The sequence below is a fragment of the Castanea sativa genome, chromosome 3 (genome assembly GCF_040712315.1).
Source record: "Castanea sativa cultivar Marrone di Chiusa Pesio chromosome 3, ASM4071231v1".
NCBI lineage: Eukaryota > Viridiplantae > Streptophyta > Magnoliopsida > Fagales > Fagaceae > Castanea > Castanea sativa.
This window is the reverse complement of record NC_134015.1, coordinates 10,900,506-10,972,594: the sequence shown is the minus strand read 5'-3', so window position 1 is coordinate 10,972,594 and position 72,089 is coordinate 10,900,506. Positions and strand designations below refer to the sequence as shown.

Below are 72,089 nucleotides of genomic sequence, written 5' to 3'. Positions count from 1 at the left end.
TTAAAATTAAAGGTTTTAAAATACATTCTATAAATATATGAGAATAATCCAATTAATTTATTAAATTATACAAAAATATTGGATTCTTTTTTCTAATTCTTATAAAATATTAAGTAATAATATATTTTACATTTGCGTCTATTTCCAAAATGTGTTGAGTCAGCATAGACTAGGCCTATTTTTGTAGACCGTGAATTTGAACGAAGTTTGAAATTTTTTTTTTTTTTTAAATTGAATCAAGGTATTGAATAGAAACAACACCGTTTAAATTTTACAAGTTTTTAAAACTTTTTATTTATATTTATAATACTCCATGCATGCATATGTAGAATCTTCATAGAAATGTGGGAGCATTTTGCATGAAATACATTTTTAACATTCCAATAACACGATTGATATTTCATAATTTTCGCATGATCATAGTGGTATTAGTAAAAATAAACCAATTAACTTGAGGCTAAGGTTGTTAAAAAAAAAAATATATATATATATATATATATATATATATCAAATTGATGGCTTTGCAAATAAGTGTTTAATGAGTATTGCCATTGACACATTGGAAGAAACTAATAATTTCTTATAAAGTCACTACAACAAAAATGGACTATAATGACAAAACTTTTCATCACAATATATACTTATTTCATTACCGAAGACATATGGTAACGAAATCATTTGTCACCTAAGCCTCATCACCGAATGTCTTGGCGACGAAAATTGTCACAAAAAAAAAAAAAAAATTATAGGTGACGAAATGTTTACGTAACCTAAGTATTTTCATCACTAAACCTTATTTTTGACTTGGCTAACTAGGTTTAATTTGGTTTGTAAATGACTGTTTTATCCTTTTACTAGATCAACCAATGGGATTTTAATAGAATTCTTTTGTGAAAAATATTCAGTAATCCACTTTGGAACAGTGACAGTGACATTATATCTCTAAATTTTTATTTTAGCCAATTTAATTCTTAAACTTTAGTACCAAATTGTTACCTCTGTTTAACCAACCATTAAATGAACTAACATCAATATAGTTAATCAGTTTATTATAGCCAATATCATAAATTATTAATCAAACCCATATAAAGTCAATGATGAATATACATTTAGATTAGCTTAGAGTAGTATAAAAATAAATAAATCATATCACTACTGATAAGTAGCAAATATTTGTACAAGCCATTAACAATTTTTTTTTTTTATTTAAGAGAATACAACCCATCGTTAGCCATTGGTCAGTAAGGAGTATTCCCAAAATACCTATATATATCTACAGCTATGGCAATAGGCATGTGATTGGGTAATATGCCAATTTGTCCACTACTAGTAGCTAGATAAAATGATTTCTTTAACTTTTGAATCCCAAACAATTCAATTCCTCGTTAACTTGGTTACATAAAACATCTACCAAATCACAATATGTATTAGGATATTTGAAAAGAGAATTCATTAAATCCCTTAATTAGCCTTGTTTAAGTTCATCTTCCTCGTCTGGTTCTTTCAACCAGTGGTAGGCAAGACCATGAATGACACAATCAACAACTCAAAAAGCGTAGTTTGGAAATGAGACCCCAAACTCTAGTAATGTTGCAGTTTGAATGGGAGAAAACAACTGATTTGATTTTCTCTCACATGAATTTAATTTTTTTCCATAATTTACAATCTCCAATATTATAATTTTGGTACAAAATTTATGATCACATTATTTTCTCATTTCATTTAATAAATGTGACCTCACCCACCATATTAGGGGTTTTCTTTTCTTTTTCTTTTTAGTAGAGGGGAGGATTTGAATATGAAAATCCCTCATAGAGATCCAACAAATGTTACCAAACTGCATTGCCCTTACCCACCAAACCATAGTTATGGTAGTGAAGATTGGCTAGCTAGGACCTAGGAGTTTCGTGTTGCACGTATTGTCTTATTTTAAAATTATGAATTAATTCCTGTTGCACAAGAAAGTTTGAGAGAGAGAGAGAGAGAGAGAGAGAGTTGAGGAATGAGGAGGGGGTATTTACAAGTATTAATAAATAACAAATCAAATTAGAATTTTGATAGAAAATAAAAAACCAAAGTATTTAGGATTTTTTTAGATAAAGAAAAATTCAAAATAGAGATTTGATAAATAAATAAATAAATAGAAACTTAAAAAATTTATTTAGGATTTATTTAGATAAGATAAAATGTAATGTAATAAGAATTTGTTTAGTATCGGGTTGTTTTGTCTAAAAAGGTGATGCTTTTAATTAATTTTTTCCATCTCAAAAAACCACAGGCATGGCAAAGAAAGACAACCACTTGATCGCGTTTTCACCAAAATCTCATTTTCCATGTTTCAGAGTCTCTTGAATTAGATGGAATTTTTGTAATCTTGGCCGTTGGGTTGTCTATTTTATTACTAAAGAAATTTATGACCTTTCATATGGACATCAATTTGTTCCAATAGGGTGGTCTAATTTTTATTAAATTTCAATTAATCGCGGTCAAACTCAGGCAACCATAGTCAAAGTGTCTTGGGACACAGGTTTTGTCATAAAACATGAAATTTTGATTTTGTTGTTTAGCACAAGTTTTAACTCTAGCAACCAAATTTAAAAATATATATTAGAATGATGACAAGAAAAAAAAAAAAGTGAGTTTTTTATGTGACAATATTAGAGAAATTCAAAAATAAAAATAAAAATTTAAACTATCAATTCTCTACCATTAGGCTATTTAGACAATGAGAAATGGAAAGAAGCGCCTAAAATAAATTATATTATATCTATTTGTTTTATAGTATTGTATAAGAATAATAAAAAACACAGCCTCAAAAAAAAAAAAAATGGTTTTGTGGTCATAGAGATTATAGTATTTAATCTGTACTACCTTGTTTACTTTCCGAATGTATTTTGTCCAATATAAATATATATATATATATATATATATATATATATATATATATATATATATATATATATATATAGCTGAAAGAAAATTCAATTAAATTCCAAAATTAAAGTATAAATTTGTGACATATGTCAAATTAATTTCTTAATTTTAATACTAGTATCTATATAATAATAATATTATATATATATATATATATATATATATATATATATATATATATATATATATATATATAAAACTGAATCTTTGACTTTTGATTGACCTCTTTACAATTTTTTGCATCAACAATTTTTATTTATATTTTTTAATTTGATTTAGGACTTTTAAGATGTATTCAAACGCAAACCCCTTCTCTCTCATACAGTTTTCTATTTTATTTTGGACTCTTCCTTCCCTCTTTCTCTAATTCTCTAGTCACTACATCACTATTAAGGTTATTTAATTATATTTTTACTGCGTTCCTTACGCAAACACCTCCTCTCTCATCTTTTTTTTTTTTTGACTCCTCCTTCTCTCATTCTCTAATTCTCCGATCACTAGATCACTATTAAGGTTTTTTAATTATAATTTTATTGTGTCTTTGTTGATAAGAATTGTCAATTTTTTCTTTTATGTAGTCATATGTTTTTATTTATTTTTGTTTTGTTTCAAATAATTTTTAGGCATTGAATCTTTTGGTTCTTTACTCTTTCTTTTGGCTTTTTAGAAGTTTTAACATCTAAATTTTGGGTTCATATTTTGCAATATATGAAATTGTCTTGAGAAATTTTAATTGTTATAATCATAGATTATTCTTTTGAGGTAACCTATCTTTCTCTTATCTTTTTTCTATTATGTAATCTTTTTTTTTTTTGCTGATTCTTCAATTTTTTAAGCCTTTAAGAAGTTTAACAACTTAATTTTTTGATTCAATTTTTACAATATTTGAAACTATCTTGGTGCTTTCAATTGCCAGCTGCCATGGATAATAACCCATCTTTACCTTATATTTTTGTTCCTATTATATAGTCATGTTTTTTTTTTTATAAATAATTTCTAGGCACTGAATCTTCTGATTCTTTACTCTTTCTTTTGACTTTTTAGACGTTTTAACATCTAAATTTTGGGTTTATGTTTTGCAATATATGAAATTGTCTTGACAAATTTCAATTGCTATAGTCATGCATTATTCTTTTGAGGTAACCTATTTTTAAATTAATGTGATTTAAGAATTATAAATTATTGTTATTTTTAAAAAATTATTTTTCATATATATGAACCTTTTTTGCATTTATACTCTATTTTTTATATTGTTCTTTACATTGTTAGGTCTTGAATCTTGATGAACAAGCTTAGGTTAGGTTATGTGTTAACCTCATAAATTTGTTCTTTAACTTTTTATTATTTAAGAACCAAAAAGGGTGTTGATATGTTTCTTGTGACATTTTTCTCAATTACATTATCTGAAGGCAAGAGCCCCTTTCTCCCGCCAAGAATAAAAGTTGGAATCATAAGTAGATGAGAGGCAAGAATGTGGTAGCCGAGGCTATGCAAATAATAGAAGCATTTCAAGTGCTTCCTAGATTAGTCGTCTTCTATCTTGATTAAAACTCTATGGCCTTTCAACTGGTACTTCCCTTCTTCTTCTTTTTACATTCAATATATTTTGAAATCTATTCTTTCTAGTGCATTTATTTGTCTTCATTCTCTAATGAAGTCAATTTATTCATCTGATACACCTTTTTGTTGTTGTTTTTCTATGTGTTAAAATATTATGACTTTTACCTATAACACTAAATAAGCTTTTCCAATTCTCAAAAAAAAAAAAAACTTTTTCTAAAACCTATTGCTTTGTATTAATGACTCTTTCTAAGTGTCAATTCTTATTCTGAGTGTAATTAATTACTATTTTCTATGTGAAAACTTCTATAGTTTTTATTTTCTTATTTTTGTGTTTTTTGGTTGCATTTTATATGGCAAGAAAAAACCCAAGATTTTGAAAACAAATTGAGCAATGGGAGGGGTTATATTATATTAAAAAATGATTGAGACCTTAATTTTCATTAAAGAAAGGATGCCATTGATATTAGACATGGCATGCCTAATATTATTGGTGTTAGTATTTTTTTTACTCTCTTAAGTTGTAACTTATTTTTTTAAGTGATCATAACTTTAGGCAAATTTAAAATTTAAAATTTTTGTTCAACTAATCCATGCATTGCACGGGTTAGTGACTAGTTAAATTCTAAATTGGATTTCAATTGTTGTCGAATTTTGCATCATGTGTCCTATTTATGTTTTTTAATTTTGTTCTAGGTGAGTTAATGTTGTGAAAAGAAGAAGAATCTAATTTGAATTCATATATGTATGTGTATAATTATGATTATTTTTAATTATACCGTGCATATGCATATGCTAATATTATACACTAGTTTATCACTCATTGCAACAATAGAGAGTTTTGTTAGTTTTATATTAAATGTGACATCATTTTCAATAAAAAATATTTTTTTCCCTCAAAGAAAAAAACTGTCTTTTTTAAATGTAATAATTCTATAGCATATTGAATATATAATTTTTAGATTTTTATTTATTTTAAGAAAACTATAGAACTCCCTTAAAAAACAAATAAAATAAATCTTATCATTTGAAAGAGAAAATTATTACAAAGCTTTTTTAAAAGTTAGCAAAATATAATAATGATCATATTCAGCTTGTATATTTTAAAATAAACCCTTGCATATGCATGGTAATAATTTGTCCAAAAAATTTAAAACATTCATCAATGTCTCACAAACCCACAATTAACACCGTTGCCACCTTGATTGGCAGTCCCGTCCTATTTTTTAAGAGTATGTTTAGTTGAGGTGAAAACAGGGAAGCTAGAAAATAGAGAGGGGAAAATATGGTGGAAAGCGACATTTTTCACTATTTGGTTGAAAGGGGGAGGGGAAGAGAAAAGTGGTGGGGCCCACAAGTTTTCTCTCATCTCCTTTCAAAATACAATCTCTCCAAATTGGAGAGAAAATTGGAGTGAAAAGTGGAAAAATATTTGGACAAAACTGCTCCCACCTCTTTTAACATTTTTGGCTCCTTTTTTTTCTTTTTTTTTTTTCCTTCTTTTGACTTTTCCTTTGTAACGCTGGCTTTTTTTTTTCTTTGGTTTTGTCAAGTGGTGGGTTCTTCTTCTTTTCCTTCTTTTTTTTCTTAATTTTTATTTTATTATTTTTTTAAGAAAACACTTTTAGATGATTTCTTATGCCATTTTTTGAAATATCTACTTTCATCCATACACAATTTAAAAAAAAAAAAGTATAATGTATTACTTTTTGTTTTATTTAAGAGAGACATGATGGTAAATTTATACAAACCTCATTTTCAACCAAACCAAAAAGTTTTACATCCCTCCACTTTTCCACCCTCTCAACCAAACACAAATGAGGAAAATTAAAAACTTTTCTATCCTCCCACTTTTCCATCCTCCCTCTATTTTCTATCCTCTCACTTTTCCATCCTCCCAACCAAACGGACCCTAAAACTCTCTTGATTTCTTCCATTTTTTATGGTGTTTTTTGCTACTCAATATTTTGCAAGATGCTAAAAAATTCCCACTTCTTTTTTCTTCCTTAATCTAATCAACATATTTAACAAGCTTGGTCATTAAAAATTAACTTTTAACCTTTTTTTTAATTGCATGGCAGTGCTGGCAACTAATTATTTAAACTTGGATAATTTAGGGCTTGTCCACAAAATGTAAAATCTATTAAATCAAACCCTAATAGTATCTTTTTAGTCCTAAGAGTACAAACTACAGAACTATAAATGTAGCAAATGAAGCTTTGTGGATTCAATTTTGACACTGCCCAACCACAAGTGCTAAATTGTAATTTATTATTATTATTACTAGTTGTAGATCCGCGCATTGTGCGTGATAATATTATTATTTTAGTTATTATTGGTTAATAGTTGGTTTTTCATTTTCTTTCAAGTAAATATATTGACTTTTAAAAAATATACAATCTAATATATTATTTCAAGAACAGTAATAATAATAATGTTAAATAAAATAATATGAGAAGAAAAAAAGTAAAAATAAAGGATATAACAATAAACACCAAATTAATTATCTCAAAATAAATAATAAATTATTTAAATCACATTATGTAATATTATAATATTACATTCTTATATACTATCTTTAATTCTTTACAATGAAATATGATAAAATTTAACAACCAAAGTGGAAAAAAAAAAAAAACCTTAAAACACAATTAAATCACATCAACCTAAAGTAGAGTTCTAAAAAACACAAAAAATTCTCAACCTAAAGCAGAGATGCAATATATATATATATATATATATATATATATATATATATATATATATATATATATCACCAAAAATTGAGAGAGAAATAAATTTTTTTGTGAAGAAAAATTATGCATATAATGGAAAAGAGAATGCCAAATTTATACTAAAAGGATAACAATAAGAAGAAACAAAATAAAGGGAAAGATGAAGAGTGATATTAAGAGAGAAGGTAGTGGGGAGATGAAAATGTAAAGGGAAAAGGTTGGAGAAAGTGTAAATGTTAAAAAAAAAAAAAGTGAGTACAATTTAATTTATTTAAATATAAATAAAATATTATATTTTTAATTATATGGAGGATGTGATTGAGTTTAAATATTGTATAAAATAAGATGAAAAGATTAAAAAAGTAAAAATAATATATATATATATATATATATATATATATATATATATATAACAATAAACACCAAATTACCCAAATCATGTTATGTAATAGAATAATATATATTATATTCTTATATATTATCTTTTTTAATTTTCTTATAACGCAATAGTATAATATTTAACAATCAAAGAGAACAAAAAAAACTTAAAACACAAAACTAAATTGTACCAACCCAACGGAGAGAGAGAGAGAGAGAGAGAGAGAGAGAACCTTTCTGTGATAGAAAACTATGCAAAAAATGGAAGAGAGAATAACAAATTTATAGAAGATGATGTGAATATGAAGAGACAAAATAAAGAAAAATGAATGGAAAGATGAATAGTGACATTAAGGTGAGGGTAGTGGGGAGATGAAAAGGTAAAGGAGGGAAAGATGAAGAGATAAAATAAAGAAAGATGAAAAACGATATTATGGTTGAGGGTAATGGGGAGATGAAAAAGTAAAGATATGAGAAAGGTTGGAGAAAGTGCAATTATTAAAAAAAGTAAATGTTAAGAAACAATTATAGGAAAATTGAAAAGAAAAAGGATAATGACGTAGATGGTGATGTGGCTCAATGTAAGCATAGTAACATTAAACGCTACGCTTAAGGTTGGAGAAATTGTAAATGTTAAGAAAAGTGAATACAATTTAATTTATTTAAATTTAAATAAAATATTATATGTTTAATTAGAAAAAAGAAAATATAAATAATTTAATTATATGGAGGATGTGATTGAGTTTAAATATTGAATAAAATAAGATTAAAAGATTAAAAAAGTAAAAATATAATATATATATATATATATAACAATAAACACCAAATTATCCAAATCATGTTATGTAATAGAATAATATATATATATATATTATATTTTTATATATTATCTTTTTTATTTTATTTTTTATAACGCAATAGTATAATATTTAACCATCAAAGAGAACAAAAAAAAAACTTAAAACACAAAACTAAATCGTACCAATCCAACGTAGAGTTATAACAAATACAAAAATTTATCAACTTAAGCAGAGATGCAGGAAAATAAAAAAGAATACTCTAAAATTTATTTTGTGTGTGTGTGTGTGTGTGTGTGTGAGAGAGAGAGAGAGAGAGAGAGAGAGGGGGAGAAACAACCTCTCTATGATGGAAAACTATGCAAATAATGGAAGTAAGAATAACAAATTTATGAAAGATGGTATGAATATTAAGAGACAAAATAAAGGAAAATGAATGGAAAGATGAATAGTGACATTAAGGTTGAGGGTAGTGGGGAGATGAAAAGGTAAGGGAGGAAAAGATGAAGAGACAAAATAAAGAAAGATGAAAAGCGATATTATGATTAAGGGTAGTGGAGAGATGAAAAGGTAAAGACATGAGAAAGGTTGAAAAAAGTGCAATTATTAAAAAAAAAAAAGTAAATGTTAAAAAACAATTATAGGAAAATTGGAAAGAAAAAAGAATAATGACGTGAATGTTGATGTGGCTCAACGTGAGCATAGTAACATTAAACGCTACGCTTAAGGTTGGAGAAAGTATAAATATTAAAAAAAGTGAGTACAATTTAATTTATTTAAATTTAAATAAAATACTATATGTTTAATAAAAAAATAAAATATAAATAATTTAATTATATGGAGGATGTGATTAAGTTTAAATATTGAATAAAATAAGATGAAAAGATTAAAAAAGTAAAAATATAATATATATATATATATATATATATATATATATATATATTATATATAACAACAAACACCAAATTACCCAAATCATGTTATGTAATAGTATAATATATATTATCTTTTTTAATTTTATTATAACGCAATAGTATAATATTTATCAATTAAAGAGAACAAAAACAAAAACTTAAAATACAAAACTAAATCATACCAACCCAATGTAGAGTTATAATAAACACAAAAATTTATCAACTTAAGCAGAGATGTAGGAAAAAAAAATACTCCCAAAAATTATTGTGTGTGTGAGAGAGAGAGAGGGAGAGAGAAACAACCTTTCTGTGATAGAAAACTATGCAAAGAATGAAAATGAGAATAACAAATTTATAGAAGATGATATGAATATGAAGAAACAAAATAAAGGAAAATGAATGGAAAGATGAATAGTAACATTAACGTTGAGGGTAGTGGAAAGATAAAAAGGTAAAGGCATGAGAAAGGTTGGAGAAAGTACAATTATTAATAAAAAGTAAATGTTAAAAAACAATTATAGAAAAATTGGAAAGAAAAAGGATAACGACATAGATGCTGACGTGGCTCAACATGAGCACAGTAACATTAAATGCTACACTTCAACTTTTAGTAATATATAGATTTGTTAATTCAGCTTATATTCATTGAAACAAAACAGATTACACTGGGAAAAACCCCAAAACCAGAGAAGGGAAGGTACTTGCATAGGGAACCTCTCTACTACAGCACCCAACTTACAAATCTAACTACAAAACCAAAGCAATTAACAAAGCAAAAGTGCACCAACAACAGAACCTTCTAACTACCTTTAAAGCTAAAGATAACAAGGAGACCAAACAGCAAATCTGTAAAGTATCCAAACCAGCACTTCAGTGCAGCAACACATGGAGCGCACAATAGCACTCTGGCAACACACAACATCACAAGTTATTACCCAGAGAAATTACTTTGGGTTTCTGTGAAAGCATCCTATGTGGGTTATCAGAGGAAAATGGAGGGTTTAAATTTGAGGGATACTTTCCCAGTCTAAGTTGGATTTTACTTAGTGCTTCCTTGTCATGTTAAGATTTGAGATCTATCTGGACCACCTATTGTTTTGCTCTGCTATATCAATTGTGCCATAGGTCTAATTGGTTGATTATTAATTCTCACTAACTTCTTCTTTGGGGCTTGGCCTGGACTGATATATCATATTGTTGGGATTGCTAGATTTAGAATTATTTTTGGTTTTATTGGGCAGATATGCTCACTTTTCAATGTCAAACTGATGAATAGTACTGCACCATCTCAACCATATATAATCTTGTGACAGAGTACCTTGAATCTATTATGAACATAAATGTTCTACAGCCCCCCTCCCTTGCTTCAGCAGTATTTCAAAGGACCACTAATGTATTGGCTATTGAGCTAGCAATGGAATCCAACTAAGTTTCTAACTTTTAACTACGTGTTCAATCATAATAAGGCTGTCAATTTCTACAACACCATTCTTGGTGACAATTTCATACCACCACATGCAATTTTAAAACACAAAGGTATTATATAGCTCAATGACAGGTGCAACTTGGAGCATATCTTTTTACTTGTAGTATACATTTGTTTTATTGCGGACCCTGAACAGTGATGAATTTGGATGAAAATAAGCTAACAAGGATATAAGATAGACTGATCAATTGGCAAAAGTTGTTTTGCCACATCAATTATTGTTGTTGGCAGGTAAAGTTAAGAAGATGGGTAAGGGCATAAACATCAATTATGAGCTGGAGGAGTGAGATCCAAAGAGAATACTATGAATTTTGCAACCTGACCCACTCTAGATTGGAGAATACTCTGAGAATATTAGCAGAGCAGAGGAGGCACTTACAAAACAAACATCTAAAAATAGTTGCCTCAATTGGGGGTAAACAATGCTGCATTCTTTCATCGATTTGTTAAAATAGGAAATGCTAGAAACTCAATACTTTTTCTAGAAGGATGATCAAGGGAATAGGATAACGGATCCTCAATAAGTTAAACAATTAGCTATGGGTTACTATTATCAGAATTTGTTAGACACCTCTAAGGGGCATTTGGCTCAAGAAATTTGGATATAATTTCAACAGTTTCTCCAATTTCAAGTTTGGAGATCCAACCGACTCTGTTTTCTTGGATATATAGAAGGCGGCCTTGATGGGTTCACAGCTTGTTTTTTCAAAAAGCTTGGCCTGTTGTTATCCATTTAGATGTAGCCCATGCCATCTAGTCGTTTCTCAATTCAGATAGGTTATTGGGAGAGGTGAATGCAACAATTATTACTCTTGTCCCTAAAGTGAGCAATTCTTCAAGCATGGGGGACTATAGACCAATTCTTGTTGCAATATAATTTATAAGTGCATCACAAAGAACTTGACTAACAAACTTAAATCATACTTGAATGATATTATTAGCCCCAACGAAACTGCCTTTGTGCCTAGCAGGAATATAGCAGAAACTGTGCTAGTAGCTCATGAAATTATTAAGAACTACCATAGAGGTGGAAATTAGGAAAGCTTATGACTCAAAGGAATGGTGGTTTATTTTTCAGTGCCTTCAGATTGTGGCTTTTCCCTCAAGATATGCTAATTGGGTGAGGGAGTGTATTACCACTCCTATGTACCTTGTGGCTGTAAATGGAGGACTAGCTAGTTTTTTTTTTTAGGTGCCAAGAGGATGAGACAAAGGGATCTATTGACCCCTTATTTGTTTTTGCTAGTAATGGAATTCCTAACTCAGATGCTTAAAAAAAGACTTCTTGGTTGCAAGGACTTCAAATTCCAATCCAGGTGTGAGAATATGCTGCTTATTAATCTTTATTTTACAAACAACTGAAGGATTTTCACAAGAGTTGGTCTACTCCCAATCCAGTTAGTGAAAAATGTTTGGAAGATTTTAAAGTGATTTCAGGCTTGTAGATTAATATTCTACAGGTAAATTATTTTGTGTAGGTGTATTTTCTGGTCTAAAGAATCAGATTTTTGGATGCTCTTCACTTTAAGGAAGGTAGTCTCCCAATTAGATATCTAGGTATGCCTCTAGTCCCTGGTAAGCTGAGCTATCATGATTGCAGGCCCCTAATTGAGAAAATAACAAGAAGAATAAATGCTTGGAAATTTTAATACTTATCCTTTGCAGCCAGATTGAAGTTATTACAATCAGTATAGTAAAGTAAGTCTTTGGGATGGTGAGTGAGTGGATGTTGCTTTTTTCTAGGTTATTTAAAACAAGATTTTTGAAGAAACAAGCTACACTTCACACAACTAAAACATGGAGACGGAATGACTCACATGCACCTGCCACATTTTTTATTATTCTAAACAAACCACGTCTAATGAACTTCAATCTTAAGTGTGGCCAAAGCTGTGCCAAAGAAGACAACAATTTCTTCAAACACCAGGAGAGTAAGACACATTCCCTCCACCACATTGGAATAACTGGTTGATCACCAAAATACAAATTTATATAGCAATTGGGTTTTTGAGCTTCTAAGAAAACGATCTCCATGTTTATGATAACGATACTTTCTGATTAACTTTTGTAACGACTGCTTTGTGCCTAAGTTATAACAATAGCATTAAAAGTTGAACATGTATTGATTGTGTATAAGCAAGAAAATGATCAAACAGAAACACAATAGAGATTTAACTCCAACAAGTGAAAAAATCCCAAAACTTAAAAATAAATAAATAAAAGTGATTTCCTAAAGAACGTAAGAGTGTAAGAATGAAGGTACCTGAGAATAAGAAGTAGAAAGCATTGCTTCTCTAAATTTCCACCCAATATATTTAAATCTTGTTAATGAACCCCATTGTAGAATAAAAGACTATCTGCATTTACACATCTGAGAAAAAAGGAAGAGAGTGTAACCCAAAAAGAAGGAAAATAGATTCATATATAAGCAAAAGGATATTACAATAAGGCGGCAAAATGAAATTCAAAATTTTTAGAAATTCATCACTCAAAAACCACACCCTAAAGCTTGGTAACTTAGGTATGAGCAAATGAAAGTTTTTATAATAATCATGTACTGTAGCCTGTGCTCCAAATGAATGCCAATTGGTTCCTCAACCTCACTCCATCTCTCAAAGACTATAAATAATGGTGCTAAAATAAAATAAAATAAAGGCTCCAATTCAGATTAAACCAACACAGTCCAAAAATTAGAATTCTCATGGCTAATGTAAGTCTGTGTCTACTAATGTCCCAAGTAGTGATCTACAAGATGACATAGGCCACATGGCACAAGATGCAATTACATGAAGAAGTTCAATTAAATACAAATAATTGCGAAAAAAAAGGGGGGAAAGAAAGGGTCCCAATATAAGTAAGTGTAGCATCTCATAGCATGTGTACTTGATTATGACATAGACTAAATACTAAGTTATTACAAAATGAGCTTACACGGGAAAATGAGAGCAGATTTGAATTTCATGTAAATGTGATCTCTGTGTTAATTTTAAATGAAGGCTTAAAGGCCGGGTTTGAAAACAGGAGCACAATAAAGTGTGAAAATAGCATTCTTGTGCTTGACAATAACAAAAATACATATACCCACTTCATTCAATTTGAAAATTTTAAGTAAAACTAAGCCAAGCAATACTATTATGCTCAAGAACTTCTTCTTTGATATTTAACAGATCATTTAAACCAAAAGAATACAAACCTCTAAATTTAATCAAGCTCACCACTTTCATTTTCAAATTCTCCATTTTCAGGCCTTCTTTGTTACTCTTGCCAAACATGCGTTGAGCCTCCATTTTTAAGCTCTCTATTATTTACAACCTTAAGTTGAGTCACTGGTTTCAATTGTCGTTATTATTTACAAAACCAATAAACCATCCCATTCAGTTCATTCTCTGCTGTTGTGAATTCTTGCAAGTTCTTCCCCTGCAAAGATTGATTTCAACATTGTGGGTATACCACAAGACAACGACCAAGCTAGCTGTAAAATTCTACTAACAATACAACCTTTGGAAGTGTGTAGGCAAATGATGACCAATGAGGACAAGAACTGCTATAAGTTGACCTCGAATTATCCAAGCTATTATAGCATCAAAATTGAAGGACTCTGCCAAGTAGAAATACTTAAGACAGGTATGGATCTTGTTTGCCATAATTCTTGTGTTAATCAACACATTAATCAGATCCAGCATAAGCTTTTTCTGTTCTTTCTTCAAAGCATTCCCCTTCAAGCGAAACTGATTATATTCTTTCCATCAAAGATAAACCCACTCTTCTTGTAAGTGACAAAATATTCGTTAGAAATAGACAGTCTATGACCCATCACTATTATCCACAAACAGGATTATACAATGAATCATTGAGTTTCTCTACTATTTCAATTCTAATCATGCTTTGGCATCTTCAAAGCTAACTAGTAAATTATAAAAGTGGAAAACTAAAAGATTACACAAATATATGCAATTCATTATTTGCAACAATGAAAAGAAACGATGAGTTACATTTGTAACAATATTACACAGGTCAATAGATGGGCAATGGAGCAATTTCAACCTGGATGGTCACATCATATCTCCAATGCTACATCTTCAAAGATGGAATAGAACACAAGGACGAGAGATTCAAACCTTTATAGATAATGGCTTCCGAGACAAGGAGGCACCAAAGGTGATAGGGGATAAACCTCTACCATCATTCAAGGAGTGAGTACACTGTCAAAAGAAAATTACTAACAAATAAAGGAAGTAAACAAAAAGAAAATGACTTAATTGATTAAAAATTTTGAGGAAAACCAACCTTTCTATTCTTAGTGAGTTGCCTACGTGCTTTTGTGGATTCTTATCTTCTCTAAGACTGCATAGTCTCCCTCATAGACAATTTTTAAACTTATGAGCCTAAGCTGCTTGTATTTTATTTAATTGAATTAACATGTGAGGTTTATAAGACATTTTGTCAAAAAGGTAGGATACACCCCATAAACCACCCATAGCCCCAAAATGGTCACATCATCGGCAACTGATCAGTGCCCTAACACCTAAACATACATACACACCAACAACCAACTCAAATGTTGTTCAAGACACCCAAACATACTAAAAAGAAAATAGAGAAAAACTCACCTTAGGCTTATTGCCAGCATCAAGATTGGTAGGTTCAATGAAGAATTTAGAAGAATTGAAATCTAACTTTAATGAATGTGACAGCACTTAATTAATGTTGTTTTGGTTAGTTTGGACGTATGAAACAACAATCCTAATAAGCTTATAAGCAAAAGGAAACAAAATAAATAAAAGTTCTCCTGTAAATGACATTAATGGATTGTTATAATAAATCATTTGATTTGATAATAAAGAACTAAAGCTCAACCCAACAGGAAAATATATAAATAAATATTAAAACTACATTTGTCCTTACTATACACAACCCTGATGCCTGTTGAAATTACACTGGGTGTGGTCTTTAGTTTCCTTGATGAAAGTAAGCAGGTGTGGGTGAAACTCAAATTTCTACGCTCTTCCAAACTCAAATATACCACAATGGTTACATTTAAGGTGGTCTTTAGTTTCCTTGATGAAAGTAAGCAGGTGTGGGTGAAACTCAAATTTCTACGCTCTTCCAAACTTCATATTTGGATATTTCCCAAGAATACATTTGGTATGTGCAGGATAATTGCAATTTGCCAATAGTAGAACCAATGCTTTGGGTTGCATTCTTCTTCACAGATATCACAATAATATTCGTTGGAGTCATCTTCAACCGTATAATGGAGAGTAAAGGGATGCTCATGTTGTTTGTACCTTGCGGTTTGTGGTAGTGTAGCACAATTGAAGTCCAAAGCAAATTCACAAGTGGTATAATGGAATATTGGGTAAATTTTAGAATCACAACAACTACAATTATGTTTAGATTCTATGCTAGAGAGAAGAAGTCGATGCTCATGAACAAGGTGGGTAAGAATGTCTGAGATTAAACTATATGGAACATCGAGACTAAAACCACATCTCCCACAATAATAGTTGAAGCCATTGCAACTACGTTTACTGGCTAAACACCAAAGTGATAACTTTGTTAACAGGGTGAGTGGGTGTCATTTTGTCATAGGTAATTTAGCACGACTCATGAAGAAAGAAGCTACAATTGATGCAGGTATAAAAGGGAGGGGAAATGGCTTGTATGCACCCGTTGCATTTTTCATTATTCAGAACCTCATCATCTGAAAGCTTTAACCCATGCTCATGACTAAAATGTTTGATTTCTATGGCTATTTCAATTCCATCCTTCCCCATTTTGATATTTTTGACTTTGTAAGCTGCCAAGTAAACAGACTGATCGAGCTCTGAATCTTCATTCTCCTCCTCTTTAAGTTCCTGCAAATTTATGATCTCCCTATATCTATAGTACACAGCACAATCAAGGTGGGCAACGAAGTCGCATTTAGAGCAATAGTAAAACCCATAGTTTGTGTTCACTTTTTGAGCGCAGATCTGAAAAAATCAGGAGTCAAGTTGATGGAGTTCAACTTCAAGAGAAGAATGGGTGAGGTGAAGGGGGTGCTTGTGACATTTAGGCTTCGTTTGAGAGTTCATAGGGGAATGAAATAGAATGGAATGAAATGTTCATAAGGGAATGGAATGTGTTTAAGTAAAAGAAATGAATGGAAAAGAATGGAATAGAATATAATTAATTAACCTTAATTGGATGTTTTAAAATAAAGGAATGGAAATGAATGAAAATGAATGGAATATAAGTAATTTTAGTTGGGAGTAACATGGAGGGAATGAAATGGAATTATTTTATGACAATATTACTATTAGACCTCCTATTTTAAATTAAAGGGTTGAATATATAGGGTATTTTAAGAGTTTTAGTAAAAAATTCATTAAATCTAATTTTATTCCCTCTCATTCTTCCCAATTTCGGGGGAATGAAAATTTGAGGTATTAAGGGAATAGAAAGGAATGAGTGTTTCCTCCTACCCATTCAATTCTCTCCCACTTAAACTCCTAAACAAGGGAATGAACTTTCTATTCCCTTCATTAAAACTCCCAAACAAGAGAAGGAAAGTGAAGAATAATGTAAAATTATTTTTTTCATTTCTTTCCATTCCATTCCATTCCCTCCTTCCAAACGAGACCTTAACTTTGAGTTTGCCCGGCAAAGAAGCACAAGTATTATGAACCCAGAAACCACATAGGTCACAATGATTAGGTATACCCTTGACTTCTTTGGCACAAAGGTCACAAGTGAACGTAATCCACTTCAAAAAGGGGGTTAATGGGTGGTGGTGGACTTGAGATTCGATGGTGGGTGGTAAGGAAACACATGTGGCGTGAAGGTTGAAGTCGCAGCGGTAATACTGATAAGTGTATTGTCAGTGAGATTCATTGCAAAGTTGGCATTTGGTCTTTTCTTTGTCTTCTTCTTCTTCAAGATAATGTGTCTTTTCATCAAAGAGAATGAGAGGATGGATTGGGTGCAAGGAATGGTGCAACCCAAGGGGTACTTCCGCACATGATTTATGATGTTTGTATGGCAACCACCGTTCCCCTACAAATTCGTATTCTCCACAATAGTAGCTAGGACCATAAACTGATTCTTGGCACCCCCAACAACTAGCTCCACTTCTACAGTCTTGTTGGAAGAGCAAGGGATGCTTTGAAAACGCAAAAATGTAGAAGCCGATGCGGCTGCTCCATCTTGTTCTATGACATAATCATCAAGATAGTGATGCGTCAGAATTGGTTTCAAATCTATCTAACAAACACCATTTTCTTTAAATTTCGATGTAAAATGATCAATTTTGGAGTTTGGATTTTAATAACAAAAAGATTCAAAGCTTTTTTTTTTTGCTAAATAAAGATTCGAAGCTTTTGGTTTGGGTTCATACTTCATACCGTTACTTACAAAGCGTATACAAAGGATTTGGGAGTGAAGAGTTCTATTCGGACCAGATTGTTTAAAAGGCATGGGTTTGGCCCGGGTGGGTATTTTTGTTGGGTGGGTCTTTTCAATTTTGCAATGTTAAAACTTAAAAGTGGAAGACAATTTTAATAACCTACAAAGTATTGACATAGACATAGGATTAGGAATTCTATAAATTGATTTCATTAAAATAAAAACGTGATTTTTTTACTTGACTAGAAAAATTTTATTTCTTTGGATAAATAATAAGAATAATGGCTTTTTTTTTGGTGTGTCTCTTTCTTTCATTCAATCACTCTCTTTAATTTTTTTTTTAATGCTCATTCTACCACTCCCTTAATCTTTATAATATTTTGACAAGATTTTGTAGCTTAGTTCAAAAAAGAATGTAAACTATCTTTATGGGACAAAATTTAATAGGGATTAGGTTCTTCTAAAAAATTAATTTGCTAAATCCACTATAGGAATAATTTTATTTCCTACAATTACCTTCCTTACCAAATATTAGTGTGATCTATTCTTTCTTTCGAATATTATGGTAATGGGGCATTAAAAACTCACTAATATATGAAAAAAAAATTAGGTTTTTTTTTTGGGTATTCTTCAACACAATCAACAACTAATTTTATAAATTTAATAGTAAATGACAACTAATTATTTTAAAATTTTACATGTGATTAACCTATAATAAATATCAAATAAAAAACTTAGAATCAATAAAATAATGATTTATAAAAAAAACAATTAAGAGATATACCTTTTATTATCCAAAAAAAAAAAAACATGATATACCTTTTATTATCTCATAACTTAACAATAGTATATCTCACAAAACTATAAAGTCAATTTAAGTCCAATAAAATATTTTCATGTGAAAATGCTTTTCGAAAAAAAAAATATTTCCAAGTGTTTGGTTGCATTCCTAAAAATACTCTGGAAAATATTTGTAAGTGTTTAGTTGTATAAATGTTATGAAAAACATATTTTTTACTACTTTAACACATTCTCATCTCCCAAGCACATATATAATATAATAAAATTTTAGATTAAAAAAAAAGAAATCAAAGCGGCAGTGGTTGGCCACCAAAGGCCGGGAATTTAAGTGGGGGGTGGGGGATGGAAGTTTAGTTGATGAGTTTGGGTGATGTGAAAAATGGTTTATGAAAAATAGAAGCATAAATTAATTTTCGCCATAAATGCTCTTATCTTATGGTCCAGTGGAAAAAACTTTATAGTTGACTAACATTTTCAGTCACCCCAAATACCCATAAATGAGGAAAATGTTTTCATGAAATCAATTTTAATCGAACCAAAAACAGCCCAAATTTTACAATATTTAATGTTTATATGAAAAATTTTAAGCTTTAGAAAAGTAACCTTTAATTTATAAATAACAATAAAAAGCGTGCGCGCGCACACACAAATATATGAACAAATTTGTAAAAGTATCAATACTTGCAGCAAGAGTAATACAATTTGGCTTCAAAACACACCAAAAAAAGCTTCCAATTGGCCAAGTTCATGTAACATTTATCTATAACTACGAAAAGAAAAGGGCATCAGACACAAAAGGGGTAGGTGAATCCAAATGTAGATGGATCATATACGAAAGGAAATAGAGAGAAAGAGGGGCGCAATGCGTGAGAATTGGTTTCGAATCTAACAACATTTTCTTAAATTGCTCTCAATTTGATGTAAAATGACTGATGTGGAGTTTGGTTGCGAGAACTATTGAGGCGATTATAGGATTTTAATAAGAAAGATTGAAAGCTTTTGGGGTTCATTCCATTACAGAGAGAGTATAAAGATGAGGATTTGGGTGTGTGTTTGATGTTACTTGGGTCTAATAAAAGTTAAGTACAAATATAGGATTTTTAGAATGAAATTAAGAAATTTGGGTTGAACCCGGTGGGGTGTTTTCAATTTTAAACTATAAAAAGTGGTGGGAGGCAATGTTAAAAGTGAAAAACTTAACACTATTGACATATATAGGTATATTTTTAATTGATTTCTTAAAATTTAAAATAAAATAAAACGATTTTTTTTTTTATTAATAGCAATGCACCTAAAAAGTTAAAATTAAATATTATACAATTATGCACAACAAAAGTTCAAACCATACCTATAACTAATCGTGATTGTTCTTGTGATTAGAAAAATATACATTTTTTTTTTACTTTATTCTTCCAGTATTACATCAATTGTCATCATTCATTGAAAATATTTAACCCAATTTTAAGTTTGCCTTTATATATGATATAGTTTATTTTTTAGGCAAGATATTACTTAATCGCCTGATCAACCAATACAACTCAAAACAACTAAGCTAATACAACAAAACTTCCGGGACATTTTTTTGTAGGAACTTTAGTTTGAGGATACAAAAATGAAAGTGTAAAATTGTTTAGAGTTTCACATAAACTTTAGACAAACATACTTCAATGTTACTCGGATTTTACCATCAGAAATACAACAACCTAATTTCTCAATCTATCACTCTCTTAATCTTTATGTCTGTTAATATTTTGACAAGAGTTTTGAAATCCAATGATGCTATCAAATGTTCTTCATGAAGTAAAAAATTATTAATGTTCGTGAAGGAATGTAAAGTATCTTATTATAATACTGTCAATATGAGACAAAATGAATAATTGATAGGGATTGGATTCAAGTTAGACTTTGGATAACTTTTACAAAAATTATATACCATAATTTTTTTTTTTTTTACAACAATAGTTTGCTAAACCCACTGTGGAATAAACTTCATCTTGCTAAGGTGATCTATAATTTCTTTTTTCAAATATAACGGTAATTAGGCATTTAAAACTAACTAATCTATGAAGAGTTCTTGTTGGTTTTTTTTTCAAGCGTGTATTCTAATATAATAAACGACTAATCTCATAGATTTAATAGTAAATAACAACTAATTATTTTGAAATATTGTATGTGATTAACTTATAATAGATATTACATAAAACTGAGACTCAAGAAAATAGTTATTTAAGTAATATACATTTTATCAAAGATACATTAAATGTAACATAAACTAAACCATTTAGGCTGCGTTTGTTTCGACGGTAAACGGTTTCAGGAAATGGGTTTCCGCGTTTTCGGGTGTTTGGCAGGTGCTGAAAATATGGTCAAACGGAAAATATTTTCTGTTGACTGTAAAACTTAGGCCTCTGACCCGGAAATTCGTTTCCACTTGTATTTTACCTTCAATTGAATTCAGCCCTCATTTTCCCCTCGCGTTCTCGCTGCCTCAAGTCAAGCTCCAGAAACACAGCTCCAGTCAAGCAACAAACGCAGCCTCAAGCCGGTCCGATCTTCACCCCCGTCCGACGAGCACCGCCACACCCACCGCGAGATCGCGCCGTTGCACCCTGGCACTGCGATCTTGCGCAGTCGCACCCCAGCATCGATCGCGATAGCGCACCCCAGCATCGCGATCGCGCCGACGCACCCAGCCCTCGCGATCGCGCCGACGCACCCAGCCCTCGCGATCGCGCCGACGCACCCCAGCCCTCGCGATTGCGCCGTCGCACCCCAGGATCCTTGATCGCGCTGCCTTCGCGATCCTTGATCGCGCCTCCTCCTTCGCGATCGCGCCGCTTCTCTCGGATTTTAGGATTTTTTTTTTTTGGGTTTTGTTTTTTTTGTGATTTTACTGAGAAATGATGATAAATATTTGATTGGAAGTTGAGAAAATGTGAGCATCAAGTAAAAAATGTATTTTCTATAATATTTTCAAGATCATAACCAAACACCTGAAAATATTTTCCAAAGTATTTTTTAAAATGCCACCAAACACCTAAAAATATTTTCCTTTCCGGAAAATATTTTCTTTTCTTGAAAACATTTTCCGGAATTGCTTTACTGTCGAAACAAACGCACCCTTAGTGTCAATTTCAAGTGCAATGAAATTTTACCACATTTAACATCTATATGACCAATTTTATGCAAGCAAAGCACCCTATTGTTTATGAATAACAATAGAAAAACACACACACACACATATATATATGAACAACTTTGCAGAAAAATAATCAATACTTACAAAGACAAGAATAAAATTTTGGCTTCAAGAAACCCTAAGAAAGCTTCCAAGTTGGCAAGAAAGCTTCCAAGTTAGCCTCAATTTTAGTTTTGTAAAAGCCAAATTCATGTAGAAATCATCTATAACTTCTATTATATATAGAAAAATATTATGCCATTGTGTCAAAAAAGAGAAGTAGGCAAAGCAAGGCATTTATGTTTACTTGCCAACTTAGACTTGTATAATTCATGTAGAACAAGAGAAAAAAGTAGACAAGGCATTTATGCTTGCTTGCTAACTTAGACTTATATATTCTCTTTTATTTAATTTATTTTTATTCAATCCAAAATTCATACTGACATTTACGTTTTCTTTCTTTTTGCTTGCTTGTCTATACTAACACTTTTCACTATGTGACCACTATTACTTAATTGCAGCCACTAAGAGCTGTTTAGTCACCACCACTGTAGCTAAAGTTAACGTGATCTTCCACCAAAAGAGAAAAATTATTTGCAAGTAAAAAAAAATTGTAGGCCTAAAAAACATTTTTTTTTTTAAGATAATTTCATCCTATGACGCTCATTCTTGATAATAGGTCTTCATCATCAAACCAAAACACCAACTGATTTTTTGGTATATAAGCTAGAATACCAAGAAGAATTTTTTTTTTTTTAAGAAGAAATTATTAGAAAAAAGAACAAGAAAAAGATGGTAAATGTTGATGACAACATTGATGATGAAAATGTCAATAAAGAAATAATTTTGCAAGATGATAAACATGATGATAAAATTGACTTAGATGGAGTTGATTAGGCAAGATGATGAAAAAAAAATTATTATTTTGGCTCATATGTAATGTATTGTTATTACTTTTAAGTTTAATTAACTTGAATGTGTATGTTATAAACATGTATTAATTTGATTTATTTACTTAATTTTGTTAAATATTATTACTTATGTAATGATTAATATGATCATTAGTTGAATATATTCTGAATTTATAGTTAATATACTTTTTATATATGTATATTTATAATTTTTTAGATGTTTGTGTTCACGATACAATACACGATATAGAAAAATAAAAAATCAATTCACGATACATAACACTTTGACAACTATAATAAAGGCATGCTAAAAATAAATCAATTCATGATACAATTTACATTTTGACAACTATTCAAAACTATGATAAAAGCATGCTACCAAGGCATGGTTGTTTTCTTCCACTCTTTTGAATTTTTGCCATAAGATTTAAGATATTTTAGAAATTGCAAATTTTTGAGAAGCAATTTCACTGAATTTCGCCAAATTGAACTAATATATGCAAAAAACATGCAATAAATTCAAGTTAAAACGTTAAAAACAACAGAACTTTCACTACCTCAATTATTTCAATAACAAATTCCTGAATTTTCTTTGTACCTTATGACAAAAGATGTATTGAAGGACCATCATAGTTTACTATAATAGGATTACAAAAGGCCTTCTTAAATAAATAGAAAAGCTGGGAGCTCCACTTACCCAGTATAACCACATTGCCAAAATTAAAGGCAAGAGAGTCCCGTGTGTCGAGAGAGAGAGAATGAACTGAGCATTGGCAAATATCAAGATCATGGAATTTTGTGATGAGTGTTGCACGCTAAAAAGCGTATACAATGAATGACAAGTTCTCTTGGTTTATTTGAGTTGAAAACTTATAGGCCAGCTCCATCAAGTCAAATATATACTATCTAAGACTGCAAATCCTGCTGCAACACCACCTTCATCCGATGAAGATGTCTTTGTCCGCATCAAGAAACCACACTGGTCATTCATGATCACCTTGTCCTTGTTCCTGCACATTCCAGCCCAAGTCTATTAGTACTTTGCAATTGAGAAATGTGTGAAAAATATGCAGCAGGTAGTGGTTGCTTGGTATGTTACAAATAATGGAGGTAAGAAATTTGTTTTGCAAAACGCATTTGTACAATATCAAGTGACAGAAAACATGTGCCTTTTAACACATTCCTATATGCTTTTTTTTTTTGGGGGGGGGAGGGGAGGGGGGATGCTTGGGGAAACTTCCATTGCATAACTTGCAAGCTAACGTACCTCAAGTAAGCACCATAGATCCCAAGTTCTGATATGGCATGGTCTTTATGACAAATGCCATCACGCATCAAAAATGTGGGGAGAACAGTTGGAAATATCCTTTGCATTAGAATGTAAGCTGCATTTCCATCGGTCCCTTCCTTCTGCAATCTTTGGAGGGTTTCCCTCACATCAACACCATAGATATTGTTACCTGAAGTAGAATGGGAAAAAAAAAAACAAATTAATAATGTTATTAGTGACAAGAATAGCAAAGTGCAGTTTGGAAAGATATGAGACCTCCGCCTTCTCTTTGGGGTTTCATAACAAAAAGCTCAGGCTTTTCAATTGCCTTTTCGACAATATCTGAGTCATCCAAACTCCACAAACCAGCAAAGCATTCCCGCAGTTTGGCAATGTCCTCTTTATTGTCAAGAAACCTGTTAAAGCGAAGGACCAAAAGCTTAGGGAAATAATAATTGGAGCAAAGATGTTCAGCTAGAATTATGAAAAAGTATGGTACCAATAATTTTCAGAACTAAAATGCAAGAGTGAAATATCTGTCATTGTTTTAGCTTGTAAACATGTAAAGTACTTCAGATTCTAGTCTCTTGAATAAATTAAGTCCCTCCTCCACTTTTAGTAGAGATTACAAGGCATTTCTTGGGGTTGAAGGTAAGTCTCTTAACACTATATACATGCAGTTTCACACAAAAATTATTTGCATTAACCTATTATTAACAATTCTTCTAGCTATCAGTACCAATCTTTTTAGATTGCTTCCAAACACATAATCCTCCTTTACCTCTCAAGTACATTGGGTTTTGCAAGTTCTTGTTGAATCTTCTTGGTTCCTGCTAAATGATAAGATATTGATGGGCACTTGATGGCAGATGACTGCTCCATAAGTAGCCTAGCTCTCCATTCCTACAAATTGAGTAAGAATGAGTATGAAAAAAATCAAATGATAGACATCACATCATATCCTGAGCTCAACCCATCTTTTAGCATTGAAGTATCAAAACATATTATTGGCTTGGTATAATGATATTCCAGCATATGGATATTAGCATTTTATGACTGTGAACTTTTTCTTTATTGGTAAAGTCACCTATGCACCCAGTGAGTATTGAACTCAAGACCTCACCTTCTAACAACACTGAGGAGAAAGTGTCATTTGAGCCTCGAGTCATTGGGTTTTATGGTTGTGAACCATTAGAAATGATTTAGCATGTAACCAGCAGAAAAAGCTCAAAAAGTTAGAAGTCATTGCCAGATTTAGAAATTATCCAAACCTTTAATGATCTGTGTTATCCCCCCACCCCCAAAAAAAAGAAGTATCTTTGAAAAAGTTGAAGATAACTGCAAGACATTAAGTTTTGAATTAGTAACATTTTCAAATGCCAAGCCTTGTAGCTCAACTGGTTGGCACCTCTTGGTGTTTCCAAGAGAAACATCCAGGGTTCAAATCTCCCCACCCCCAACTATCAAATTATCCACACACCAAATAAAAATAATTACAAAAAGGACATAAAAGAAACTGAACTATATAAATCTAATGATGAAGTTAGGAATAGTTGGTGCCTTTCCATGCAATCTAAATTATAAATTATGGCCACTCAATTAAACAACACTACCCCCCGCCAAAAAAAAACCATCACATACACTGTCATGCACACACTTAAATTTCCAGTAAAATCTCCCATTTATGGATATTAGGAAGGTTTACCATTCACAACTCTGCATGAACTGATTCTTGAAAAATGATATTGGATATCCACTCTCATGGTGTAGAGCTATTCACAGTCAAGTAGTTTTTTCCAGACTTTATAGAAAACATAAAGAGGCACAGGATTACCTGGCAAACATTGGCAATCTCAACAATGACAGGACAGACGCTTATGTGACATTAAGGACGTAAAGATTGTCCATCAGCACCTAATATTTACTAGAACTACAGAACAAATGTATACATTTTCAAGGAAAAGAAAAGATTCTTCACAGGACAGAAATCTGATTCTGAGCAGCAGGAATATAAAGCAAATATGCTTACCAATTCTGAGGGATAATCATTTGGTGTATATCCAGCTCTAAAATAAACAACTGCAATTGCTTTGCCACCCCTGCAAGTGCAAAGCTTTTGTATATTAAATTCAGCAATATAGCATAGTAAAGCATCAAATATAGATAAGGAAAAATATTCTGAGTCGTAAGGCTACATACACAAGAAGCGTTCCATCCGGTAAAAGTTCTCCTTCTGCATCAATTTCTGCCAATGTTTTCCGAATAGTTTTAATGTTATGTGTGTTATAAAGTTAAGGAAGTTAAGTCTTTGCTGACTCTGGAAAAAAGCTTTCTTGCCAAAAAATTCTAAATAATAAATAAAAATATATGGCAAATAATTTTCTAGAATAGAAAAAAAAAAAGGGGTGGGGGTTCAAAAGGTAAACCAGTTTATTATAAAGTGCGCAAGATATTCTTAGCTTTTTATCAATATATAGGTTAAAAAAAAAATACAATAGCTGACAAGTAGTTATGCTAAGTGTGTACTTTTTTACTCATAAGCTATCTTAGAAGCACCATAAGTCTTTTTCACATAATGGGAGTGTGTCATAGACACAAAAAGGATATCTTTCATTCAGAACGGCAGAAAGCCAATGTTGATCATACATGTTACGTTCTTCAGCCTGAACCACAAACATAACTACAGCCCTGTATAATTTTATTCACAGTAAAATACATATTAAATCCCCCAGTGAATGCAGCAGCATAAAAGAAGCAGAGAAATCATCTTTTCAAATCTAACCTTGGGTTATTATATTCATTCCAGGCTTTAGCAAATGCCTCCACAAAGTGACTAACAGCCGAGTTGCTAGGAATCCTTTTAGGATCTAATCCAAGGTCTTCACCATGTTGAGTAAGTAAGCTTCTGCAGAATGAACAGTTGACGTTGAAATACTTCTTGATCATTCTTTGTTATTACATTTCCCAAATATGCATCAGAAGCTATACAAAAAAGACTAATTATGATCCAAAGGTTAATTTATAAATGATATCTCTAGCAGACCAAAGTGTTAGCATTATGGTCCTAGGGCCAATAAACAGGGAAACAACTGCAAACTGCTGAAGCAAATTGAAACAGGCAGGACAACAACCATGTCAAGATGGTGCTAACATAAATTTTAAGGCCATATTATGTATGATCAGATTTTTTTTCCATAAACGAATGGCAAAGACATACTAGATAAGTCACATCGAAAATTCAGTTCTTAAGAGCTTTGTTTCATTATTATAATTCCCGTTCCATTACTGAAGGCTCAAGAGAATTTTCCTTGCTGAGGTACAGAGATCATTTAATTTGATCAAGATGGACCAGTATGTAGTGTCTGCTTCATGGGTCACGGCCTTTTAACATAAAATAAGGAATCTAGAAAATCTTTGCAGCCACTTCAATGTGAGAAATCAAACTCAGCACATATATAAAAAATCTTAAATAAGATTTGAGATGCAAATTCCACAAAATACTCAACCTTTGGAGCTCATTGACAAGACAACTGAGGCCAGGGAATGAAGATGAAATTGTATTCAGCTCTATTTGGAGGAGCAATTTCGTTTGTTCATCAAGCATATAATCTGACCGATGTAACCCCAAGCGTATTTCCTATGTACACAATTAAAAAAAGATTAGTAACTTCCCCACAACTCAACAATAAAAATTACAGTACCCACTCTTTTACATCCAATAGTTGTCGAATTTTAAGAGAATGAAATTAATGTGTAAGGGTTGTAGGGAATTACACAAAATACCATAATGATTCTGTTTTATCTTTCATCACTTTTATGAGCAGAGCGTACCCTTCATTTAACAAAACATACAAGTAACTATCATTCAAAATGTATTTATTTATTAAAATAAATTTTTTTTTTTTTTGAATGATAGGTAAATTACACACATGTCCTATGGGTTTCGAACCCACAAATTCGCCAACCATCCTGATCTTAATGGTAGAAAAGTGCTATTTGAGGTAAATTCATTGGCTATTAAAAGAAAATCTCATTTATGCACCCTTAAACTTTATAAACAAGAATAAAAAAAACACTCAAGTAAATGACCAAGTAGCTCTATAAAGATCAAAATAAAGCATCTCACAAGAATTTGAGTCCATAGACCCCATCAATATATGCTTACCTCTTTCTTGTTAATCTCTAGCGTCTTGGAATGAATATCTAAAAGTCTAGAGGTAAAAGAATCTGCTTTCTTAGTTCTGCAATGTGAAGGATAGAAGAGTAATATCAATTCACAAGTATCTTCAATCTCTTTTTCCAACTGAGAGAAAATTGAACTTGAAGAAAAACAGAGAAAAGAAGTAGAAGATATCAAGCTTAAAGGTAGATAGACAGGAAGCAATACAGCTGTAAAAGGAATTTTGTGAAATTGACATATATAAGCTTTAATTAAACACGTGATAACAACAAGGACAAGCTAGAGTGGTGGTGAAACTATTTTATTAATATGCCATGCAGATACCAAGGACATTGTAGTGCAAAATCATTAGAGGGAGAGAGAGAGAGAGAGAGAGAAGGGCTAGGTGGAAAGCTTAGAAATGATTGGATGGACAGTAGACAACAACAACAACAACAAAAAGCATTAATCCCACCTTATTGGGATAGTGAGCACAATTGATATGAGCATGCTGACATGGAAGAGTGGCACAGAAAGAAAGCTAATGTTTAAATCTATATATACATATACATACATATATATATATATATATATATATATTTGCAAGAAGTTGGTGGTAATTCTCAACAGGAACAAGAAGAAAATGGTAGAGATGCTTCGAACTATGAGCCAACTTAATCAAGTCAGTGATTCAGCAATGGAAACCTAATAGGGTGAAATACTGGAACTTGTTTGGCAATACCCATGCCAAGTGGGCTGGATGATGCTTTGTTCAGTTCAATAAATTAAGCTGTTTGTTAACATTCATGCAATCGCATACATAATAATAATCGGACCATGTGTTTGTGTGTAGGAGAGAGAGAGAGTACCTGGACAATGAGTCCTGTAGAAATTTTCCATCCAAACTTACTCGATCAACAAGTTCACTGAATATAGGGGCCAACTCACACGCTTGAGTCCAATGACTTTCTGGGAATGGCACGGGCAATAAGGCAAATGGAGCATGTACCAAGCCTACACCAGGCACTTTTCCTGATCTCTGTAATTTGAAGCACCCAAAAATCAAATTCTAGTCTATATTGACAAAATAAAGGGCATAATCTCCTACATTGTGTGTCTAGGCCTATACCATCACCCTCCCAAAAGAAAGAAGAAAATCAAACTTGATCTTCTTTGCTAGGCTTGTGTCTAGGCCTATACCATCACCCTCCCAAAAGAAAGAAGAAAATCAAACTTAATCTTCTTTGCTAGGCTACCAACAACTTCATATGAATTCCTAATCAGAACAATTAAGATGTAGCTCTCTAGCTTTTTTATGAAAATTATATAAACTCAGAATGTGAGCACCATACTATCAGACTCATATGAAAATCTATACATATTACATTAAGCTTTTGATTCACATGAAACTAAAATGAACAATACCCAATCATCAATATATTTTAATAAATGCTGAACCAAGTTGATATTCTCTTCTTTTTTTTTTTAAAGAAACTACAACATAAATATATAAAAGTTATAATAGATATGAAACTTAGAGAACGTTTGGATTGGGCGTTTGCGCATCCATGTCCACGTCTGACTTTTTTTTTTTTTTAAGCGCGTCTGTCACTGTTCATTAGTCATGAACCGTGATTTTAGGCCATGGAAAGTAATTTTTGACATGAACAGTACTTTTTACCCATTTAAAAAAATTATTTGCTACCGCTTTTAATTTTCAGCAATATCCAAAAGTAACCTATGTTAAGCAACCAGGGGACAGCAAACCAATCAAAAACAACCAAAAGAAAATACCTTAAACGCCACAAAAAGTTAACAAGAAAGAGAGAGATTCGAAAGGATCATTCTTTATGTCCACTGACCTGAGCAGACTTGTCACCAACAACAAGGCCATGGAGAGAGCTCCAAACAAGAGAATCATAAACCATCTCCTGAATCAAATCCAGGTCAATCCCATGATAATCAAACATGGGTGGTGGTTTTCTCACACACCCCTCTTCCTGAGTCTCCACCTCCTCAACTTTCCCACACTTCACAGCCAAACCTGAACAAGGAAAAGAGGTCTGTGCCATGGTTTTTATTGGTTTTGCCAGATGTGTATTGGAGATTTTGTTTGTTGGGTACAAACATGTGTTGAATTTTGATTCAAGATTGGATTTTGATGAGGTTTTGGTGGTGATAGTAGGGAAGGAGAAAAGGGTCTGAGAGGAAAAAGTGAGGGAGTGAGTGGAGCAAGAGGAATAAGCAGCACCCATGAATTTGCTTTTGGAGTATTTGTGATTGTTTGACCCAAATTGATTTTGGGCTTACATTTACTTTGATTGATTGTGGGGTTGCTGAGATGTATGTGTACCTAATGAAACATTAGGAATGTTTTTTTTTTTTAAGGAATCCAAATATTTTGGGCTTGCTTTTCATTTTAAACTTAAATTATTCTGTAAGGAAAGTAAAATTTACATTTACTTTGATTGATTGTGGGGTTGCTGAGATGTACGTGTATCTAATGAAACATTAGGAATGTTTTTTTTTTAAGGAATCCAAATATTTTGTGCTTGCTTTTCATTTTAAACTTAAATGATTCTGCAAAGAAAACAAAAAAAGAAATATGGCAAGTACTGATCGGTAGAACATAAAATGCTACATAAAAAGTGGTACAGAAGATTTTAATTTTTTTTTAAAGAATTTAAATCTTCTATACCACTTTATGTTTCACCAATTTACTATGTGTATGATAACTTTTCATTTTAAACTTAAGTTATTAAAATGTAAAATAAAAACATGAAAAGTAGTGATTGGTGGAATATAAAGTGCTACACAAATAGTGGTATAAAAGATTTTGACTCTGTTTTAAGTCTCTTTCTTTTAGAGAGGCATTTATTAATCGGGGAAAGAGAGATCAAAAAGAATACAAACACAGAGATTCTCGAATCCTGTAAAAACAATGTCAGGGAAAAATATGAAAGGAAAATCTGTTGCAAATTTTAAAATTTGTTAGGAATATGAATTTTTCTTTTTTTTTTGAGAGAGTGAGGAATATGATTGAGAAAACAATAAAGTAATATAAACCAATATAATAGTACGACCTACTATAGAAATAAATACATCATTATTGTATTTATGCAATATTGTGTAACTTTTTTTTTTTTTTTGAGAGGAATATATTGTGTAACTGGTCAGTCATTTATGCAATGCAATGCAAAGTTTAATATAATATGAATTATAATAATACAATTTTTTTTCTCTTTTTTATCTATATTATTATTTTAGGGAGTTCTCCTGTTTGAGATTTTTATTTTATTTTTTTGTTCAAAAATACCCCTATATCCATATGTTTAAGTAGAGACAAAACTAAAGAACAATCCGGTAAAAATACAACTCTAACTTCTACTAAAACATTGTCTTAAAAATAAGGTCACTCTCTTACTGATTTTTAATTTGTTTTATTCACTTATAAATTAGATTTTCAAAATAAAAATTATATATATAAAATATAACGCAAGTTTTCTTTTCCTACAAAATAAGACCACTTAAAAAAAAAAAAAAATCTCGTTGTATACGCAAAGTGCATGTCAGGAGGCTAGTTTAATTTATAAATATGAATTTGATAATTATGATAATACAATTTTCTCTCTTAGTAAACACTAGCAACCAAACATTTTTTGTTGACTTCTCTTGGAATCCCCAACAAGGATGTCTAGGTTCAATGCCTACAAATATTAAGGGTATGTTTGGTTGTGTTGTTTAAACAATAACGTTCATTATTTAAACAACACAACATGTATTTCCACAATACTTTTTCATTCACACGTATTTCCACAATACTTAAACAATTTTACTAAAACAACATTACCGAACTAATATTAAAGCCACGAACATTGAAAATGAAATCCATGTACTTAATTATATGGTCTTCAATTATTAGACCATAAAGAATCTATGCCAACACAATTTCTTGAATGGAATTATCGTGTTTGTTAATTCAAATAGATACTAATTTCAAACTCATATAAACAATGAAAATGATATCCATGTACTTTACCTTCAATATGTAGCAGAAAGTGAGTGAAGGGTGAGCACCATGATATAAACCTTTGGCACAAGTCTCAGCTCAAGCCTAGAATTAACAAAGATATCTGAACTCTTAGTTAGAACTTAGAATTCATCTTGAGAATGAAACATGAAGGTTGTACCTCGACTTTTTGTACTCATAACGATTTCAGCTCTTTAGCTCCTTTAATCTTCTTTATTTTCTTAATGCAATTTATCCTGTCCTTTAGGTTGATCATTTTCTTTCCTACTTTTGCTTGAGGGGGCAATAAAAGATGATGGTGCATCCTCTCCTAGAAACTTTCTAGGATTAACATACAAGCCTTTCTATATTTACATTCATGTGGTGGATAAGAGGCATTGTCAATAGTCAACACCAGTCCATTGAACTTGTGAGAGCTCATTGTTATCTTTCACATTATTATTTCAAGTAGACTTAAGGTCAAAAAAGGTCTAAAATCTTTAAAGCATAGGACTCCTGTTCCTCAAGCTTGGCTTCTAAAACCATACCTTCACAAGTCCATTCCTTGAGTGACTAGTTGCTAAATTTGGTCACTCTTAGGTGGCGTTTGGATAGAGATTAATTTGCTGCGTTTTCACGTTTTGCTTTTTTTTTTTCCTGCAACTGCGGGGGACATATGCGCAGTGTGCGCATACTGTGCACACACTGTACACGTACTTTTTCATCAATTTTTTTTATTAAAAATAGGTCCCGCATCACTATTCACACATTTAAAAATTATTTTACTACAGTGTTTTCAGTTTTTAGTTTTCAGCAATAAGTTCTATCCAAACGGACCCTTAGTAGTAAGTTTTTGATGTGAGGCATTAGAAGCTTACACTAGGGCTAAACCTTGAGTAGTAGGACTAGCTAAAGTCACGGTTTTGATAGCTTGTGTTTTTAAACTTCTCTAAATGAAATTGAAGAGCCTGTGATGAATGCTCAGGGATTGAACCTGGGGTTCTCTTGTATCCATTTATTCAATTTTCTTTTTCCTTTTATATAGAAGTTATCAATGTGAAACCCTTATATATAAATGAAAAGACAAAATATTTGTGTAAGTGACCATTACCAACAAATTTAATAACAAGAAAATTCCAATATAGAAAAAGCAATAGAAGATGATAGAACCCCATCAAAGAAAACAAACAAGTATGCACATAGCCAATAGAAATATGAAAATCTGATAAGCAAATGAAGTTATAAACTAGTCTCATCCCTTTTACCCAAAAAAAACAAAATTAAATTAAATTGACAAACACCCCCACCAATTTTTATAATCCGCGATATTAACATTGCTTCAAATTTTCTAACATATATATTCATAAACATCTCCTATATATATGGAATTCGAAAATCAATAGTAAAATAAAATAAAACAACGAACTTCTACCAAACCCTTGTTACACATATTAATATGAAAACAACGAACTAATGTTATATTTTCATCAGGTGGTGACGCTGCCAAATCATTACTCTTACTTTTTGTCTCCATAAAATTAATAGGATATAAAAAAACATCTTAGAGATATGTTTGCTCGCAAAAGTCTTCTATTTCTATTACACAATTCTTGTATGCGAGCCACCATTCTTTTATTTCCAAAGAATACTTTTTGCGGTACATGTCACATATCCACTTCAACCATTCCATACATGCTTTCAAAGTCATGGTATCTTGTTGAAAAGGAGAGAGAAGGTAAGAAAAAACTGAAGAAGGAGAGGGAGAGGGTGCAGGAGGGTTCCTCTGTACTATTACAGGAAAAATTACAATAAATATCATTATTCTTAGCACAAGTATCCTCATAGTAATTCCACCCACATATAGTTTCATTTAACTCTCTTGAAATATTTGCATTTGAGTGCTTTTAAATTCACAATTTATAGGCTCTAATTCCTTCATCAAGTAAGTATAGGTTGTTGAAGACTTCGAAATAAAAAATAATGATAAAAATTTTATAAATTTTACTACATAAAATTGTAACAATGAATGTGATTGGTGGATTTCAAAAATATAATAAAAATGAATATTTGAATTACTTTTTGGTAATTAGTAACACACCTTTTTATAAATTTTATAGAAGTAATTATACTCTCCTCCCCTGAGGTTCAAAGAAAATAACTCCCCTAATTCTGTTTATATTAGTAATGAAATATTCTAAGTTTAACCATAATTAGTAAAAACATAACTAATTAATTTAAAATTAAAATACAAAGTTTATCAAATACCAAAAGACTTGCAATGACAAATTTCTCCTTAGGCCGTTGAAAAAAGAAAAAAGCAAAGGCAGGTCATTTAGCAAAAGACAATTTAGTATACAATATTTATAACATCAATTTAATAAAGTTTGATCAAATGGATGTCAATGGGGAAAAATAATTTTTTTCCTTGAGGTTTGGGGTGGAGTGTCATTCTCAAGTAATTACCCCAATTTTATAAAATAACATTTACAGTTTTCTTTCATAACTCCAAAAATTTCATAGTTTAAAAGTTGTTTTATTCCTGCAACCCTTCTTTTTTACCTTAAATGGATGTTTATTTTTTGGACGAATAGTTCTTCATTGAATAATGACTTTTGGGGGGAGAGGGGGAAGAAGCTTTTGATTAACTTTATAATTTAGATTTTTCTCTTCACTTATATAAAAAAAAAAATCACTGTGTCTTAAAAAGAGCCATTGTAATTTTGACTATAGAAGTATTGCATGTGATATTGCTAGAGATCACTTGGTAAATCATATTGATAGATAAACAAATCAAGTAGCCGATTTGATTGCTTCATTGGGGTTGACCTTCATCTTCAGGGAGGTTTGGAATTTCAATTTTAGTGAGAGTTAGAGTTGCATTTTTACTAGATTGTTCTTTAATTTTGTTTTTACTTAAACATAAGGTTGTAGGGATACTTTTGGAAAAAAAAAAAGAGGATCTCAAATAAGGGGAAGTTCCTTAAATAGTAGTATAAATTATAATCAATAAATTATTTTATGAAGACTGTTGCAAAAACCAACAATCCATGCCAATAGTACCAAATGTTACCGAATTACCAACAATCCTTCTTTCTTCTCTTTTTTATTTTTATTTTTTGTTGGTGGGGAAATTCATTTAAAAAAAAAACCTCTGATTGGGTTTACCACAAATATTACCAAATAATATCAAGTATAAATAATAAAGAAAATTGAAATTCCAAACCTCCCTAAGAATTTGACAAATGCTCGGGGATTGAACTTATCCATTTGTTAAACATTAAAAAAAAACTCCCACTAAAACATTGCTTAAAAAATTAGGGTCATTTTTTTCAAATTTTTTTATCCATTTATAAATTTGATTCTTAAAATAAAAATTATATACATAAAATAAAAACACAGTTTTTTTTTTTTGGCTACAAAATAAACATGTAATATTTTTTCCATTTTTTGAAGCGGGCCTCATGACACTCCTAGTTATATTAGTAGTTCTAAATGTGTAATATTAATGAGAAAACGTATAAACCTCAAATTAAAATGAATGAAAAAATATGATACTATTAAAAAAGAAAAGTCTTATCGCATGCAATTTGAAAATCAACTAGATTTTATTCCCCCAAGTGAAAGGGTAGAAACCAATAGTCACAACTTACAAGTTACAGCATATGTTGATTTTTTTTAGGTTAAGTACAACGCAGGGGTAGCTAAATAAATGGATTATAATATGCTCAGCTCAACTCATGTAAACAATATTTCCCCTCAAAAAAAAAAAAAAAAAACTCTTGTAAACAAGAATAATAAAATCCATGTACTTAATTACATTCAATATTCTAGCAGCAAATTTAGTGAGTGATGGGTGATTACAACATATTGGAACATGATATATACAAATAAACCTCTAGCATAAGTCTCAGCTCAAGCCTTAACCCCCAATAGAATTATCAAAGATGTTTGATCTCTCAATTAGAACCCATCTAGAGAATGGATCATGAAGCTTGTACCTAGAATTTTTGCACTCATAACGATTTCGGCTCTTTAGCTTCTTTGATCCTCTTCATCTTTCCTATTTCTATCTATCATATCCCTATCCTTTGGGCAGGTCATTTTCTTTTCAGCTTTTTCCCGAGGGGCAATTGAAGATGATGGTGTTTCCTCCTCTCTTGGTAACTTTCCAGGATTAACATACAAACCGTTTCTCTCTTTACAAATTGGTGGATAAGAAGCATTGTCAACACCAATACATTAAACTTGTGGGAGCTCCTTTCATATTTCACATACTTGTTGCTTGTAGAATTAAGTTGCACTACAACAAAAATAGACTATGGTGACGAAACCTTTCGTCACAATATATCTTTATTTCGTCACCGAATACATATGGTGACGAAACAGCATTCGTCACCTTAGCTCCGTCACAGAATGTATTGGTGACGAAAATGTTTCGTCACCAATTAAAAAATGATAGGTGACGAAATTTTTTCGTCACCAATAAAAATGACAGGTGACAAAAGTTTTTCGTCACCTAATATTTTCGTCACTAAACCTTATTTCCAGTGACGGAATATTTCGTCACCAAATGTATTTTTTTCCCAATTTCAATAGATTAGGTGACAAAGTTTTGCGTCACCAATCATTTTTTTTTTTTTTAATTTCAATAGATCAAGTGACAAATTATTTTGTCACCAATTTCTGCTTATAGTCAAATATGGCAACGAAAATTATCGTTACCAATTTTATTTTTTTATTAATATTCTTTACATTTACTTGTCATTACATTAACTTGTTCATTTCTAACCAAATCCATAAAAAAAAAAATTAAAAAAAAAACATTCATTCATTTCTAACCAAATCCATAAGTAAAATCCATACAATCTAAAAATGCAATAAAGATGTTCACAAAGTAATTACAACCATTTACATACAAATAATGTCTTAACTTCCAAACTTTACAGAAAATTAATTAAGTTCAAGTAGTCCCACAAAAGCTATCTTTTTGCCACCAATCCCAAATCTTTATAGCATAGACCTTCTCCATCTCAAGCTTGGCTTCTGAAACCATACCTCCACAAGGCAATTCCTTGAGTGACTAGTTGCTAAATTTGGTCACCCTTAGTGGTAAGTTCTTGAGGTGATATTGTGATGCATCAAGATTCAAAAGCATCCACTTGGGCTAAAACTTAAGTAGTAGGACTTCCTAAATCCTAAAGTCACTCACGGTTTTGATAGTTTGTGTTTCTAAGCTTTTCAAAGTGAAATTAAAGAGGCCGTGACAAATGCTCGGGGATTGAACTTATCCATTTGTTAACATTTAACAACCACCCCCCCCCCCCCTCCCTTTTTTTTTAATGTAGTGCAAAATGAATGCAATAGAGGAAAGGTTTAATTTGAATCAGTGGTGTACATGTTTAAGTGGATGATATTGTAGAAACTAACTCGGAACTTGGAAATAAGGTCATTTGGAGAGATTCTCCTGCATTATTAATCATACAAGTTTCTACCCTTTACATAGTTCTTCTAAAAGTAGAGACCTTTACTTGGAGAAATGGTATGTCTCTCCCATTTTTAGGATGTTTACGTGAGAAAAGAGCAATATTAAATTAATGTGCATTGGAATGTAACAACTGTTCAAAACAAGTATTAGTTAACCCTAAACTAACCCAGGTTAGATGTAATGATGAAGTTAGGTTACTTGCTTTATAAGCGGGGTTAGAATCTCAAATTACTTGCTGCTCTACATGTATATTATCTTACAATATATGACCGAGACATTAATATTTCTAACAATTTATTTGTGACAAGATACATTAAGATTTGCAATCAAGCGATATTTCTCTCTTGATAAGAAAAAGTTCATTAATTGGTCAACTCATTTGGGAAGATGGATTGGAATTGATAAGCAAAAACCTACTGAATAAATAGTGATCTACATTGGTGTTGAATCTGTTGATAACTAGTCTTAATAACTAGTTTTAAGAATGTTAACATTTTTTTAGTCCAACTAAATTCTATCACAACAAATTTCAAGAAATTTAACATAATTTTTTCTCATGTATAATAATTTTCTACTTTAATACTGTAAAGTTTTGGTTTTTTTTTTTTTGGTCGCAATACTATAACAAAAGTTAGATCCTATATACTCCAATTAAGTGACTCAACATTTTTTTTTTCTTTTTTGAACAAAACATATGGCAATATATATTGTAAAAAGTAAAGTGTTTTTGTCATGTGGGTCATTAATTATTAAGATTTAAGATGATCAAATTCTAGGTGAATTTTGAGTGATTCATCACTAAATATGAATTATTAATTAAGATAATTAATTAGATGATAATTAATATAATATTTGTTTTAATTTAATTTACACGTATTTTTTTCAAATAATTTAAAATTTTAATTATAAAAACCATATCCAAACAAGCTCACACTTTTATACTATAGAATTTAATAAATAAATAAATAAAACTTTAAATAGAATGGAACCCTAGTTCTTATTACCCCCGCCTCCTCCTTTTCTCAAAAACCCTAGCTCCCACTTTGTTTTTTCGACAAGGAATATTTCAACAAATCAAGAACTATGGTCACACTATGTAACGATGTCCTTGTTGACATCTTTTCACGTTTACCAATCAAATGTTTGTTCCAGTTGAAGTGCGTTTGTCAACGTTTTAATCAAGTCATCAATTCCATCTCCTCTGATCCTAAGTTGTTGCCAACACATGATGCGCTGGGCCTGGGATCAGTGCATGGTTTCTTTCACTTTTCGTGTCATAGTCCACAAAACATAAGGTATCTTTCTCTTCATCCACAACAACAATACCCCATTGACAATATTTATGTCAGCTCTATTCATTCTTCACATCAAATTGTTGATTCTTGTAATGGCCTTCTTTTACTCAATTTTGTGAAAACCAATCTCTTTACTCTTTGTAACCCAACAACAAAGAAACACAGATATATTGTGAAACCAGTAAATTGGTCTCCAAACCCTAAGCAAAATATTGGGTTGGCTTATAATGATCATTCTAGTACTTCGATGATTTCCAATAATCATTGCCAGTTGGTTTTTGTTTATAAGATGAGGAACCTATTATGTGGAACAGATATATATGGATTTAGAATATTCTCATCTAAGGCGAATGCATGGAGACGAGTGGACAATAGACTAGTGTGTCAAACAGGTGAGTTTGTCAAACATGGTCAAGCGGTTTACTTCAATGAATCTTTGCATTGGATGAGGAAGTCTGGTGATATTATTGTGTTTGATACAAAGGAAAACAAGCCAAGAATTATGAGGAAGTCCCATCTCCTTGGTGAGTTCAAAGATGACATGTGGTTTGGAGTCACAAACGGTTCAATCAATATAGTACATGTTACAAGGACAGAGGTGGTCATCTTGGCACTCCATGATTATGTAAATGGCGTATGGAAGCGTGTTCGATTCAAAACCAATCACTGGTCACTAAAGGTGTTGTGTGGCTTCTGTCCCATCTTTTTTGATGGGGAGTGGATTGTTTTGCAGAGCCATGGAAATTTTTTGAATCAATTTTTTTCGTATAATATCAGGTTGTATGAATGGAAGAAGATAGGAGATTTTACAGATTCAAATGATGGAATTCACGAGTGCTTTCCTTTTATACCTTCTTTAGCATGGTTGGACACTACCAGTGAGACATTGAATAATAATTTTCTAGAAGAAAATTACTCCAATGGCAGATATGACCACTTTTGGCCTATGATTTTGGGAACAAGAAAAAGAACAAGAGTAAATTCTCAAGTTCCATCAGACAGCAGATCAAAAAGAGTGATCCGAACTCCAGCACGGTTTGATGATTATTGGAGTGATTTTCTTTAAGGTTGAGTAGTATTTTGTTGATTGTTTCTTTAATATGTCTCATTTTGTTACTTCTTTTAAGTATCAGTATAATGTTTACATCTGTCTTCACTTTTCACAAAATCTATTCCTAAACACCCTCTTAAGCACCATGGGAAAAAAAATGTATAAACTATACTAGTATCGGGCTTGTGCAACAAGCCAACAACCCACTGATTCTACCCATATTCATGTAACTATATACGCTTGCAAATATGTTTGAAAAGTATCATTCCATATCCATATTCATGAATGATACTTTTCAAACATATTTGCAAGCGTATATAGTTACATGAATATGGAACTCGTACCTTTTTTTTTTTTTTTTGAAGAAAAATTTAGAAAGTACTCATAAACTTATGTACTTTGATATATGGAAAAATTGGTCATTTTTATGACTTCGTTCAATAGTTTATAGTATTTAGAGAAAAGGCACCTTAAATATTTTTGTAAATAGTAAGATAAGTTTTTAAGTAACACATAGAACTCAAAATAACTTGCCCAATCAGTGGCCGGTTTAAAAATTTTCCAACCCGCCATCAGTCGAGTGGTCGAAATTTTTCATACAACTTAGTTAATCCTAACCGCTATGTCCAAGCCCAACCCGTGCATAGTCCCTACCCCTAACTACCAATTTATAGGGTAAAAAAGGGGCCTGTGATTTGCGAATATAGGTAACAAGATAGAATTTAATTAGAAAGTGAATGAATAAGAGCCTTTTCTTTTCTTGAGGTTTTGTTCTTTACCAATTTTAGCTATAACTGAAAGTAGCTGAAAAAGCCATTGCTTGGAAAGGTGGAACATCTCTCCTTAATTGTATAAGGTTTATATTGGGGCAAAATAATAATAATAATAATAATAATAAAATAAAATAAAATAGGTTCAGATAAATGTGAAAAATTCATATCGGTATATATTATTAACAATTTTTCTTGCCTCACTATAACATTTGATTTCTCCATGAAACATGCATAGCAAGTGAACAAAGGTATAAAAAATTATCACTTTATAAATCACCATTTTATTCCTTAAATCCCTGGTTTAATCTTTTAGTTATTCATATATTTTATGAAATCTAATTTCATTAAATATAAACTTTAGTAACTCTTTACTAAAGTGGTCGGGCTCAATACCTTGAACCGTTAGTTTCCATTAAACTTATCTAAAGGAGATACTTCATATCTCTATAAAAAGAGATTATTGATTCCATTTTGAAAATATGCATTCCCTCAACACTACATGCAGTTACCCAACATATTTAGGTTTTGACTATTAGATTGGATTTCACTCTTAATATATCAAAGCAACTTATATTTCATGATCAAGTTAGAATTCTCTCAGGATTAAGAGTATAAAAATAGAAGTCATGAAATTTATTATTCAGGTGACAGTTGTTAATTGAATAATAAATCCCACAGCGACTTAATTCAATGTCTTACACACTTAAGACACACTAACACAACAACTAGAAGTCTCTATTTACATAATCAAGACAAATCATCTTAGTTGACATATTATAGTCTTTGCAAATAAAACACCTAATTTCATCACCGATTACGAACTACGTTTTAAGTTTACAAGGAACTTGTGATTTATAACTTCTGAAACTAAATCACAATGCATCTCAAGAATTATATGATAATATCTAATTAATTCATATACAAATAGTTTTATATAATTAAATAATTTAATTATTTATAACATGCCAATAAATTAGATTTTAAGACACAAATCCTAAGTCCCTAACACCACTAGCGTAGAAGAATTGATTGTGGTAGTTACATATTGACAACATGTAATAGCGACCAAAAAATAAAAGCCGCCAATAGAAGTTTGATAATAGTTCCTTGAAAGATTCAAAAGATTGGCCTAACCCATTTGCCTTAACAGACATTAGACTAGTGAATTAGTCGAGTTTATAGCAATATTACAATTTTGACCAAATTTGAAATCACCATCTGATTACTTTTACTTATCTGTATGATATCTTTTCTTTTTTTGAGAATGGTATGATATTTTACTTGTTCCCTCTCTATTGACTACACACATTTAAAAAATAAGGTTTGGAGCAAATGAAATATCATACAATTAGGTAAAATGATTTCACATTGACGGTGTTGATGTAAAATGCATCAAACAAAGTTTTCGATTTGAGAGCCTCCGAGCACAGAAAATCTAAATGTATATTACCAACTTTTGAAAATACAAAAATGCAAATGTGTCATCTCAAGAGCTAGATACACCCAGCAAATTGGTTTCACAAGTTTTTAACGACTTCGCCATAGTGATTGCAAGTCGATTACCACCAAGTCACAATCCACAACACACTAGACATAATACAATTGGCATAACACAAAAATGATTGCATCTGAAGATTCTGAATACTACTTGTAACATAAATAATACAAGTCTGTTTTAGAAAAAATTTGATACACTTTTATTAGAAATGAACTGTCAAAAAAATCAGTTGTTTTTTTTTTCTTTTTATATAAAAAGTTTTTAAAAAATATTTTCTAAACCAATGCTTTAAGGCATCCATTAACTTTTCCCATAATACAACGTAAAAGTCAAAAAATCAGGCAATTCCAATGGGTATTTAACACTTCCGATGTGCCTCATTTGAATGTGTGCTCCTTGAAACAGTCTCATAAACGCGTCTATATCTGTTCAATATGCAAACCCTAATATCCTTAGGGTAGTTATTACACACTAGGGAAGGAATAAAAGGATATGGGATCAATAATTGCAAAAGTGACTATCTTCTCCATCACACCCCCAAATTTCCAAATCAAAAAGAATGAAGCAAGAATTGGAAAAAAGTAAAAGGAAGGAAAAAAAAAAAAAAATGAGCGGGTAGGGGAAGCTTACATTCACATTTCATGCCCTTCTCTCCAAGTCTATCAAGAATTATGTAACGAGACATGAACAATACAAGTTAGCCCAGAAACGCCTCATTGCGGTGTGAAATTTTGCCAACAAAACTCGGAAGACATGTAGTTATTTAGATTTCTTTTGATCAGAAACCCTAGCTCCCATAATCTTACAAACAGGGTCTTCTTTTGACTGAAGAAGCTTCAAGGCTGGATGAACATTTAGGTCTCCCATTACCAACTTTTGGCCCACGTCCAACTCACTCAGATCAACATCAATAAAAGGAGGGATGACATCAGCCGGACAAAGATACTTAACGGTTCGTTTGATGGTATTCAGATAAGCCCCTGCCAGATTTGTTTGGTACATTTAGACTCCAAAAATTTAGGCTTATTGTAAAAGAAAGAGTTGGAACAAAAATTTTAAAAATAATTAAATAATTGGTAGAGGATAGAAACCTTGTGGGAGTATGATTACCCCAAGATTGTGATTACTAATTAACTCAATCTACAAAATCTATCTATGAAAAGATTTCAGAGCTAATTCTACTACACAATACCTCCTACTTGTTACTTTAGGAAAGGGTTAATGAGTTATTTATCCTTAAATGCAAAACCCTTACTCTTGTATCATCAAAATTAATCTTCTCATCTATGCATATGTCATCTTAAATTACCGTCTCTTTTAATATGTGTATTGGGTTTATTAACTTAATGGTAGCTCTTAACATTCCATTACCCAACTAGAATTCGATCTTACGAATACCTCCAATTATGTCTCCAAGATAAAAGCATTGAATCTAACCATATTCTTTCAAATAAATCCTAAAACTTAAGGCAGTGAGATGGGACCGCAGCTAGGGATGAGATACTCACTATTGATAATCTAGTTAAGAGAGGTTAGTTCTTAATTAATAGGAGTTGTTAGTGTTTTTGTGACGAGAAAATTGTGGATCATCTTTTTCTCCACTATAAGTTTTCTCATGCATTATGGAGTGCAATTTTCGAGGTTTTTGGATCCATTGGGTAATGCCGAAGACAGTTAGTTCTCTCCTTTTTGCTTGGAGAAAATGGTTTGGAAAGCATCTGTCAACCATATGGAATATGGTCCTAGCATGTTTAATGTGGCTGGTTTGGACGGAACATAATACACGCATCTTTGAAGACAAGGAGAGAACCTTTGCTCTTCTCTTTGGTACTTTGTTTCAGTGGGCGTGTGTTTGGGGTTTTACGAATTGTATTTCTATTTCTGATTTCTTACACTCTATTAGATTAAGTTTTTGAACCTGCTGTATTTTCTCCTCAATGTTCACCATTGTGAACATTATGCTCAGTATTTTTGAATAAAAGTTTTATTACCTATAAAAAAAATGATTTAAATTGATTGAGGTGAGATATGATTTAAATTGATTGAGATGGGTCTGGGAAAGTGAACTGGCTTCCAAACCTAAATAGATGACTGATCACTAGAGAAAGTAAATTGAAGAGGATTTTTGTATAACAGGTGAAGGGGAACATAACTGGCAGCTGAGTTTGAATACTTATAAGAGCCGAGGGTAAGCTAGTACTAGAGCACAAAAATTAATTTGGGATGTTCCGTATTATGGAGAGCTCTCTTAGGAGCTTGCTTAGTTAGTCTTAGTTTGGTAATTCTAGATTCTGGAATGGGCTGCTCTTAGCTGTACTAAAGGGCCATGAGTCTTGTTTTGTGTTTTAAGTCCTTTTCCTAATTGGCTTAGAAGTTTTAAGTGTTTTTTTCATTGTTATTGGTAATCCTAGACTATTTAGGAGTCCTAATTCTTCAAGGAAATGATATAACAATAGCCTGTGTAAATAATTTTTTGATAAGTCAATAATATTCATAGCGATTGATTTTAATGAAATTCCAACAACTTATTTTTAGCTTTGTGGGTGTGATTGCCTTCTCCCACCTACGTGTGGTTGCCTAGAGTTTTAACTTCCTTGATTTCATGCTCTATTCATTGTTTTAATACCAAACAGCCATCAACACATTCAAGATCTAATCGAGAATCTGATATAGTTCTGAATTCCTAAAGATCCTACATCAACAAGAAGACCAAAACGGTATTGAAAAAAAAAAAATAAAACAGTCAAATAAAATGGTAGGAACAATTGTGTATGTGTCTGTTAATAGGCAGGACAGATCATTTTTTTTTTTTTTTGAACTAGTGGGAACTTGGTATCTGTTGATGTTGAAGAGCAAACACCCACATCCTTTTACTAGTTTGAACTAAAATATAATAGCACTCAGCACAAGCCCCACATCATTTTTAATGCTAAGACCATGTACGCACCGTTAATGATAATTAAAACACACATTCCTTACACTAGTCATGTGAACTTACATACAATTGACATAAAAATTCAGTGGTTTTAGTAGCTTTTACCTTTCCTTAGTCCAGGGGATATATCTTCTCCTCTGTAAACGATAGGAATATCAACTTTCAACAAAGCACTTGAGGGGGCTCTTATGAATGTAACATTGAGCGGTGCATCTGTCGCTGAGTGCAGATGAATCTAAAAAAAATGTAACTCATTAATGGCGAAACAAACAGAGCGCGTGTATTGGGTGGTGAGTAGAAGGCACGTACCAAGCGGGGCAAAACGCGGGCCTTCTCGAGGATATTGTCGGAGTCGTCAAAAGCAGGGGACCTGAGTTCGAGATCAAAGACTCTAGAGAGGAAGAAGGAGCGGCCGAGGTGATTGACGAGCTTTCGGATCTGAGTGGTCTGGACGGAAATGAGGCGCTTGTTGCCGCCGTTCTGGCCGTCCTCCTGTTCGAAGAGGATGGCGGGGACGCGGCCGGCCTTGCGCTCCTTGGTGGAGATGTTGGTTCCGGACTTGGACCGGGGGATCGCCACGATTGTCTCGTTGTACTTTGGGTCCGGTTTGGGGAATCCAGATTCCAGGGCTTCGCTGCTGTATAGCCGCCGTATGTGGGCGGAGGATTTCCACAATGAGTTACGTTGTTGGAGTTGGAGTAGAGACGACATGGTGAGGAGTGAGTGAGTGAGTGAGTGAGGAGGAGGAGGAGAGGGTTTTTTATTTGATTTTTGAGGGTTTAGTGGGAATTGGGGAACTACTGACTACTGACTAGACTCAGGGTTGTAAGTTGTTACCATTTCAAAGGACAAAAACGGAAATACCAAGGATTGTCACGTGCGATGGGTAAAAGGGCCAAATAGCAGTATTTGCAAATATAGGTAAGAATTTAGTAATTTATCCCTGTTTTAGAAAGAGGAAGACTTAGGTGTAGTTTTTTAATTTGCTCTCTTAAAATTCTGTGATGTGGCTTTTTAAATGGATGAAAGTGTATTTTTCAAGTTAAGTAGTCACATGACAGAATTTTAAAAGGAAAATTTAAAGAATAATACATAAAATACTGTATATAAGTTTTGTCATTTTAGAAATATATATGGATATATCATTTTTTTGAAACTCGAGTTTTTTTTTAATTTCCTTCAAGTTTGCCTTGCTATTTTTTATAGAACTCGAATTTCTAGCTATTTTTCATGGAATTCAAATTTGTAAAACTTGAGTTACACGATAAACTTGATTTTTACAAACTTGAAAAGTGATAGATTCTTATTTTTTTTTCAAGTGACCATTTTGCCCCACTTGCGATACTAGTGGAAGAGAAACTAATGAATAGTAAAGTACTTTTTACGAATTTAAAATCAAGATTCAAGAAGAGAAGAGAAAGGCCCGAAAAGCAAATGACCTCCAAAGCCCAGATGAATCAAAATCAAAATCAAAATCAGCCAAAACCCAAGTAATACAAATTCTAAGTTATGAGATGGGCCCTATTAACACACACACGCATAATACAAGTGTGGAAGCCCACCACAGAAAAACTGACATTCGCTATTGCTATGTCTTCGAACATATAATTAATTTTGCGTTTGAATTAATTTTATTAACAAAATTTATTTAATGCAAAATGTATAATCTACAAATAAGCTTGGAGAAAAAAAAAATTGATAAAAAGATATCAATAGATTTAAGAAGGAGAATAGAAGGGTTTTATTAGATATGCGCGTGATCTGCAATCTATTCAAACGTTAAATGAAGGGTTGGAAATTTCCTACACCATGCCAAACTTGTTTGTCCTCTCCCTCTCTCAAAGTGCTTGGTGGGTTAAAGAATTGGTTGGAAATTTCCACAACTACAATATTCTCCTCAAAAGTTGTGTCAATCTACTTTCTCTCTCTTTGAAATTAACACAACACAATGTTTGATGGATTGAGATTCTCTGACATTAACACTGTTTAATGGAAAAAAGAAGAGATTCGGGTTAGAAACTTTCACATAACGTAGCATCTCTGCAGTTTGCTCTTCAAAAGTTGTGCCCCTCTCTCTCTCTCTCTCTCTCTCTCTCTCTCTCTCTCTCTCTTTGAAATTAGCACAATGTTTTTGGATGTTGAGATTGATACAATAATTGCTTCGTTAGCTGAAGGAAAATTATTGTGTAGACAACTCCGCGCGCTGATATGGTGTAGGTTCACACGTTGAGAAGAAGAGTTGGAAATTTCTTACATGCGCGTAAACCTCCAAAGTTGTGCTTGTTCTTTCTTGCCCTCTCTTTCAAGAAAATTTCTTGTAGACACATCCTAAAGTTCACCCAAAATTTCATATACATGCTCTCTCAATTATGTGTTGTGAATTTGTGATGGGAGCCAAGAGGTTTAGGGGGTGTTTGGTTTGTATTTTCAAACAACAATTTTCAATTTTTAATCATTACACGTATTTCTACATTTTTTCACCCACACGAATTTCTACAAATGTTTTCAAACAACAATTTTCAGTTTTTAAACACATGTATCAAATTGACCCTTAGTTCCAACGCAATACAAATATTGCAAAGAGGGAGTCAAATTTATAATTCATATATATAATTTAAATACTATTGATAGTCATTTTTATATTTTGTTAACTTTTTAAAAAAATTTATAAGGATATTATTAGGTATAAAATGTAAATTGTCCATGTTTATTTATTTATTTATTATTGTGAAGTACTTTTTTTTTACGATTAATTTATTTTAAACTCTTTGGTTTTTGTACTTAATAACTTATTTGGATGAATAGTTATGATATGATCTCACATTTGATTATAAAATTAAGAAATAAAAATCTTTAAGAATAAATAATTTAGAACACATAGCGCAAAATTAAAATTTTAATTTGGAATTTTAATTTGAGTTTCTTTTAGGTTCACCTATTATTATATACTAGCATATAACCCGCGCAATGCGCGGGATACTTTAATTGCTAGGAAATTACTATTTTCACTAAGTGTTTAATCCTACCAATATTATTAATAATGTAAACATGATATCATAGATATGATATCATAAAAATCTTATGATAACTCTATAGATGATTAATTGAGAACTAAATGCTTATGTCAAAAAAGAAAAAGACAAAAAAAAAAAATTCCCTATTATTTTTATTTTATAAACTTCCTTTTTTCTTTAAAAGAGATTATAAAATCCCTTTTAATCTGCATTTATGCATGAAATATATTCAAATGAAACATGATGAGGAAAATACAAAACATCTCATCACCATTATAGGATTCTCACTGTAACTCCCCAATTTACATTGCAAAGAGGACAATTAATTCCAACAATACAAAGACACAACATATATATATATATATATATATATATATATATATATATATATATATCTCTCTCTCTCTCTCTCTCTCTCTCTCTCTCTCTCTCTTGAGGTAGGGGGAGAAAAAAGAGATCCCTTAAAGCCAATCCTTATTTTGCACTTGCACTAATTGAAACTAATAATTGGTCCCTTAAGATCAAATGCCCAAGCCCATATAAGTGCAAAGAAAGTGGCTATGGTATGCCTAACCAAGTCTTCCATTATAGAATTTTCTCAATAGCAATCATTAAAAGATAAGAGCTGGTACCAACAGAAATTCGCATTGCCTTCCTTGAACCGTGTACATTTGCTTTTCAATTTCTTGACGCTTCCTACCACCGTCCTTTTCCTTCAACTTCTACTTCATTAGGATCTTGATAATATTTGCACTTTTTTCAATATCACCAATATTCATTTTTGTCTCTACTTCTTTTTCAACTACTCTCCAGCTCTAAGTAGCAATTAAGACCTAGTAAATTAAAAATAAAATATTCATAAAAAATAGTATTAGCATAAAACATAAATGATGCATTGAGTTGCACTCTATAAAACTCAAAGGAAGATATCCTTCTACTTCACTCTCGTAGACAACATCCATCCCATATACCATCTTGCCAAAGACAACATGACATCACTTTGCTATTAACTAATTTGGCCTTAAGTATAGGGTATGTTTTGGTTGTTTATACTTAGGCTCGATAGAACCATATCTCTTTATTTTCTTTCCATAAGGATTATGTAAGTAATAACAAATTACTATATCTGCTAGGTGTTCTACAAAAGGCCTACCAATAGGTATTTTATTTTTTGAATATTCATTTGATTTGTCTTCTTTTGTTCCCATACAAATAAAGCTCCTGATGTGGAGCTTTTAATGCTATAAACTAATGAAAGAGAATTGCAAACAGCTTATGTAGTTAGGACAAATAAAAAAACCCAATATGGTTGGTGGCAATTATTTTTAAAAGAGAACATAATAGCTTGACAGGTTCGTTGTATACAGTATAAGAATTAATTGAATGCAAATATTTGTTTCTTTGAAGAGAAAGCTGGCAAAAATATGCAAATAAGAGCCAATTCAAACACATACACTAATGGACAAAATCTAATACAAAGTATGAGATAAACAAAGAGAAAATCAGGCTGTCCTTACCTTTCAGTTTGTTCCTCAACTCTTCTTGTAAATTACCCAAGTGTTGTGCTTGACAAAGTTCTAAGCAAATCTGTATTTCAATAGAATGATAGGGTTAGAAGGTTTTTCAAATTATAGGAGAGAAAGATGAAAGAGAGACTACAAAAGAAAGGTTTGATCCATCAAAAATAACCATAAATTATGTAAACTTGTGAAACTAAAGAGACATTGAAAATTCCAGTGCATTCTCAAAGAAAAATGTTGCAAGGATCTTAGTTAAAAACTATGTTTTGAACTTTACTCTAAAAACTCCTTCAAAAATTCAATGCCTTCCATTTAGTAAGTTAGCTCCTTACATAGCACCATGTACTTCAAGCAAGAGATATAAGTTAGTTACAACTTCACCTTATAAAAATTAATTTCTTCTAAACCAAGCTTGCTTAAGTCATCTATTAGAACCTTTGTCATTATTAACATTAATCTATTTGTAGATAATTAAGTGAAGGAAGAACACCAAATGCATTAATGCAGTGTACAACACATCATACTTCATAAAAGCTTATAAACACGCTATCATGATCAAAGTTCCAATCATCTCCAAATGGAGTGACGCCCAAAGTAAAACCAAATGCTTACAATAATACTAATTTAATTACACAGGGTCAAAAGGTTGTTCAAATTACAGGAGAGAAAGATGAAAGAGAGACAACAGAAGAATTAGAGTGAAATCAAAATTTTCTTTCAAAGATTGAAATATGACTCAATAACTTGAATCAAAAAACTAAAATGAAACATGACATTAAAACCCCCAAAACAATTAGTAAAAACCAAAGGTTCACCATACAGAGAGAGAGAGGGCGAAGGATGAACTAAAGTTTTTTATTTTTTTTCCTAAAGAAATATAAAGTGGAATTTATTCGGAACGGTGTAAAATTTATAACCACCTCACTGGAATGGTGCAACTGGACACCAATGGTAGTAAAAATAGTATTACTTATAGTTTTAGGAATCGTATTACCGAAGAGGTCATGAATATGTAACCCAAAAGCAATTAACTAAGCTCAAAATGCATGGTAAGCTTGGCGATCTTGCTAAAATGAGCATTGAGGAACGTTGGAACAAAAGTTAGTTGATGTAGTCTTTAATCTAAGTTCTTATGCCCACTAAACTCACTCTCTCCACTGTATCTAGTGCCTATGTTAGTGATTTTTTAGGGAGGATAAATAGTCAACACCTAAGACATCATCTACTCCAAGTGTCCAAATCATATTTGATCCCAAATGCGTAAACCTTTTGCTAACAATCTTTAAAATCCCTAAAGCTACTCATTAAACATTAAATGTTCCAACACACACACACATATATTTTAAAATGAGATTATGTCCTCATATAAACTTAACTAATCTTATTATTTGTTACGCATATGCAGAATTTGTTTTTTTGTTCTTTCTTGCCTAAAATTTATACTAAGGTGACTACTTGTTTATTTGGTCACTTAAGGTACAGAGTAATGAGCAAGTAGACATGTGGGCCACTTCAAAAATTGTTATGTTATCATTTAATATAAAAAAGTCTATTCTGAAATACCACTTTTGCAGGTTCATTACAACATAAAATAACTTGGATATGGTTGATAACCCAAAACAAAATGAATTCTAACTAAAATACCTTAATCAAAACTAAATCTAACCCAAGCACCTAAATCAAAACCAATTCAACCAAAATACCCAAACCTAAATCATATATATATATAAAATACCATAAATAAATACCAAAAAAAAAACCTTTACTGGTGGTAGTGGCAATTTTTTTTGGTTATAAGTTTTCCATTAAACTCTTCCTTGTCTGCGTACAACTAACTGTGTTTTCTGGATAAGTAATAAACGGTTGGGAACTTAATAGTTGGCAACTTGGCATGCTTTTCATAAGAATAACCCACCAAATTGTTCAAAAAGTTTTTCAAAGGCAATAAGAAAGAAAAATGAGTAAATAATAAAGGCGCAAATTAGAACGGCATAAACCATAACATTTAGGCTTCAGTAGCTCTATCAATTTGTACCAATCCCTGCACCAGATCCAACAACCCATTCCATAAAATCATATAACACCAACAATTTCATATTCTCCAAAGTTTCAAATTCTAAAATCAACCCCAAGGAAAAAAAAACACCCACATCCCCTAAGAGGAGAATAAAATCTGCATTTGATGACGCCAAATCATAAACTATCAAATGCATATTATATAACAAAAATCAAATGAAAATAGTGAACAAACGAATAGGTACATTTTTCTGCGGTGGTGTCCATCTGTAACAAAACATGGAATGCATAGTGAACAAATCATCATATGTTGTTCTAAACAACCAAAGGCAATAAACTAATGCAGATACCAACAAAAAAGGACAACAACCTAAAAAAGAGTGTTTTTTTAAAAGATAAATAGAGCCTAGGCAAAAACAAAGACACTTCTTCAACGTGATTAACTTTAAACGGAACATGAAAGAAGATAATAAAATATGAGAAGGCAACAAACAACAAAATTACAACTTCCAATGTTCAAAACCTTACATGATTATGGTTGGAGGCTAATCGGAATGCTGGTGGTATTTTGATTATGTGGGATAAAAGGGTCTTGGATAAGATGGAAGTTATGGTTGGTACATTCTCAGTTTCGGTAAAGTGGCAAGAGGTGGGGGACAGTTTTATATGGGCATGTTCAGGGGTTTATGGCCCAAATGAGAATAACAGGAGGGGTTACATGTGGGATGAGTTGGTGGGTATTCAACAATATTGGAGGGTACCATGCTGCTGCTTGGGGGATTTTAATATTGTTCGCTTTCCTAGTGAGCGTAGGGGTGCAACAAGTTTGACCTTGGCTATCAAAAAATTCTCTAAATTTATTGAGGATCTTAACTTGATTGATTTGCCTTTGGAAGGACTTAGCTATACCTGGTCAAGTGGTACTGATCAACCGACGATGTCTAGGATTGATAGAGTTTTGGTCACTCCAGACTGGGAGGATCATTTCCCAAATGTTATTCAAAGGATTTTACCTCGTCCTATCTCAGATCACAGTCCTATTCTCTTGGAGGCAGGGGGAATGGCAAGGAGGAAAAGTCCGTTTAGATTTGAAAATATGTGGTTGAAGACGGAGGGGTTTGTGGATAGGGTTCAATATTGGTAGAATCGGCATTCTTTTGTAGGTACACCTAGTTTCGTGTTTGTGAAAATATTAAAGGCTCTGAAAGAGGACATTGTACAATGGAATCGTCGAGAGTTTGGTAATGAAGAGCGTCAAAAGAAACAATTATTGGAGGAGTTGAAAACATTAGACGCTAAGGAAGGGGATGTTGGTCTAACTGATGGGGAGATATGTCATAGGGCAGATTTGAGGTCTCAAGTGGAGCATCTTCTTTCCTTGGAGGAAATTTCCTGGAGACAAAAATCTAGGATGTTATATATCAAGGAAGGGGATAATAACACCAAGTTCTTCCACATAATGGCTAACTCCCATAGACGGTATAATCATCTGAGGACCTTGGAGGTGGATAGGGTGGTTTTTGAGGAGGAATCTAAGGTAAATAATCAGGTAATCCAGTTTTATAAAAATTTGTACAAGGAGTCTAAGGGGTGGAGGCCTTTTGTGGAGGATTTGGAGTTTGATCGTATTGGGGATATGAAGAGGGTTTGGCTTGAAAGGAAGTTTGAGAGAGAGGAGATACTTCAAGTCGTACGTGATTTGGATGGGGACAAAGCTCTAGGTCCAGATGGGTTTACTATGGCGTTTTATCATCATTGTTGGAGAGTGGTGGAGAAAGACGTGTTAGCGGTCTTTGGAGAGTTTTTTCAACATTGTAAGTTTGAAAAATCTCTCAATGCTACCTTCATTGCTTTGATTCCTAAAAAGAATGATGCCTCTAATATTAGAGATTTCCAACCTATTAGTTTGGTGGGGAGTGTGTATAAAATCTTGACTAAGGTTTTGACAAATTGTTTGAGAGTGGTTTTAGATCAGTTGATCTCTGAGACTCAAAATAGCTTTGTGGGTGGGAGACAAATCCTTGACTCGGTTCTTATTGCGAATGAGTATGTGGATAGCCGAGGGAAGAGTAGGGTTCCTGGAGTCATTTGTAAACTTGATATTGAGAAAGCTTACGATCATGTGAATTGGGAGGCTTTGCTGTATTTGTTGAATAGAATGGGCTTTGGAGTGAGGTGGTGTAAGTGGATCCGTACTTGTATTTCCATAGTTCAGTTCTCTATTTTGATTAACGAGTCTCCAGCTAATTTTTTTGGTAGTTCAAGGGGTTTAAGACAAGGGGATCCACTATCTCCTATGCTGTTTTTGATTTTGATGGAGGTGTTTAGTAGGATGTTGAGAAGAGTAGAGGGAGCTGGCTTAATCCGCGATTTTAAAGTTGAGGGTAAGAGGGGTGGTGGGGAATGTGTTTCTCATTTATTGTTTGCAGACGATACTATCCTTTTTTGTGATGCAGATGTGGAGCAAATTCTTTATATTCGGTTGTTGTTACTCAGTTTTCGGGCGGTAACAGGTTTGAAGGTCAATGTGCACAAGAGTGAAATGGTTCCTATAGGGGAGGTTGATGATGTGCATACCCTGGCAAAAATTTTGGGTTGTAGAGCTGGAACTTTGCCTATGTCTTATCTTGGCATGCCATTGGGGGCTTCGCATAACTTCCCTTTAATTTGGAATCCTATTTTGGAAAAAAATTGAGCGAAATTAAGTCGGGTGGAAGAGGTTGTATTTGTCTAAGGGGGGCCGATTGATGCTACTCAAGAGTACGTTATCTAGTCTTCCTACCTATTTTCTATCTTTATTCACCATTCCTACTTATGTGGCTAATAAGATTGAAAAGTTGCAAAGGGACTTTCTATGGGGTGATAGCAAAATTCATCTAGTAGGATGGGATAAAGTTTGTGCGCCTTTAGCTAACGGTGGTTTGGGAATAAGGAAAACTACTACTCTCACTAAGGCCTTATTGGGGAAATGGCTAGGGCGGTTTGGGAAGGAAGACGGTCGGTTATGGAGGAGGGTGGTAGCGTCAAAATATGGGGAAGAATTGGGGGGGGGGGGGGGTGGGGGATGGACTTCAAAGCTAGGTAGGGGAGTTCATGGGTGTGGTTTGTGGAGAGGTATTCGCATGGGATGGGAGGATTTTATCAAGAATTGTCAGTTTGTTGTTGGGTTGGGGAATAGAGTGAGATTTTGGCAGGATGGGGATCAACCTTTTCAAGTGGCTTTCCTAAGGTTGTATGGTATTGCCATTGATAAGGAGGCATTTGTAGAAGCTTCTTTGTCAAGGCAGGAAACGGAGGATAGAAAAATTTGAGATGTTCGTTTTATTCGAGAATTTAATGATTGGGAGATAGATGAAGGGCTACATTTTCTTCGTATATTGGGAGCTAATACTCCTCCAATGGATGTTAGAGACCGGATGAGATAGAAGTTGAAGCCTAATGGAGAGTTTGACATCCGGTCGTATTATAACAAATTGCGGGATTCTTCCTCAATTGTCTTTCCTTGAAAAGGAATATGGAGAGTAAAGGCCCCTAGACGAGTTTCTTTTTTTGTTTGGTGTGCAGTTTGGAATAAGATCCTTACGGGTGATAACTTGAGAAGATTAAGGGGATTGGATTTTGTAGACTAATGCATTATGTGCCGGCATTGTGGAGAGACGGTAGACCACTTACTTCTTCATTGTGAGATGGCTTATCGGCTGCGAAGTTTTGTCTTAAAAACTTTTGGTTTGTCTTGGGTTATGCCTAGATCGATCCCAGATTTGCTTTTTGGCTGGTGGAATTGGTTGGGGAATCATTCGTCTCAAATTTGAAACTTAGTTCTGTTGTGCATCCTATGGTGTATTTGGAAGGAACGGAATCGGAGGACTTTTAAGAATTTGGATAGTTTTGGTGTTCAGATGATTGCCTCTTTTAGTGGGATTATTTTTTATTGGTCTCGAGCATGGAGACTCACGACTAGTGATTCTCTCCCATCTTTTCTTAGCTCTCTTTCTCTTCTGTAATTATTCTCTGTTGTTTGGTTTTCTTTTTTGTTTTTTCAGTTTTTTTCTTCTTGTATTTTCTGGGTTTGCTCTATAATTTTCATGCATAGAGTAGCTATTCGTATATATAACATTTTTACTTATCAAAAAAAAAAAAACCTTACATGACATAGAAGTATTAACTCGATTTCTTTTCACTCTACTGCAAAATATGAAACAGAAAATACCAACATACGAAACAGAAAATTGGTTTACAGAAAGTTATTTAAAAACAATGCAGAAAGTTATTCAAAACAGTGCAGATTTTATAAAATAGTGTACTGCGGTACAAATTTTTATGAGACAGTGTGCAGTACATATTTTTGAAACATTTTATCAAACACACATCATGCATTATTGTTGCAACCATTCCCTGCCTATAATATGATCAAAGAACTACCTTGTTGTCAAAAGAACTACCTATAATTTCAAAAATAATCGAATACCATAATACCTCCAAAACATAGTCAAATAAAAATTTAAACAATAAGTGACTCTAATATAGAGTATAGTCGAAACAGACAACACAATAGTCACAGTTCCAAAGCCAAAAAAAAAAAGGCCATTTCGAATCCTTTCAAAATCATCTGTGTTTGTATATGCAATCAAGGAAGACTCCATTCAGCCTTGCAGTAATAAGTGCAACAAAATATCCAATAATGAAAACCCAATATGCACTTTAAGATATTTTATCAACATAAAACTAACATTCTAGGCAGCAAAAATTCACACACTACAAAAAAACAACAACGAATGAAACATGACAAACATCAATTGCGCTGCCATAATTCAAAATAAGGAGCACAAAAACAAATACCCAATTGAAATTAGAAAAAAAGTTCCATGTACCTAGCATATGTCTTCTTAGTTGAAAGTTCATGTTGTCATACATATAAAGTCAATGTATATTCCAATCCGGATGCCCACCAAAAGCCAAACACAAACAGAGAAACCAAGATATTGAATCACCAATCTAACAAAAAAGCAAAAGACACTATCCAATATTGATTCAGTCTGCTCTCTATGATGATTGCAAAATTACCCCCCCAAAAAAAAAAATCATCCAAATTTCCAAACCAAAACCAAAGCTAAAGCAAAAACAAATTATAACCAAAATACCTTTATCAAAACCATATTTAACCCAAATGCCTCAATCAAAACCCTATAATCAACACAATAAGAAATAGAGAAAGCAAAAAGGTAAAGGAAACATTAATGAAAGACATTTCAATTTATTTATTTTAAAAAAAACACACAGAACACATTAGAAAGCAAATATTTGGAGATGTTGGTTCCGGACTTGGACCGGGGGATTGCCACGATTGTCTCGTTGTACTTTGGGTCCGGTTTGGGGAATCCAGATTCCAGGGCTTCGCTGCTGTATAGCCGCCGTATGTGGGCGGAGGATTTCCACAATGAGGTGCGTTGTTGGAGTTGGAGGAGAGACGACATGGTGAGGAGTGAGTGAGTGAGTGAGGAGGAGGAGGAGAGGGTTTTTGATTGATTTTTGAGGGTTTAGTGGGAATTGGGGAACTACTTACTACTGACTACACTCAGGGTTGTAAGTTGTTACCATTTCAAAGGACAAAAACGGAAATGCCAAGGATTGTCACGTGCGATGGGTAAAAGGGCCAAATAGGAAATAGCAGTATTTGCAAATATAGGTAAGAATTTAGTAATTTACCACTGTTTTAGAAAGAGGAAGACATAGGTGTGTTTTTTTAAATTTGCTCACTTAAAATTCTATCATGTAGCTTTTTTTATGGATGAAAGTGTATTTTTTAAGTTAAGTAGTCACATGACAGAATTTTAAGAAAGAACCTGAGGAATAATACATAAAATACTGTATATAAGTTTTGTCATTTTAGAAATATATATGGATATATCACTTTTTTGGAACTCGAGTTTTTTTAAAAAAATTGCTTTCAAGTTTGCCTTGCTATTTTTTATGGAACTCGAATTCCTAACTATTTTTCGTGGAATTTGAGTTTGTAAAACTTGAGTTACACGACAATCTTGATTGTTACAAACTTAAAAAAGTGATAGATTCTTAATTATTTTTTAAAGTAACGATTTTGCTCCACTTGCAATACTAATGGAAGAGAAACTAATGAATAGTAAAGTACTTTTTACGAATTTAAAATCAAGATCCAAGAAGGGAAGAGAGAAAGTTTTCAAAAAAAAAAAAAGAAAGTAGAGAAGAGAAAGGCCCGAAAAGCAAATGACCTCCAAAGCCCAAATGAATCAGAATCAGAATCAAAATCAAAATCAGTCAAAACCCAGGTAATACAAATTCTAAGTTAAGAGATGGGCCCTATTAAAACACACACACACGTGCATAATACAAATGTGGAAGCCCACCACAGAAAAACTGACAGTTGCTATTGCTATGTCTTTGTACACATAGTTAATTTTGCATTTGAATTAATTTTATTAACAAAATCTATTTAATGCAAAATGGATAATCTCTTCAAATAAGCTTGGAGATATCAATAGGTTTGAGAAGGAGAATCGGTGGGTTTTATTAGAGCAAAATTCTTCAATTTTTATATTTAACGAGGTTTCTGAGAAATTTTCTACATGCGTGTGATCTGCAATCTGCTCAAACGTCAAATGAAGGTTGGAAATTTCCTACACTATGTCAAACTTGTTTGTCCTCTCCCTCTCTCAGAGTGCTTGGTGGGTTAAAGAATTGGTTAGAAATTTCCACAACTACAATATTCTCCTCAAAAGTTGTGTCAGTCTACTCTCTCTTTGAAATTAACACAACAAAATGTTTGATGGATTGAAGAATTTGTTAGAAATTTCCACAACTACAATATTCTCCTCAAAAGTTGTGCCAGTCTACTCTCTCTCTTTGAAATTATCAAATTAACACAACACAATGTTTGATAGATTGAGATTCTCTGACATTAACACTGTTTGGTGGAAAAAAGAAGAGATTCGGCTTAGAAACTTTCACATAATGTAGCATTTCATAGCAAAGCAACGGCTATTGTTCAGAAGACCGTACCAAATTTCACACAATTCTAACGCTACCACTCAAATGATTTTATGAGTGCCTTTTTGCCTTGCGCAATTTTAAGTGCCCTTGATAATCTATAAAGGCCTTTGCAGCTTGTTCTACATCACTTTATAGATGCTTCCATGCACATGAGGCTATTAAATTATTGAAATGGAAGAAATACATAATTTATGGAGTCGTCATTTTTTGAGATTCTAAGGTGAGACTGATCACTTGTGTATAATTGATTTGAATTATCAAACCTACTTCAAAGGGAAGTCACAACATAGCCCAATCTATGTAAGGATCAAATAAATAATGTCTTTGGACAAAATATGAGTTTGAAAGTTTGATAACACGTAAGGATCAAATAAATAGTGTCTTTGGACAAAATATGAGTTTGAAAGTTTGATAACACGTGAGAGGAAGGTATTAGGTACCCACCATGCCATTGTATTTAGTTTTATAATTGACATTTTTCAACCATCCAATTTATTTCGTTTTATAATTGAACTTTTTCAACTATCGCAATAGTGATTCTAAGATATCGAATCTTTCATTTATTGACTTTTTCCAACCATCGCAGTACTAGTGATTCTCATGAAGGCAAGATACATAAGAATTGACGTTTCCTAATTCCTACCTAAAAGAAGGGGATTATATATAAAAGTAGGGAATTAGAAATATCCTTGGGAATTGAGATGCTTAATTATGAGAATTGCAATTCTCAAGAATTTTTTCAAACAAACAATTTATTTTGTGAATTCTCGAAAATCAACAATAATTACAATATAATTCACATCTTGAATTTCATAAAGCACAAAACAATAGAAATTAATTCAAAATATTTGGATCAATAAATTGCATGAAGAAAAAAACAAATTTCCAATCTACGCCCCAAGTTATATATGCAAAGCTATGGGTATTCACATATGAGCTTTTCATTTGGATGATATATAGAAAATAATTGAAATATGCATCAAAGGTGTTTAAAAAAAAAAAAAAAAAAAGTTACATAAGCAAAGCAATTCCCTTTTTACAGCATGAATTCGTTTAGCTATTTCATACTGTAAGAGCTGCAATGGATTAGGCCATGAGCTCCACATCTAGCACATAATGATATTATTTAATTTTCCACGTTTTAATTGTTGAAGGGATAATTTTTTTTTACTGAACGCAACAAAACCATGATATTTTTTGGAGAAGAAAAATCATGATTACTTTTACACAAAATCATGATTATGTGTAAAAGTATTTAGCACATTTTTCTCCTTCCATGACTTAAGTGGCTGATGGTGGTTTAAGGATATCGTAGAAATTCTTTAAGTATTAGCCAAAACTCATATTCATTCAGTAATTCCATCCCTTCTTCATTCTTGGACCTCGTTTTAAAACCTAAAATTTGGACCTTAGTATAATGTAACATGCAAAACTTGCTTATGCGATATATATATTTGTTGAGAAACAGTACTCTCTCTTTTAATTAAATTACTGGAAAACTAGAAGAAACAAAAACAGAAATGTTTGGCGAAACATCCTCCTTCCAGATCAATAAAGAAAAAGAACTTCTTACTCTTCTAGCTAAAACATGTGCTACAGAATTGGTCTGCTGCCTAACATGAGAGAAAGAATGAGATCTTAAAGAACCTGTTATAGACATAATGTGAACTAATTGCTTTCCTTAATCAATTCTAATCCATTTTAATATAATAATTATAATAATAATCCATATAATTATAAAGTTTAAATACATCAATAGAAAAAGTTCGTAATTTTATTCTTGATTTAAGTAAATTAAACTAAATGCTAAAATCCAAATCCTTCTCAATGATATTTGTCATTACAAGTACTTGTTAAATAAAGATATATGTACAATCAAATAAATTGAGTTTAGAGTCATGTCAGCCCTGTGCATTTTCTAATAACATGCATGAAGAGCAGTAGACTCATCCATTTTTACTATGATTCAACTGATTTTTCATTTTTAGACCCCACCTTCAAAATCGATTTCAAAGGTTTTGAACCATCTTCTTCACGCTCAGAAGAAGTAGGCTTGCTTAAAGTTTTGTTTAGTTTCTTTTTCTTCTTAGGCGTGCTTATCACCTCCACTTCAACGTTTATGCTGACCATTTTCTTTGGAGGTTTTGGTCCAGGTGCAGCTGTGGATAATGGTGCTGCCTCTTCTGTCATTTTGCCAGAATTCATGTAAGAATCTTTGTTATCTTGGACTTCATGTGAAGAAGAAATAATGTCATCAACATTGCCTTGAACTGGTGGGAGCTCCTTGTCATGGGGGCCAAAAGGGTCTAAATTTTTTGAACCATTGCCTTCATCTAGCTCAACCTTGGCTCCTGGAATAGCATCTTCACATGGTTTTTCTTGAGCCATTGGGTGGTCACTGTTGGAGCCAGCCCCATTGTCTGCATGACTGGTTGTTATAGGCACTTGGGTTGAACCTTGATTTGAAGTACTGCCTAAATGCACGGTCTTGTGAGCATGTGATGCTAGGCTCTTCATGATGAAGAGGAAGAGCTTATGGCAAATGCTCATAGATTGGAGTTGGCTTTCTCTTTGATCCATCTATCAAAAATGGTATTCCAAGAGGTGGTTTTGATGAAAATGGTGTGTTGTGTGCAACTGAAGTTGAATTGAATAAAAGATACTTGGAAGTAACTAGTAAGGAGATAGTTTAAGAGAGCTTCGTTGCTTTTCTTTAAAGAGATGCCTTTACCATATTTGTCCTCTGCACTTCATAACTTCAAAAGAATACAAAAAGGCATTGCTTGGACAAATGGCATACTTCCCTACAAGTTTATGGTATTCAATGTGTGGCAAGATTGGATCATTGGGCTCTTGGCTCAATTGGTAAGGGATTGGGTGGGATGGGATAGGCTTTAGGTTTATTATATCAATAAATTTGTGGTGACCAATGCAGGGAAGGACATCAGTCTTGCTCTTGGCATTGGAGATCAAACCTCAAAAGCCAATACCCAAAAAGTCATGTAAGCCTATGAATGATATTTTTCCTTCACGTTCACGGGTTATATCCATCTTAAAATATATATTAGAAGGATTAGTCTAATTGTACCTTTTTTTTTTTATAGAAGAAAATTTAATTGTACCTAATGTTCATAATTTTGGATCATAATTTTTTTCTATTCTTTTTATTTTTAATACTAATTCATTATATCAATCTTTTATTGCCAATATGTGGGTTTAGTGATAATGGCATTTTTTGTAATGCCCTATTTTGTGATTTGGACCTCACCTTCCCACCCCCATTATCTACCTATTAACAAAAAAACAAATGTTTTTATTCTACTAAATTTTTGTTATCATAGCAGTTATGCCATCAATTTCTGGCAGAAGGCAATTACTTAAAACTGCGTGGGTGGAATGGTGGTAGATGGTAATTTTTTTTTTTTTTTTTTTTTGAGAAACTAGTAGATGGTAATTTAATGTAATTGTTTTGTCTGGTGAGCTCATATTAATGTACTCATCTGTAACAGTCTGACAGATACATGCAGAGGAATCTTTAATATCTTTATCCATTCTGCCCATAAATTTCAAGTGATTTCCTTACCCTTCATATTCAACTTGCCCTATTATTTAGAATAAAAAAAAAATTTTAAAAACTTGCCCTATAATTTTTATACATTCAGAGTCAACATTACTGCAGCTCTATTGGGTTTTCTCTGTATACATGCTGGTTGACACACTTGGCAATGATCCCATCAGCATCAAATTCAACCTAACTCATCCCATTAACTTTCAATAAGCTCTAAGTCTAAAGATATTTCCTTAAGTGCCCTTAGCGTTTCAATTGACCAGGCAACCAATCTTATTCAAAACGTTTGGTTTACTAATTGCGTACCCCAGTATATACTAAACTTGGGGGAGATTGATTACTTTACTTAAAGAGAATAACTTAACGGCTCTTTTATTTTCTGCTATGAGTAAAAGAAACTTTTAAGAATATCAAAAATCATTACTTCTAAAGATGAAATTCTTATGGGTTTTAATTAGCTCAATTGGTAAAAAATTTTGTCGTCAAGTAAGAGATCTAAGATTGATTCTCGCCTACACCAAAAAACAATTAATGTCTTGATCTAATGATAAAAAGCAAACATTAACAATAGATGTCATAAGTTAAAACTATTTCTAAAAAATAAAATAAAATGATGGAATTCTCCCCTGTATGATAATTTATCATTTGGCAACAAAATTTAATTTGGTTGGAGAAAGCTTAAGTTAAAAACTTTTATTTGACACACACAACGATATTTTATGTTACTCAATGCATAGTGGTTTATAAAATTTAGAGGCTTAAAAGCAAAAACTCCCCACATGGCACATTTAGGTCACTCAGGAAGCCCCTAGATCGATAGAGGCATGGCGTTATGGGAGAAAATATGAAATATATATGACAAAGCATTATGTTCAAAGAACAGATATAACCAGTTCCCCACTCTGGTTTGTTGCTTAAGGAACTCGATGCCTCAATGCAACGTGATCATCCAAAGTTAATCTCAGGTAAAACTTGGAGCTGAATAGTAAGCTGCAATTCTTGACTCAGGCAGATCCATTTCTGATTATAGAACCATTCCTTATTTACTCATTAATCTCAACATGGTCTATTTGGATAGAACTTATTGCTGAAAACTGAAAACTGAAAATACTGTACCAAAATAATTTTTTAATGGGTAAAAAGTACTGTTCATTGGCCTAAAATCACTGTTCATGGTCAATGAACAGTGACAGATGCGCTTGGAAAAAAAAAAAAAAAAAATTGGACTCAGACGTGGACGTGGACGCCAATCCAAACGCCCTCATAATCTACTCAAGGATTGTCTACACATTTTCTGAGACACAAAAAGACATACACATTACTTAGAACTGCACAGCTATGAAAATAAACACGGACTGTCCTTAAGGATAGACATGGAAATCGCTGAGCTGCATTTAATTTTATTCCTTGCAAAGTGAAATCTCACAAATTTAATTCATCAAACGAGAAATTGTGTTTAATAAATCTGATAAATTTACAACCAATTCAGGTGACAAAATTGGGTAACAGCAGTTAATCATCATCATCAACAGCACAGTAGATATCAATCTTCAATCAAGAAGATTTCGTTGAAATCCTCCCACAGAGACGCCAGTAAGCACCAGGGTGAAAGAGAGATTTCTCAAATACCCAGATGTCACGGACTAGGACCTGAATAATAATAAGCATCAGACATTATTCAGACAAGATACTAACATACTAGAAATTTCAGGACACTTTTTTTTTTGAAAGGAAACTTACATTGAAAACTGAAGAAATGCATTCAATTTGAGAAAATAATCACACACTGTATTATCAATCATGCATGTAGTGGGGTCAAACCAACCATGAGGGATGACTTCACCCCGTACAATTACCTTTGCATCCCAGCTATTAATGCTTTGTACTAAGCACACTTGTACTGAAGTTTAGAAATTGTAGTTCCTATTATCATCTTTGTTCAAATTAATCTATGCAAGGCATAGGGTGTCACAACCCAGCTGTATTTTAATGATTATCTACTCTTCAAACAACAACAAATAGCTAAATAAAGGGCTGTTACCTAAAATTTAACAGCATCACAGACAAAAATAAAATCTGTTAACATTACCTCCTTAGATTTATCTCCTGCAACAACATCACCTTTTGAATCATAAGCTTCAAATTTCTGCCATAACACAAATATATCCGTAAAATTTTTGTAGTTTTCTGTTTTCTTGATATATTACTATTTTTTTTTCTTCTAATATTCTCAATATATTACTATATTTCATTAATCAAAGCAAAAGATATATGGATGCTGAAAACCAAACCACAGATATAGAATAAACAAGGATAAATAAACTCAGATGAATCATGGATGATTTTATATGTTTATGAGATGTCTAACTTCTGTCTTTTATAGATTTATGTTTGTTCTTTATATGTATCCTATATGGATATTATTTTACAAGATACATTATGATAAGAACATCAACTCTATGGAATAGGAACTAATTAAATGTAGCAAATACCAAATCCCCTAGTAAAGCATCATATTTTACACTTATCTAGTCGCCCAATATCCACAGGTGAAACCACTTTTGCTAATCAAAAATGGTTGCAGACTAGTACAAAACTGTCACAAACACCATGCAAGGTTGAATATGCTTGAAGTTTTCCAAAACTGAGATGTTTCTGATCTGGGTTAGGCACCCAAATTGTGCACATTGATTACAAATATAAACTCCAACAAACAACAGAATTGGTACAACCACAATAAGAAGAGGAGGATATTTAATTACATAAAGTTCACCTGCTTAGTTAGAAACTCGAGTGTAAGTTGAATGAAAACTTTGTTGAGGTCATTTCGATCAACTCCAATCTGTAATCAAATTTAAAATAAATAAATAAATAAATAAAAAGCAGGGACGTGGGATATAAGTTCAATATAATTTATAAAGAAAAAAAAAAAGGGAACTTTTTATTTTCACAGATAAATTAGAAAAAAAGAATTGTAGTCTTGAATTTGAAGACACCCTTTCCAGATCATTTGGCCACATATTTCCATTCTATTCTAGGTAAACCATCCCAAGTAAAAGCAAGGAAGGAAAACCAAACTCATGCCAAATTAGAAATGGACAAGTAGTTAAGAGTCTTGTAGTTCAACTGACACTGGTGTTTTCAACGGAGAAACAGAGTTCAAATCCTCCCCTCCCCCAACAATTGAATTATCAAAAAAAAAAACAAAAACAAAAAAGGAGAAGAAGAAAGAAATGGACAAGCATAACATTGCAATTCTGCTTTCCAAAGTTCTCACATTGGGGATCTGTCATCCAGAAAAAAATAAAAATTGTTTTATATTATATACACTAACATTCCTACAAAATAAATAAGAGCAAATATTGAAAATCTTCTACATCTAGTGACTACTCAACCAATGCTTTTATTTAAAATCAGCATCTACTGATTAGGATTATATCAGTTTACTAATTCAGGTTGCAGAATATTCCACAAAATAGTTGTAGACAAATTGGAGGGTATAAATTCAAATTTGATTGAACTTCAACCAAAATGAGGTCATTGGTGCCTTGCAACTCCCAAGACACCAGCATCTGTCCCACCCCATACATCACTGCCTACTAAATGAAAATATGTATGGAAAAGGCAGTTGATGGCTGCTTTTGTCCAGCCATCCTGATGTTAGATCTTAGATATCCATTTTCAATTCATATAAAACTACACTGTTAAGAGTGTTAGTAAAACAAAGAAATTTTAGTACTTGCCAGACGAGCTCGCAAAGTTCGCATCTTTACAATTGGCATGATCATTTCCCAGTAGACCTTACTCCACACTGATTCTCTTTGTTTAATTTCATTTTTGAGTGCCTGTCATGAAGAAAACCGGAAAAAATATCTCAGGAATAAAATATAATTCTTGTAAAAATTGATAAAGTTATAAAGGCTGAGAGAAGCATGACTGAAGCAGACAATGGTCAAAGGAAAAGGAGCATACAGAGTACATTTTCTCCGTGACTGCTTTCCTTAATAATGATTTATCACCGTTTGCCATTAGTGTGTTTATCTGGAAAAGAAAAGAGAAAAGTTTCAGCTTGGGCAGAAAGAATCCAAAGGAACCAATGATACATCCGAACTTGAATTATTTGTGTTAAATATTTACTTCTAACTTCATTGATTTGCAACCAATGAAACTTTCTTTTTTGCATTGTTTTGCTTTCCAGTCCTTTCCTTATTTCCTATACTAAAAATTCCTAGTTTCAAATATCAGAGATTGTGAGTTTTCTTGGAGAGAAAAAAAATGAAGAGAAATGTAATTGCTTGTCATAACTCAAAAACATACCTCCTTGTACAACTCTACGGCCTCATTGTAAAACTTCTGCTTTGAATATCCAGATTTCCTTAATTTATTAATGGCATAGGCACTTTTGAGCTGCAAATAGGAAAATGCAATTCATAATTGTCCTTTATAAAGCCAAGGCCTTGCACAATCTATGGTCTAAATTTATTATTGATTCATAATCCCATAATGCCATCATAAATACAAATCCAAAACAAACCAATGAAACTTGTAAGCAACATATGGTATAAATAGCACCACAACATGATGGAGCAGGCATGGAATAAAAAAGGAGGCTGGGGTCAAGTGTTCAATTATTCCAAATAGGCCAGGTAGAGAGAGAGAGAGAGAGCACTAAAAAAAAGTCACAGCACATATGTGATGTTTGAATGCATACCAACTAGAGCCTGCTAGAATGGAAAAAAGTAGCCCCAATAGATCCAAACAATAAGCTGAATGAATATAAGAAACACAAGAAGATAGAAATAGTTATAAGTGGGCATGCAAGAGTAGCACCTATAAAATGATTTCCTCTTTCATTAATCTTCAACAAAATTTTTGTAAACAGTACATGGGACAAAACGATTGTAGCATAGTGGACCATGCATGGCACCAAAAGAGAGGATTTGGTCTGGGTTCAATTAAAACCATAAAAGCAAGATAAGTACTGAAAAAAGGATAATAAGCAGCGCGCAAGAATGTCACCTCTACAATAATATCATCTTTTGTTCTTTTCCACCCACTTCTTGTGAACCATCTGATACAAAATGATTGAGCAGAACAAAAATAAATGCTATATGCTAACAGCAAAAAAACTATAAGTGTAAATCATTAGAAACATAATGCAGCTCAGGTGTGCAACTAGAGAATGATGAATGCAGTAACAAATAACGGGTACTAAGAAATTGAAAATTAAGGAAATACCATACAGATCGAAGCACACACATGACACAACATCAAATGGGAAAAGTTCCCCGAGAAAACGGCAAACCTACATTTTCAATTAAAGTGCTGGACACTTGTTGACAGTCATTTATATGACAATATTAGGTGACAATAAACTAGCCCTATTCCCTAGATTAGGTATCCCGAATAATATCATTAAACTAACAGACCTAAGCCTTAATCACAACTAAGTAGGGGTGAGCTTCATGGATCCTTTTAAACTAATTCAGCCATATCCCATATGCATCTTTTTCCTACCAGTATTTCCTATCTAAGAATATGCTTCTTCTCTTCACCACCCCGCTTAACTCTTATTATATCCTTCTTCATTACTTCTAACCAAGTTATTTTAGGTCTTCCTCTAGAGCTCTATCATTTTTTACTCATTCAACTTGAATGAAATCGTTCTTTTTAGTTATACAGTAACCTTTATCTGATCCGTAGATACTTTTTATTTTATTTTTAAGTATAATTTTTTAAAAAAGAAAAGAAAAGTCACATGTTCTAATCATTCCATTTTTTCTTTTTAATACAAAATTTTCTTACCTAAAATAAAATTTTAAAAAAAAAACTATACTGGATTCTACCAATCATGATTTCAGTTTCAAGATTGTGTTGTTTTCTTAAAGGTTGTATTCTACAACAAAATTTTGGCTGTGTATCTTCACCATCACAGCAATCTGCAATTTCAGTATGTATTCTACAGCACTCTCAATCCTTCTTCATGCTAGGGCCTTCAGGTTTCCAACGCCAAAGTAAAGATCATATTCTCCTTTTCTAATGATATTAAACCGATAGTGCTCTCACCAAGCCCTCACCTTTACATAAGACAATTTAACTAATTTCATCTTTAAATTAAAACTGTCTACCTTAAATAATTATTTTATAATGAACTTTGTGAGTAATGTAAAAGTTCAAATGTTATAACACTGTCTACCTTAGAGTCTTTGTCCTTTTGTACATAGTGTGATGTTTTTTTTTTTTTTTGTCTTCTTTGGCTACTTCCTGCCCCCTCTGCAGGGAGTAGTCTTCTTTTAAAAAAAACTATTCATATAAAAAAATAAAAATAATGAATAATATTACCTTACTGGAACCATCCAGAATTTTTATCAAGTTATAGTTAGCTCAACAGATCAGATTGTATTACTGCAAACATTTTAAATTTAGTGTCACAAGACTTAGTAGAGCTATATGCTTGATAAAGATTATAAAAGTTGTATAAATCTAACCTCCGCCAAAATGGTATTTGTTCACGAGGTGCATATGGTTCATAGATGAATCCAGGGCTCGTCATGGAGACTTTAAGAGCTCCCTGCATTCATTGAATCATAAGCACGGAATCATATTATTAGTTGTACTGCATATTAGCAGAATGAAAACAGTTACAGTAAGTTCATTTGTGGTATCCATTAGGATTAATGTATTGATAAATAAAACTCTTAGCTAACACACAAGTTAGCACTCCAAAGTAAAAATAAGAAAGAAATTCAAATAAATTCGAGTCTTTGCATTTCTAGATTCACAAAACATGAGAAAAATTATGCCAAAATACACTAATGAATCTTTAAGACAAAGCAGTACCTGCATCTGGCATTTCCAAATTAAGAAAAAAGTAAGGTTGTGCTTGCTAAAGAGAGAATGCTAAATATAATTCTGTTGTTTCAATTTTTTGATCAGTTCGTCATAAACATAAGGAACTATGAAAGGTTTTATCAATTTCAGTTTTCTAGCATGCTAAAGCCTACCAGTAAGAGAAACTCACAAACCAAAATTAAAACATATGTATGATCAAGAAGAACTCTCATATAAAATTTGACATAAGCAACAAAGGAAAATAAATTAGTTACTCCTGATTTATAAATAGAACCCTACACCTAAAGCCCATGGACCTCTTAGAATAATTGAATGTCTCAATCCAAACCTTTGATCTTGATATTTTTTCAGCACATTTAGAAGAAAAATGGTAAAAGAGTGACTTGAGGATTCCCATCTTCCAACTCTTAACATAAAAAGGGGAAACATTGAAATTATTATTTTGCACACTCTTGTTCTTGTATTTTTGAGGTTTTGTCCTCTCCCAATTCTTGCCAGCCCTTTCTTGTGTATAAATTTATAGTACTTACATATTATTTCATTAAAAAGAGGACCAGTCACCATTTTCCAACATAATGACGCAGAATAAATATACTAGCATGATTGTTTAAGAAGTAAGGAAAACACACCATCTGTCGTGCTTGGGGAGGGGCTTTTACTTGTGTTGATAATGACCTCGTATCATTTGAGAATATCAATAACTCAGCAGCCTACAAAATAAAAAGAGAGTTGATAATACAAAGAGATTAGCATCTTTCATGTCTTAGTCTTTGAAACATAGATGCACCAGCCCATAAATAAGTTCAAAAAAGAGATTTAAAAAGTTACCACTGTAGAGCGAAGTGTCATTGTACTTCCATGAGTCAATGGGAAAGCATCGTGGGCCTTGTATAAGCAAGAATAAACACTCCGCTGATTTAGTTCAGGAACTGACCACATAAAAGACTACATAAATTTATTGAAATATAAACACTTGCTTTGGAAACCCACTAAATGTAGCACATAAGTTAAGGAACTTGAAAGTAAATGTGTCAATGAAAACCAATTACCATTTGAAATAGCAGTAGAATAACTTCTTGAGCTGCCAAGCCTGAACATACAAACAATACCCATATTCAATACACTGTTTCCACCCCCAAAAAAAACCCAATTTAAAATTCCAAGAAAAACACAGACCCATTTGTTTGAATGCTAAGAAAATGTAGGAAATGAAAAGAAAAATAAAACTCCAATCCAATTTTCTATAGTAAAGTAATGACATATGTAAAACTAAGCAAAACTTAGCCAAAGGGTCAAATGGGTATCCAAAAAACATAATCTTTCTTTGATTTGCATTTTCCTTCATTTTCCCAGTATCCAATTGGAGCATAAAGAAGTGAACTTTGTACTTACAGATACGAAGATTCTCGAATCCCAGCAGTCCGATACAGTGAACGCAGAGTTTGCAATCTTCTCAAAGCCATTTCAGCTGAGAAAAAAAAACTTCAAATTTCAAAACCCTATTGTGATTTTTCTCCGATCATGAAGACTGATAACAGAGAGTGAGAGAGGTTTTGGTTTGGTTCTCACTACTCAAATCTCAAGGGTTTAAGGGAAAAGGAACAATAATGGGCCTCTGTGAATGGGTCTGTGCTTTGGGCTAAGTTGGGCCTATTCCACAATTAGTGATTTATCTTCAAGCCCACTTTGTTTTGGTTGCTCAAATAACACTATTTCACATGTGTAATCTCTTCTCCTGAATTTATAGTTCATAATTTTAATTGTTGTTATCCTAAACAATTGTTCATGTTCTCAAATCTCAAGTCAAAACGCAAAAAGCATTAGTTTTTCTTTTCCACATGGTTGTTAAAAATTCAATTGTTAAATGATTTACAATTTTACATTGCACTAGAATCTCTGATTAGTAGAACTATAGAATTCATATCCATACTTAGATTCCAAATTTTGACATTTTTTATAATTAAATTTGGATATATTAATAACCCATTTTTTATATATATGAGCTCAACCGAGAGAGAGAAGATTTTCTAAAAAAATCCATTACTCTCTAAGATAAATCCATAACTCTAATCAAACATCTTTTCTTACATGTTATAATTTTTTATTTATTAATTAGCTCAAATTTTCATGGTTTGCCGTAAGACGAGTTGATAATAATAATAATAATAATAATAATAATAATAATAATAATAATAGTCATCGTCATCGTCATCGTCATCGGAAAAAAAAATTACTTATATGAGATATTCTCTTCACCAACAAATGGTAAATTGTGATTAGAGCTGTAAGTGCACAATTGCGCCTGAACCCCAAAAACACACGTGGGCTCAGGCTCAATGAGCCTTAAACAATGAAATTTGTTGAGTGTGGGCTCGCAATCTAGTTTAGTGATATTTGAAACTTGATGAACAGGCTAAAATATTATAGTATTTGCAAATAATAGACAAACGGGGCAAAATAAACCTCCTCGGACAATTTATATATTATTTCTCTTTTTTCTCTCAAATGTCACAGTTCTTAATATTTGTCCCTCCTTTC

The 72,089-nt window shown here is 32.3% G+C and overlaps 4 protein-coding genes and 1 long non-coding RNA gene across 5 annotated transcripts; 1 reads left to right on the top strand and 4 right to left on the bottom strand.

The window, feature by feature from the left end:
- Positions 1-23,604: 23,604 nt before the first annotated feature.
- LOC142629634 (glutathione synthetase, chloroplastic) lies at positions 23,605-30,829 on the bottom strand. Its single transcript, XM_075803654.1, has 12 exons — positions 30,372-30,829; positions 29,379-29,548; positions 28,516-28,591; positions 27,857-27,987; positions 27,133-27,255; positions 26,958-27,038; positions 26,550-26,630; positions 26,380-26,449; positions 25,132-25,253; positions 24,627-24,766; positions 24,348-24,540; positions 23,605-24,090 (listed from the first exon to the last, which is right to left on the bottom strand). The coding sequence occupies exons 1-12, from the start codon at positions 30,762-30,764 to the stop codon at positions 23,967-23,969; spliced, it is 1,704 nt and encodes a 567-aa protein (XP_075659769.1). The 5' UTR covers positions 30,765-30,829; the 3' UTR covers positions 23,605-23,966.
- An 8,257-nt stretch (positions 30,830-39,086) lies between these two features.
- Positions 39,087-40,364, top strand: LOC142628496 (F-box protein At5g49610-like). Its single transcript, XM_075802582.1, has one exon. It carries the CDS (start codon positions 39,087-39,089, stop codon positions 40,362-40,364), a length of 1,278 nt encoding a protein of 425 aa, XP_075658697.1.
- Positions 40,365-42,976: 2,612 nt separating this feature from the next.
- On the bottom strand, positions 42,977-46,348 carry LOC142629277 (uncharacterized). The gene is made up of 3 exons (XM_075803228.1): positions 45,865-46,348; positions 45,661-45,790; positions 42,977-43,600 (listed from the first exon to the last, which is right to left on the bottom strand). Exons 1-3 carry the CDS (start codon positions 46,264-46,266, stop codon positions 43,380-43,382), a joined length of 753 nt encoding a protein of 250 aa, XP_075659343.1. The 5' UTR covers positions 46,267-46,348; the 3' UTR covers positions 42,977-43,379.
- A 2,416-nt stretch (positions 46,349-48,764) lies between these two features.
- LOC142629276 (uncharacterized) lies at positions 48,765-51,403 on the bottom strand. The gene is made up of 2 exons (XR_012843027.1): positions 50,087-51,403; positions 48,765-49,402 (listed from the first exon to the last, which is right to left on the bottom strand). It is a non-coding gene; the product is annotated as an uncharacterized LOC142629276 (long non-coding RNA).
- A 12,666-nt stretch (positions 51,404-64,069) lies between these two features.
- On the bottom strand, positions 64,070-71,118 carry LOC142627425 (uncharacterized). Its single transcript, XM_075801286.1, has 12 exons — positions 70,944-71,118; positions 70,601-70,641; positions 70,380-70,480; positions 70,181-70,261; positions 69,188-69,270; positions 67,719-67,770; positions 67,017-67,106; positions 66,672-66,740; positions 66,443-66,544; positions 65,473-65,541; positions 64,789-64,845; positions 64,070-64,349 (listed from the first exon to the last, which is right to left on the bottom strand). Exons 1-12 carry the CDS (start codon positions 71,012-71,014, stop codon positions 64,254-64,256), a joined length of 912 nt encoding a protein of 303 aa, XP_075657401.1. The 5' UTR covers positions 71,015-71,118; the 3' UTR covers positions 64,070-64,253.
- Positions 71,119-72,089: the final 971 nt, after the last annotated feature.

What these genes read in the sequence shown, in the direction of transcription:
- LOC142629634 (XM_075803654.1), bottom strand. Translation starts at nt 30,764, where the DNA reads ATGGGTGCTGCTTATTCCTCTTGCTCCACTCACTCCCTCACTTTTTCC. An exon ending in TAGAGATTAACAAGAAAGAG is followed by an intron (nt 27,988 to 28,515) that starts GTAAGCATATAT and finishes TTGTGTACATAG; the next exon opens with GAAATACGCTTGGGGTTACA. An exon ending in ATGATTATCCCTCAGAATTG is followed by an intron (nt 25,254 to 26,379) that starts GTAAGCATATTT and finishes CTCAATTTGTAG; the next exon opens with GAATGGAGAGCTAGGCTACT.
- LOC142628496 (XM_075802582.1), top strand. Translation starts at nt 39,087, where the DNA reads ATGGTCACACTATGTAACGATGTCCTTGTTGACATCTTTTCACGTTTA.
- LOC142629277 (XM_075803228.1), bottom strand. Translation starts at nt 46,266, where the DNA reads ATGTCGTCTCTACTCCAACTCCAACAACGTAACTCATTGTGGAAATCC. An exon ending in CCCGCGTTTTGCCCCGCTTG is followed by an intron (nt 45,791 to 45,864) that starts GTACGTGCCTTC and finishes CATTTTTTTTAG; the next exon opens with ATTCATCTGCACTCAGCGAC. An exon ending in ATCCCCTGGACTAAGGAAAG is followed by an intron (nt 43,601 to 45,660) that starts GTAAAAGCTACT and finishes CAAATCTGGCAG; the next exon opens with GGGCTTATCTGAATACCATC.
- LOC142627425 (XM_075801286.1), bottom strand. Translation starts at nt 71,014, where the DNA reads ATGGCTTTGAGAAGATTGCAAACTCTGCGTTCACTGTATCGGACTGCT. An exon ending in CTCCCCAAGCACGACAGATG is followed by an intron (nt 69,271 to 70,180) that starts GTGTGTTTTCCT and finishes CAATGAATGCAG; the next exon opens with GGAGCTCTTAAAGTCTCCAT. An exon ending in CCGTAGAGTTGTACAAGGAG is followed by an intron (nt 66,741 to 67,016) that starts GTATGTTTTTGA and finishes TTTCTTTTCCAG; the next exon opens with ATAAACACACTAATGGCAAA.